Genomic DNA, 71453 nt, shown 5'->3' with positions numbered 1-71453 from the left:
AAATTGCAAACAAATTCAATTCGAGAACTAGAGAAGTGAAGTTCTCAGCAAACACACACAGGACAAGAACTAGAGAAGCAATACAAGCAAGCAAATAATGCAAACCAAGGCATTGTTGCTTTGCATTAAAAACAATTGCTCACTTACTAGTGAGTAGTCTGCAGCTTGGTTGGCCAGATGCAGAACCGGAATTTAAAAGCAGATATTAAATGCCAGATCCCAAGGATTCCTTTCAGTTTACCTCTCTGTTTTATCTGGGCATGAAAATTCCCACCAGCCTATTTCTTAAAGTTTTATATGGCTGCACTTATATTATTTTTTTAGGCTTTCTTTTTTTTAAGAGATTTTTTGTAGGTTTTCATTTTTTATAATTCTATTGCCCTATTTAATATTTAATTTAACTTAAAAGTTTTATAAATTGAATGGTTAATTTTTTAATGATTTGCATTTAACTGAATTTCTAAACGAAAATCATTAAAATAAATTTACTATTATGATTTAAAATAATCTTATTTCATCATGAAATACTTATTTTTCAAGACTAATAAATTAAATTTTGGATTTAGATAAAATTATCTTTCATTACAGCCTCTTGGAAATTTGAAACTGATGGACCTCAGCAACTCTAAGGACTTGATCAGAATTTCAGGCTTATCTAATGCCACAAATATTGAGTTTTTATATTTAAAGGGATGTAAAAGTTTGGTTGAGATTCTCTCATCTCTTCAAAATCTGATCAAGCTTACTGAATTAGAATTATTGTAAGCCAACTTTCAAAGAAGATTCAAATCCCTCTGCATTTTTTAATATCGTAAGGCAAGACTATATTTGTTAAATTTAGAGAGAGTATTGGAAAAATTACAATTTAAATCATTTTAATTTGAGCTTATATAAGTAATTAGATTGCTTTTATAGATCAAAATGACTAGTTAAGTCAATGTTGCAACCCAACCACTTATATATTACCTTTTTACTTTGTATTCTTTTGATGTAGGATTCCAACAATATTAGTCTCATTAGAGAGATGAATGAGGGGAACAAAATTTTAGAACTTCTTTCCAACAGATATCAAATGGTTAACCCTAAAATAATGGATTACTTATTGGGTTGACAAATATGAGTAGAAACAACCAAATCAAGTTACCGAAATAGCATGATATTACATTTTAATCTAATATTTTTAATTTTAATTTAATTTATAATATACATGAAACGAAATAATATAGGTGAATTTTCTTTTTAACTTGAAAGGGTCAAAATTTGTCCACTCCCGCATATTAAATAGATAGATAAATAAATATAAATAACTCCGTTAAATGTGAAACGGTTGAAGTATGTAGGGTGGAATATTCTATGTACTGCAAGCGGATGAAAAAGTTCAATCAAGAACGGACAATCATTCTTTACACCTCAGGGTAAGTTGCATAAAATGGCTGCATGTGCCGGCGGGAACCTTGTCTGGTGTATTGAGATCCGATTGCAAAGACGAAGGTTGGTGTATTGAGAGACTGAAGTTCCAGGCCTGATTTTGTGATGGAGTGTATCGCTTTTGTTTTTATGTAATTCATGCTCTATCCATCAAAATATACATGCTTTTATTTTAACATAATTTAACAACATATTGTTAATATAATTAAAGTAATAAATTTTATTTTATATTTTCCTAAAATACTTTTCATTCATATTAATTCACTAAAAAAATAATTATTTTTATGAACTTTGATATTATATTTTTAATTTATTTGTCTTTAATTAAAATTAGATCTTTAAATCTTACAATTTGAAGATGACTCAATGAATATTATTTGTGTGACTTCATAAATTTAGCTTTGTTTTGCTAAGTTAATTAGCATCTGCTTATTTTATTGATATTTTCATTACAGGCTCTAAGGAAATTTGAAATTTTTATACCTCAGCAACTCTTTGGAGCTAACCAGAGTTCCAGACTTGTCTAGTGTTCCAAAGCTTGCGTTATTATTTTTGGACAGATGTAGAAGCTTGATTGAGATTCCTAGCAGCATTGGCGAGTTGAAATGTTTTAAAGAAATTTATGTCATTGGTTGCAAAGAACTGCGTAGTGTTCCACAAAGCATCTCAATCTGAAATCTCTTACAAACCTTGATATCTCAAATTGTTTGAATGTGTTAGAATTATGACTCAAAATCCTAGTGGGATTTAAAGAGACATTTTCCTAATTTGAATGGGAGAAATATTCCTCAATATGATAGAGAAATATTTCCTATATAAAGTAGAACTCTTATTTTAGTGTTATTTCTAAATTAAGTGGGATTCCTAATTATATTAGGATTGAGGGAATTAACACTATAAATAGCAGAATAGTGAAAAGAGTTATTTGGCTTTCAACTCATTAGATTAGGATTGAGAAAGGGATTCTTGTCTATTGGTGAGAGGGCTCTTGCCCATATAGTTGAAGACACCCTTTGTGGTGTAGTGTTGTAATAGTAAATATATTGGGTTATGTATAGAGACTGAGAGGAACTAACTAATATATTTATTATGAGCAATTTGATATAGTATGGGTTCTCTTGGGTGTAATTGCATTCATGGGTAGTATAGCTTTGAGCTCCTAAATTGATGATTATTTATTGATGATAGTGGAAAATAGCATGCTCGTGGATGTAACCATATGTTGAGAGAATAAACCACATAAATATTGATATTTTGTATGTTTACTTTATTTCTTTACAATTTACACACTTCTGTAGTGCACAACAATTGATATCAAAGCCATGGGAATGATCTTGGTGAGTTTGGTTGAAAGTGGAGCGGCTGCGACATATAGAAAGTTGCGCATGCAACAATAGTGATGATGGAGAGTTGAATTTAAAGTGGAGCTCTTGATGCAAAATCAAGAAAGTTGACGTGATGATTTTCTGAAGAAAGAAACAAGTTACACCCAAGGTGAAGATTAGAGAGATTGAAAATTTGAAGGATTCAAGCTCAAGCATGGAAATGTGATAATTGAAAGCACCCAAGAATTGGAGGTATATAATGGTTTATGGATTTTGAGTCAAGGTAGAGATTGTTAGAATTATGACTCAAGTCTCAACATCCTAGTGGGATTTGGAGAGACCTTAATATTTCTCAATAGTATAGAGAAATATTTCCTATATAAAGTAGAACTCTTATTTTAGTGTTATTCCTAAATTGAGTGAGACTCCTAATTAGATTAGGATTGAAGAAATACTTATCATTAATCCATAATAAATACTTATCATTAATCCATTAGTTTTGTTTCATAATAAATACTTATCATTAATCCATTAGTTTTGTTTCTTAGAATTTTTGTTAAATTTGAAGCATTCTGAGTATGCATGAAGATATATAGAAAATTCATTTTTCGTATGTATTTAAAAGTAAATTTTACTATTTTTTTTTATTTATATTTATCTTTATTCATTTCCTTGTTCTTCAAACTTTGGCTCTTCTGTTTTCTCCCCGCTAATAGAGACATTTTGCACATTATTACATTTTTCTTTGGATACAAGTAAGAGTGGAAATCATCCAAAGAGAAACAACCAAGTCAAGTTACCGAAATAGCACGTTATTACATTTAACAACATATTTTTAATATAATTAGAGTAATAAATTTTATTTTATATTTTCTTAAAATACTCTTCATTCATATTAATCCACTAAAAAATAACTATTTTTATGAATTTTGATATTATATTTTTAATTTATTTGTCTTTAATTAACATTAGATCTTTAAATCTCACAATTTTAAAAATGGCTCCATCAATATTATTTGTTTTTTTTTTCCTTATTAATATTATTAATTTAAAGCTTATATATATTGGAAAAGTGATGTCTTTCTTTAATTTGTTTCTATTATGTAGCTATTTTAATATCTACACAGTTTTCAATCTATGACTTTGTACCTTTTTGTAGCTAATTACTACGTTGACCTGGTGCTAGTCGTTCCTTTTGTTTATGTTCCTTCACAGAAAGTGCATATGTATTAATAATTTATTAGTGAAGTATAATTCTTATAGAAAATAATTCAAATTACAATTTAAAAGTGTATTTTCCTCAAAATCATGCATCCAACAAGTCAAGTCATCAACTGTCTTTAATACAAAGTTAGCTTCCTAGAAGTTGCATGGTATTTTCAAGTGTTTTGTTGCTTTTTTTTTTTTTAAGTAATTACAGAAAAGAGCTACAGCTGTAAGCACGCCCTGCTTTGTTGCCCCCTTTGATAACGTTGTTGGACGTGGACTTTTTTTTTTATATTATTTTGATTTGGTTAACCTAATCATATTGACAAAACACCTAATTTAATTATTTAATAAGAATTATGTTTCACTTAATAATAATTTATTATTATTTAACTTGATAGACTTTCTAAGACCTCGATTTAGAAATCAAACTTTTATATTTTTTAATGAATTTATAAATTAGGATATTTTATTGACATATTAAAATCAAAATTCATTTGAAAATATACCTGATTAAAAAAAAAACTCTAAGCACTTTTTTCAATTTTATTTAAGTTTTAAATTTGGATAATTTTTTTAACATGAAGGTATAATTTTTTTAGTAAAAAAATTAAGGTATAATTGTGATGTAATGTATCCAAAAATTTTATTTCTATCTTTTTAAATAAAAATATTTAAATTTGTATGTAAAGAAAATATGTTTTAGTGGATATTTTTCAGTGTTTTAGACAAAAAGAGATGGATTGTTATACCATAGAAAATCAGAAAAAAAAAAAAGTTTTCTCATTTCATCAATTAAAAAAAATTGGAAAATAAAAAAATTTATATATACATAATTATAATTATTCCTTGAATTAAAGAAATAATGAGTCTCATGTCCTGTGTGAGAGGGAATATATATTTCAGAAATACACAATAACCTCTCTCATATCTTAGAAGGTGCATAAAGTAATTTCGAGTCATTTTGTTTATGACTTTATAGAAGTCAAGCCAACTTAAAAGTATATTTTCCTTGAAAAAATTTGCATCCAACAAGTCAAGTCCTCAACTGTCTTTAATACAAAGTTAGCTTCCTAGAAATTGCATAGTATTTCCAGTATTTTGTTGCCTTTTTTTGGGTAATTACTGAAACAAGCCATAGCTTTTGTTGGCCCTTTGACTACATTGTTAGATGTGAACCTCTTTTATTTTAAAATTAATTAATTTTAACTAATTAATTTTAATCTATTGATGGGATTTTAAATTCGAATTAGTTAAAAAAATTTAAAAAGTAATTATTTTTTAATATATATATATATTAAATATTTTTAAAAATATTTTAAATTGAGTCAATTTAAACTAATGGATTAACGAAATCAAATTTTAGAAGTAAATCATTTGTGTAAAAAATATTGGGATTAATACGTAGCTTTTGATATATTTTAAAAACTAATTTATAATTTATCCTAAAAGTTGACAAAAATGAGCTCTTTTATTTGTGGAATTTCAATCGCATGATGACTTTTGTCTTCCCTCATTCGTTTTCCCCAACAATAATATGTTCCTTCTGGGAAGGTGCTTCCAATCATGCTGTATGCCTATAAATTTTTATTGCGTCAAAGCAGTTTTGCACACGCAAAAAATATACATCTCTGGTATTTGTTTTGTTAATTACCTTGTTCAAACTCAGTTCTCACGGGAAACATTGTTCAAACTATGCTTGCAAAAAAGCCTTCTACCACGGCTTCTACTTCTTCTACTCCTCCAGACATGGCTTCTACTTCTTCTACTCCTCCAGATCAGTACAAGAAGTGGGATGCTTTCATTAGTTTTAGAGGCAAAGATATCCGTAAGGATTTTCTCTCCCATCTCTTGAAAGCTTTGTTTGGAAAACAAATCAAAGCCTTCTTGGATGAAAACCTTGATAAAGGAAAAGAGATATCGAGTTCTCTCTTCGAAACAATTGAAGAATCATACATCTCAGTGGTGATATTCTCTGAAAATTATGCAGAGTCTCCATGGTGCTTAGATGAGCTCGTGAAGATACTTCAATGCAAGAAAACATTAGGACAAATAGTCCTACCAGTTTTTTATCGTGTAGATCCAACCGATGTTCAAGAGCTGAGAGGGAATTTTGGAGAGGCATTCCCTCAGGCTCAGCATGGAGAAGAAGTAAAAAAGGTGGAGGAATGGTGCCATGCTTTGAAAGAAATCAGCAACTTAGCAGGATGGGACTCACAGTCACGGAATATCAAGTAAGTTAATTATTATTTTTTTAACGTTTTTATTTTAATTATTATTATTATTATTATTATTATTATTATTATTATTATTATTATTATTATTATTATTATTGTTAAATTAGAGATAACTTTAGTCCTAATTGGATACATGATGAATGGCTCTATTTCATTGATGTATATCTTAAAAAGAAATGATAACAATATATATACAAATATTTAATTGGATACTATTTGTTTGTTTCTTATATATGTTTTCTTTTTGGAAATAAATCTATTTATTCATATTTTATATTAGCAAGAATAATAATGGCAGTTTTTTCTTTTATTTTTGGGTGTAAACAAATTGCTAAAAGTTAATCTAAATATATATAACGGTGAATTTGATAATAAATCACTTAATTATTAATTTATAATTATTTTTTTTATATATAAATGGAATAGTCGAACTCGAGACATCCTCACCTCTTACATTGTTAAAAGTCTAAGAAAATTAACTAGACTACTCTTATTTGGCATATGTTAAGATGATTGATTATGATATTACACCATATTTATCATAGTTTTTAACAAATGTGTCCTCAACATATAATATATGAATTTTTAAGAATATTTGTGTTTTACCTTTATATTGAGGGTGTCATTTTAATTCATGTATCATAAATACTTGATTATATGCATAGATACTTTAACCTTTATATATATATATATATATATATATATATATATATATATATATATATATATATATATAGATGAAAGAAATATCAATATATAATGACAAACTGACTTAAAAAATCTAAATATTTGTATTTATTTTTTTTATCTAAATTTTTTAATTTTAGACAATTAAATCAAACCTTTCAAGGCTAAAGAAAATTTATTCGGCGCTCAAATTTTATCCCCGAATTGTAACAGGAAAATTACAATTTAGTTTTTGAAATTTGGTAAAATGAAGTTTAAATTAAGGGAATAAATTATAAGTTTTACCAAATCTCAAGATGAAATTGCATAGTTTTGAAAATATAAGGACTAAATTGTAAGGTTTTATCAAATCTTGGGGATAAAATTGTAATTTATTAAATTTTAATTTGAGTGTTCAATAAGTTTGGATAGAATGAGTAACAAATTCAAATGTTAGATTTTTTTTTTTTTTAATTCAATAACCAATAAATTAAAGAATATGCCATTTGGCTAAATCTTAACGCTTCCTTATTTGACGAGAAAATGAAATACTAATTCCAAAATCAAAAGGAAAAGGCATCTTGTGGGCAAATCCATAATAAAAATAATGTGAAAGGTGCATATTGTCAGATATGGGAAAAATTGGGGCATATAATTAAAAAAAATAATAATGTTAAGCTAAAACTAAAAACTCAATACTTAATTAGATTGCTTGCAAATTGAAATTCTAAGATTAATCTTTGGATATAACGCGAAAAATTCTTACATATATCTAAGTGTATAACATTCAATAGAAAATCAGTATATCATTAATTTAGGTAGCACATAACTTAATTTTAAATATATTTTACCATGATCTATTTCAAATATAAACAGTGTTAATATCAAATTTAATATCAATATCTTATTTTTATAAATAGAAATATATATTGATTGTATATTATTTACTAAGAAGTATGACTTACTAACATTTCTTTTTCATATATAATCAGGTCTGAGTCCGAACTAGTTGAGGAAATAGTAAATGTTGTTTTGGAGAAATTAAATAACACCTTTAAAGGTGATTATGAGAATGATGATTTAGTTGAAATTGAATCACGTGTGAAGAAAATGGAAGAATTATTATTTTCTGAATCAATAAATGATAAACGAGTTGTAGGAATTTGGGGGATGGGAGGTATTGGAAAGACAACTCTTGCTGAAGAAGTATTTCATCGAATCAAGGCTAAACTTGACAGTCACTGCTTTGTTGCCAATGTTAGAGAAGAAATAATGAAGCAAACATCAAATGCTTTACGAGATAAAATCTTTCGTCAATTGTTAGGAGAGAAAGATGGATATATGGATACACCTCGTTTGGGGGCTTTCATGAGGAGAAGACTTCAAAGTAAAAAAGTACTCATTGTCTTTGATGATGTAGATGATCCAAACGATTTAAAGTTTTTAGGTGGAATTTGTGATTGGTACAATATGGGAAGTAGAATAATTATAACCAGCAGGGATAGGCAAACACTTATAAATGTTTGCCTTGAGAAGTGTATATATGAGGTTAAAAAATTAATTGATCATGAAGCTCTTCGTCTCTTTAGCTTATATGCCTTCAAACAAGATCATCCCAAAGAAAGATATGAGAAGCTATCGGTGATGGCAATAAGATATGCTCAAGGCAATCCGTTGGCTCTTAGAGTTTTTGGCTCTAATATGTATAAAAAGGGTATAGAAGAATGGGAAAGTGAGTTGAAAAAACTGAAAGAAATTCCTGATTTGAACATTCAAAATGTCCTGAGAATAAGTTATGATAAACTAGATCGTCATAAAAAAAACATATTTCTTCATATTGCATGTTTCTTTAAGGGGGAGCCTAGAGGTCGTGTTGAGAGAATACTAGATGCTTGTGGTTTATCAGCAAGAAGTACAATAAGTCGTCTAATTGATAAATCTCTCATAACCATTTCATCAGACAATGTTGTTGGTATGCATGACTTGTTGCAACAACTGGGCTTCGAAATTGTTTATGAGGAATCCAAACAACCTGGAGCACGCAGCAGGTTATGGAATTACAATGATATTTGTCGTGTATTGACAACAGATACGGTGAGGACTAAATTAGTGCAGTTTCTTGTTTCATTTTTCTTATATTTGAGTTTTGTAAGAACTGTAGCTCACATGGAATTATGTGATAGATAATGATCTTTTGTTGTTATTTTATTAGGCAACTGAAAATGTTGAAGGCATATCACTTAACATGTATGAGGCGAAGGATAATTTGGTGCTAAGTCCCACGGCCTTCGAGAAGACGCGCAATCTTAAATTCCTCAAATTCTTCAGTTTTTCTAATTCCGGACAAGGACGAGTGCGGCTTCCTAGCGGCCTCGAATTTCTACCAGAAGAGCTAAGATATCTTTACTGGGACAGATACCCTTTGGAATCCTTGCCACCAAATTTTTGCCCAAAAAATCTTGTAGAACTTCACATGCAAGATAGCAACCTCATACAGCTTTGGAATCGAGATAAGGCAAGATTTATTGTGCTACAAACATAAAATTTAGCTGCATTTTGTGAAGTTAATTAGCAATTGCTAATTTTATTGATATTTCATTACAGGCTCTTGGAAATTTGAAAATTTTAAACCTCAATGGATGTCATGAGCTGATCAGGGTTCCAGACTTGTCTAGTGTCCCAAATCTTGAGGATTTACGCTTGTTTGGATGTTCAAGCTTGATTGAGATTCCTAGCAGCATTGGCGAGTTAAAATGTCTAAAAGAACTTAATCTAAAGGATTGCCCAAAACTGCATAGTATTCCCCAAAGCATCTGCAATCTGAAATCTCTTACACACCTTGATATGTCACATTGTTTGAATATCACTGAATTGCCAGAGAACATAGGGGATTTAAAATTGCTGCAGGACCTTAAGATATCTGGAAGTGGAATAAAAGCATTACCATCCTCCATCAATCAATTGGAAAATTTGGTTTCCTTACTGTGTAAAGGCTGTGAAGGTTTGACATTGCCTCCTTTGACAGGTTTATCCTGTTTACAGGTTATGGAATTAGATAACTGTGGTATATTAGATATTCCCGGCAGTCTTGGGTCTTTAGTGTCATTGAGATCCTTAGATTTAAGTGAAAACAATTTTGAGAGTATACCTGCAAGCATTGAACAACTATCTAAGTTGACAAATCTTGGGTTAAGAGGTTGCAAGAGACTTAAATTATTACCAGATCTTCCATGCTTAGAAGTATTGGGTGCATTGGATTGCACATCTTTGGAATCTGCATCAACTTCATTCCTTTTCCCAGAACACGAAGTCGAAGATAGAACTAGAACTCATCTTGACTTTCGTAATTGCATCAATTTGGATAAGGAGAAAGTAATGGAGGATGTATCGGAAACGCATCTGTTGAAACATGAGGTATGCTTCCTTTTCTCAGGTGTTACAAGGATCATCACGATAAGTTTGGATTTTATTTTTTCATAAAATAATGAATGATTTTCATGTACAGATTGTAAAATTAAGTATACCCGGGGATGAAGTGCCTCAAAGGATGAGATATAAGAACCAAAGTGGATCTTCTCTCTCATTCACGCTAGATAAGCCAAACTTGATTGGTGTTTCTTTATGCCTTGTTTTTAATCCCAAAAATTATTATGGTGATGATGTTAGCCCTACTTGCGAAGCCCAATTCATTGATAAATCTGGACATAACAGAGATTTCGATTTTGATTTCCCTTATTTATGGGAGGTTGATGAGTTAGAATCAAAACATGTGTCTTTGGAATGAATTGTTCAACATGGAAGACAGTTTCGTTGAGGCCTCATTTCAGTTCTGCCTTTACAAGTTCTCATCCACACTTCAATGTGCGGGTCCATATACCGAGGGTATAATTAAATGTGGGTTACATCCTATATATGTTCGAGACAATGGTGGTTGCAGAAATAAAAAGAGAAGCAGAAATCAAGAAGATGAGGAAGAAGAACCTTCTCCCCTTAGATTGAAACCAGAACAAAAACCTTACAACAGGTACAGGAATTTCTCATAATTTATTTACTCTTTTTTTAAATATAATTTATTTACTCTTACAAAGTACTTGTAATCTTTTGCAGCACTATCACCACGGCAGAGTCTTATTAGGTGTTTGAGGGTTAGACATTAAACAATATCTTCTGGATTTCATTTATTAATAAAATTTTGCTTATAAGATAAATTGTACTGAATTATAAATTTTGAATAAACACCACAGTCAATCCATCTAAAAAATCAAAAGCATCCATAATCAAAATGAAAAAAGTCTTATATAAAGAGAATAAAACTCTTGCTAGGGGAGAGAATAAATAAGAACTAAAAGACAACATTTCCTGTCTTGGTTCGGTGTTGCAGACAACGATCTAAAAGGACCTATAAAGGCCAGTTCGACATTTTTCCTGTCTCCAGTTTCTTGGGCAATCCTGGACTGTGTGTTTCAATTGTACAGCAGTTTTGTTGTGATTAAACACAAACTACCAATCCTATTCTTGAAGAATCCTCAAATAACCCGCTTGTTTTTGGACTCATTCCTGGACTTGCTTTTGATTTATTGTTGGATCTACAACTGGGTTACTCTACTCCATCCATAGACTAAAGTTCCTGCAGAAGTTCATTGAGTTCTTTTATGCAAAAGAACACAGAAAGTCATCTGTCCCACATTGGCATGCCTCCTCATAATGCTGAATTCCATTTATAAATAAGGCATGTACCACTGAGAGGGACTAGAAAGGATTATTTGATAGTTGAAAATGTTAGATCATATTGAAGATGCTTATCTACCCGCATGCTTTGTATATTTCCATGTACCTGTATATATCAAGTGTGCAGGATTCAAATGTTTTAGTCATGACTAGGATGCGTATTGTGAGCTGAGGAATTTACAACAAATGCATTTTAACAAATGGATATCAAAAAATACATGTCATTTATGTACAAAATTACAGAAAACATGCAGAAAGCTATGCAATATACTTTGAAAGAGGTGCTAAAGAGCAATTCTGATGTCACACAGTCACGGTGATATTATTATGTGTGAACAGAGCCTGTTATTAGTATGCTATGATGGTGACATCCATTATCTGGAAAAACTAGAGTAAAAAAAAGAAGATTGAATTAGGAAGATTGATACGGTGTCCGCAAGTGCACGGGTCACAGTAGTATAGTTTTAAAAATTGATATCGATCCCACAGGGAATTGTGCTTAAATTGGAAATAAAAGTATAAGCAAATTAGAATGACAAAAATTAAAAGATATTAAAAATAAAATCTAAAAATTAAAATTAAGACAAAAATTAAAGATGTAAAATGAAATTTGGAATTAAAATTGGTATTTGAGGAATTAAAACTAGATCAATCAATTAACTAAAATTAATTAAACTAGATTACCCAAAAATTAATTTGAAATATCTATTTATGAAATTGAGAGAAATTAAATCTAAATTCAATAAAAATAAAAATAAAGTGATTATAGAAATTGGATTTAAATTGGATTTAAATTTAAATTGCTATTTATGAGGTTTGGAGGATTTATATCTAATTTCAATGAAAAATAAATTGATTCTAGAGATTGGATTTTCAATATTGTTTGCATGTGGTTTTTCCCTAATTTAGCCAAACACATGAGAATTGCAATTTTGAGGGAAATCAATTCTTAAATTTTTGAAACCTTTTTCAAGCATCTCAAAATTGGTTTTCATTAAATCAAACCCTGTTTTCACGGTATTTCAAATCTAACAAAAACCCAATTAATGCTCTAATTGATTTTTGGAAAGTTCCCCTTAATCTTCTTAGCTTATTTCTAACACCAAGAAAATAAAGTTTATTGCAAGATTATCCATCCCCAATATTCACTTTTCAGTCCATCTATTAAGGATTAAAACTTAACTTAATGAGGGCCCATTCATCAAGCAAGGAAATAAGCACACAAGCAATAAATCAAAATATAACAATCTTCATTTAAATGGCTAAATCAGTTCAAAACCACAAAACAAATCAATATTTACAAACCCATCTCTAGAATCTCAATCAACTACTCACAAATCATTGTTTAAAGACAAACCCAAATGAAGAAATGAAGAAATAATGGAAATGTAAGCTAAAAGGGGTAGAAAAACCCAGCAAATTTGCAGCAGGATCTCTGCAGAAAAGTGCAGAAACTTGATCCTTGCTGCTGCTGGAAGAAGATGCAGAAGATGCTCCTCCCTTTCCCTCTTTCTATCTTTCTAAAAATGCCTCCCTTGCTCTCTTTCTATCTTTCTAAAAATGCCTCCCTTGCTCTCTATGCTCTCTATGCTCTCTATATCCCAAGAAAGTGATAAAATGGGTCTTTATATAGGCTAAGGGATTGTTCTAGAATGGGTAAAAGGGGGAAGGATCTAGAAAAAGTGAGGTAAAAAGGCTGGAGTAACGGAAATGCCACGTCAAAAAAATTTTCCAGTAAAAACGACATAAGCCGAGTCAGTTGTGTCGCGGGTTGTGTCGCTCTCGGCCATTTTTTTTCTCAACTTCAAAATTTTTTTTTGCAATTCGATTTTAATCTCCTCCAAATGGCTACTCTGATCAAAATACATCAAATTTCTCCAGATTTAACCTACAAAACAAATAAATTCCAAAAATTAAACTAAGAAATGTGAAAATTGTAAAATTGACTAAATATATACTAATATCTAAAATAATAGCTATGAATAAGGGTAAATTATGTGCAAAAATTACTCCTAAATGATGATATAAAATGCATGCATCAAATTCCCCCATACTCAAACTCTTGCTTGTCCTCAAGCAAAATTTCATTAAAACTCATTTGGAAGGGAATAGAATCAGTCTTTGAAAACACAAAATTCACTAATCCAAACCACCAACTTACCTCTAGCCACCAACATTCCAAATTCCCACCAGCAAAAGCACAAAGAATGAAGCAAGCACTCTCAACTATTACAGAATAGCTAAGAATTAACCAATCAACCCAAGCAACAAATACCAACCAACTACAAGAGTCAATTGTGCCAAAACAAACCTAAATGAAATAGATAGCCAATGTGTCTCAAATAGATGGTGAGTAATGTATGGAAGATTATATTGCCAAACCCATATGCAAGCATAAAAGATCTAACTCTACTAATGTAACAAGCATTTTTCAAAGAATCATTAGGTCTTTTTAAGGGTTGTAATGGGGTCTAATAGGGTAAAATTGTGGTTAACAAAGAAAGGGAATAAGGTAAACAAAATATGAGAATAATATTAATCATGAAACTCAAAGTGCATCCAATATTTTTTTTTTTTTTTTTATATCAAGAGGAAAGAAATTCACAATGAATCTCAAGTGCTATCACAATGATTATACAAAGGGACTATTTTTTTATGCTTATTTTATTTTATTTTATTTTGATTTTGTATGTGTCCCTATTTCATGTCACACCCAAAATTACCTTTGGGATATTTTGGTGACCTTTTCAACTTTTGACAATTACTCTAGCACTTTTCAAGATGTTTCAATCCTCCGAGATTTTTTATTTTTTATTTTTTTTATTTTTTTTTTTTTATATCATTATCATTTTTTTATGCACTTAATTGCTAAAATACTATTCTCATAGATAGGTGGTAGTGTTTAGGTTTAATGGCTAGGTAAATGATTTGGGTTCCAAAGAAATTAGGAGATTAAGGTTCAAGGGGGTTTGCAAGGGTTAAAATGAAATTGAGGTAGGTTAAGGCTAAATGTGAGGTTTAAAATATGAAGGAATGCCTAAATCATATTCTTATCAAATGCAAGTTAAAAATTTCGCTTTGAAAGATCTAAGATGCTTGTTCTAGGAATGGTGAGACGACAATGACCATTTTCTTCCTTAAAGGCTTATCCAGACACTCAAAACTCAAAATAACTAACTAGCACTGCATACCTAAATTGATATATTAATTTTCAGCTATTAAGTAAGAGAAAGAATAATGCTTAAGACTTTGTACTCAATGGAACTTTCATTCCACTAACCATCTAAAGGCAAGTCTGGATTGCTTGAATAAGTGGCTTATGGAATTCAAAGATCGTTTAAAAATTCAATTATTTTAAATGAGTGAATGATATTCATGTGTTTAAATGTATATTCTTCCTAATTGCAACTAAGTATGCGTAACTAAGTATATGATGCTATATGCAAGTGTATATACGTAGTAATGAATGTGTCAATATATGCAAATGAAAAGGAAAAATAATTTTTGCAAAAATTTACCCTCTCCCCATACTCGTAATGAACATTGTCCTCAATGTTAGAAGAGTGCATGGAATGGGATAATGTGCAGAAAATGGGTAGATCATATGTGCATAAAGAATTATTACCGTTGCATAAGTTTATAGCACAACTTGTGTTGACAAGTGACACAAGTCGAGATGAGAATTGTTACTCATTGAAGTGCAGCCAATTTAATTAGATAAAATTTGGATAATTGCAGACTCATTGCAAAAGAAACAAAGGCAATGGAATCCATTAATTAAATCGATTAATCTCAAAAATTTGGAATAGGAAGTTAAGCTCAAAAATATAGCCATCAAGTGTAAACCAAGTAGCACATAAAAGCAAGTGAGCAATGTACTAAAAATATAAAAGAAAAATGTATTTTATGAGGAACTAAAAACTGAATAAGTAAATGGTTCAAGTAAAATAAAAACACAAGCAAAATAAGTTCAAAATATGAAGTAATTAAGCAATGAAATTAAAGACATGAAATGTTTTTTTTTTTTTTTTTTTTTTTATATGCTCATTTGATTGCAATGCATTGTATCCCATCTGCACAATTAAATTAGAACAATGTTAAACTCAATAAGGAGTATATAAAAAAACTTAAAACAAATGAAAGAAAAATTGGGAGTTATGCACAAAAATGCTAAGTTTAGGTCTTTAGCTTGACCATACTTACTCAAAATTTCATGGAGAATGAGAAAGATAGCAAGTTGCTATTTTCTCAATTGGCTCACCGGCTAAATAATGCCTCAACCTTTGTCTATTTACCTTGAAATTACCAGATTTTTCACCAAAAATTTCCACAGCACCATGAGGTAAAACTTTCACAATTTTGAATGGACCTGACCACCTTGATTTTAATTTTCCTGGACAAAATTTTAACCTTGAATTGAATAAGAGAACCACATCTCCTTCTTTTAAGTCCTTTTTCTTGATCTGCTTATCATGCCATTTTTTAGTTCTTTCTTTATAGATCCTAGCATTTTCATAAGCATCAAGTCTCAATTCTTCTAATTCATCAAGTTGCAAAAGTCTTTATGTCCAAAGAGCTTGCAAATCAAAATTGATTGCTCTAATGGCCCAATAAGCTTTGTGTTCTAATTCTACTGCAAATGGCATGATTTCCCAAAACTAACCTATAAGGTGTAGTTCCTATGGGGTTTTAAATGCTGTTCTATATGCCCAAAGAGTGTCATCTAATTTAAGGGACCAATCTTTTCTCGACTTATTGACGCTTTTCTCCAAGATTTGCTTGATTTCTCTATTTGTGATTTCTACTTGGCCATTTGTTTGAGGGTGATATGGTGTGGCAATCCTATGCTTTACCCCATATTTTCTCATCAACTTTTCAAATTGGTGGGTGCAAACATGGCTACACCCATCACGGATGCTGGCACGTGGGGCACCAAACTTGGTCAAAACAAATTTTGTCAGAAATATTACCACAACTTTTGCATCATTGGTAGGTGTAGCGATAGCTTCTACCCATTTAGATACATAGTCCACCCTACTAAGATATATTTATTCCCATATGAAGATGGAAATGGCCCCATGAAATCAATTCCCACACATCAAATAATTCAACTTCTAATATGGACTGCTAGCATCTCATCTCTCTTGGAAATGTTGCCTACCCTTTGGCACCTATCACACTTGCTTACAAAGTCTCTCACATGTTTAAACATTTTAGGCCAATAGAAACCTGATGTCAAGACTTTTTCAACAGCTTTTGAGACACTAAATGACCACCATATTCAGAGAGGAATGACAATGGTAAATAACATCATGCATTTCTTCCTCTCGTATACATCTTCTAATTATTCCATCATTGCATCTCCTAAACAAAAGCGGTTCTTCCCAAGAATAAAATTTAACATCATGCAAGAATCTTTTCTTTTGCTGCCAAGATAAATCAGTGGCAAGACACCACAAGACAAGAAATTCACAATATCAAACCATGGAAGTGCAGAATTCAACACATACAATCGCTCATTCATGAAAAATTCATCAATTGGCACAATTTCATCATCTTTATTTTCGCTTTTTATCCTAGAAAGGTGATCACCACCACATTCTCAACACCCTTTTATCTCTTATTTCCAAATCAAATTCTTGAAGTAATAAAATCCATCTAATCAACCTAGATTTAGCTTCTTTCTTGCTCATTAAGTACTTTATTCGCATGATCAAGTGAAAACAATTACCTTTGAGTTGACCAAATAAGAACGAAATTTATTGAGTGCAAATACTACCGCAAGGAACTCCTTTTCAGTTGTGGCGAATTGACTTGAGCTTCATCAAGGGTTCGGCTTGCATAGTAAATGGCATAAGGTTTTCTATCTTTCACTGGCCAAGGATACCCAACAAAGAAACTCACTTGCATCACACATAATTTCGAATGGCAAAGTCCAACTGGGGTTGCATGATAGAGTCATGTTAATGCCGCCTTTAACTCGCAAAAGCAACCATACAATCTTGATTAAAATCAAATTTAACATCATGATTCAAAAGATTTGTTAAGGGTTTAGCAAGTTTAGAAAAATCTGAATAAATCGCAGTAAACCCAAAGATGTCCAAGGAAACTCCGCACTCCTTTGATGCTGGTTGAGGGGGCATTTTTTCAATAATTTCTATTTTGGCTCTATCCACTTCAATTCCCCTTTTGAGATTAAATGCCCTAAAATGATTCCCTCTTGGACCATAAAGTGGCATTTCTCCCAATTCAATACCAAATCATTATCAAGACATCTCTCGCAAGATTTTAGACAAATTAGTCAAGCATGAATCAAAATTAGTTCCATATCGAAAAGTCATCCATGAAGACCTCCATAATTTCTTCAATAAAATCAGACAAAATAGCCATCATGCACCTTTGAAATGTGCCAGGCGCATTACACAATCCGAATGGCATCCTTCGATATGCAAAGGTGCCATAGGGACATGTAAAGGTAGTTTTTTCTTGGTCATCAGGATGTATTGGAATTTGAAAGAAACCAGAATATCCATCTAAGTAACAAAAGAATGAATGCTTGGCTAATCTCTCTAACATTTGATCCATAAAAGGAAGAGGAAAATGGTCTTTTCTTGTGGCATTGTTCAACTTCCTATAGTCTATGCACATTCTCCAACCTGTAATAGTTCTAGTGGGTATCAATTCATTATTTTCATTTTTAACAACTGTCACCCCACCTTTCTTTGGTACAACATGCACAGGACTAACCCACTCACTGTCAGAAATAGGGTAAATAATTCCAGCAGCTAGTAATTTTAGGATTTCCTTTTTCACAACATCCTTCATTGTAGGATTCAATCTTCTTTGATGTTCAATGGAAGGTTTACTATTTGGCTCAAGGAAAATCCTATGCATACAAACTGTTGGACTAATTCCTTTTATATCATCAATTGCATAACCCAAAACTCTTCTATATTCTCTCAATACTCTCAACAATTTGTCATTCTCAATATTAGTCAAACATGCATTAATTATAACAGGATATGTTTCATTGGGTCCAAGAAAAGCATACCTGAGGTTGGAAGGAAGAGGTTTAAGATCTACCTTTGGGGCATCCTCTACCTTTAATGATGGTGGTTTGATCTCCAAATTTTGCACTCCTTCAAGTTGAAAAATTGTGGCTTCAGGATGTGGTGGAGAGCTTTCCAAGTATTGCGCAAAAATAGCCATGTTATCATCATCAATGCTCCCACCATGGACTAAGCAATTTTCAAGTGGGTCTTGTGGATAGCTTTTTCTGAAATGCTCTTGAACAATCTCATCAATAATGTCTACCCGCAAACAAGACTCAACTTCTTCATGTTTTCTTTTCATGGCTGGATTGATGTTGAATATCATTTGATCATCTCCCACTCTAAGTGTCAATTGCTCACCCTTTACATCAATTAATGCACCAGCTGTTGCCAAAAAGGGTCTTCCCAATAAGATAGGAACTTTTGTGTCTTCTTCCATATCCAAAATGACAAAGTCCACCGGAATGTAAAATTTTCCAACCTTGATAGGCACATTTTCAAGAATGCCTTCCGGATACTTAATTGAACGGTCAGCCAATGAGAGATACATGTTTGTGGGCTTCAACTCTCCCATATTCAATTTTTCATATATTGAAAGAGGCATTAGGCTGACACTAGCTCCAAGGTCACATAAGGCATTTGCCACACAGTTATCACCAATATGACAAGGAATGGAAAACACACCCGGATCTTTGAGTTTGGGAGGTAACTTCTTCTGGATTATAGCACTGCATTGCTCTCCCAAATTGATGGTGTCATAATCTTCTAGCCTTCTCTTGTTGGAAAGAATCTCCTTCAAAACTTGGCATAACTCGGCATTTGGGATAGTGCCTCAGTGAATGGCACAATGATATACAATTTTTTTAGCACTTCAAGGAACTTGCCAAATTGCTTGTCTAGTTTGTGCTTTATGAATCTTTGAGGGTAGGTAAGGGTGGGTTTGTAAGGTCTGGTGGGATGTATGGTTTCTCTCCTCATCTTGCTCACTTTTGCTTTCTTCTTCTTTTTCATTTTTCTTGCTCTCAACCGAATTTTCTTCTTTTGTGCTTTCTTTTCATCTCTCATGTATTCAATCTCTAGACCAACTTATATACCAAATCTCAAGGTCACCAACTTACATTGTTCATGAGGGTTTTGTGGTTGGCTAGGTAGTTTCCCATAGGAATTGCTTCCCGATGAGCTTGCTTGTTGCGCCAATTGAGTCTCCAACATGCGGTTGTGGACTTGTAATTGATCCATGGTTTGTCTCATGTGTTGCATTTCTTCCTCCAATTTGCTATTCATCTTGCTTTGTTCAGCAAAAAATTTCTCCATCATGTTCTCCAAGGATGGCTTCGGTTCATGGGATGGAAGGGATTGTTGTGCTCTTGCTTGATATCCAGGTGGTGGCTGCCTTGTGGGCTGAAATTGAGGCTGAAATTGAGGCTTGTTCTCACGCATAAACCGCTGGTTATGAGCATAATTTGAGCTTTGGCCTTGTTGAGCAAAAAGTTGCTTGTGGTCTCCATGTTGAGTTGTTCATATTAGAATAAGAATTTTCCATAGGTTTTTGTTGATAACCTCCTGCATAAGCAGCTTGCTCTTGCAAATAATCATCACCATAAGAAGAATAATTAACTCCACAACTTTGAGTTCCATTTGTGAAGGCAACTTGTTGCATAGTTGTAGGAGTTGAGGTTGTTGCCTTTGTGCAAAAATCACTAAGAAGCTGAGTCAACTGATCAAATTTTGCATTCATGTAGTTAACTGAGTCAAGTTCATAGATCCCAGCTTTCTTTGGCTCAAGTGCTAGGATTTCCCCATAAATGGGTATTATGAGCAATCTTCTAATAGATCATAGCATTCTTCACTTGTCATTCTCATGAAATCTCCTCCGCTTGTGAATCAATTGTGTTTCTTATGGTCGGAGTAACTCGTGTAGAAATTCAACAATCATCCATTTGGGTATTTCATGATGAGGACATTGCCTTTCAAGCTCCTTAAATCTCATCCAAGATTCATACAAAGTTTCATCATCTCTTGGTTTAAAAGCTACCATCAAATTCCTCAATGAGTAGTTTTCCTGTGGGAAAAATTGAGATAGAAAAGCTTGAGATACCGCTCCCAAGTAGCTATAATAGCTTGTGGGAGTGAGTCATACCACTCCAATGTCAATCTCAAGAGAAAATGGAAATAATGTGAGCCTAATAACTTCATGAAACTCCAGTGTTGTCTTTGTGTACCACATATCATCAAAAATTTCTTCAAATGAGAATGAGGATTTTCAAGTGGGCTACCTCCAAATTGTGAATTCGAACCATTTGAATAAGACCGCTTTTAATTCAAATTGATTAGCTCCAATAATAGGTCCTATCTCTCACATCAAGACATCTAGGAAAAGCATAGTCTAACATGGATCTTCTTTGAGGATCATTTTGATTAACCACAAGATTTTGCCTGCTTTTGCTCATTTGCTCCATTGTTTCCACCAATAGCTCTATTTTGATTCTCCATATTTTCTATTGTCTCCTCTTGCTCAAATATTTGTTGTTCTTCTTTTTCTCGCTTCTTTTCTTCTCTTGTACTCCTTTTTGTTGGCTCGATGTAATTTTTCAATTCTGGGTTGAACAACACCAAGATCACTTGTGCTTTTCGATCGCCTCATAAACAAGAAAAGTACCTAAAAACACAAGGAACAATAGTGAAAATAAAAGAAAATAAAAATTCTAATTAGCTTAAAACAATTAAAATCCAACTTAAAAACAAACAATTCCCAAGAACGCGCCAAAAACTTGATACGGTGTCCGCAAGTGCACGGTCACGTGAGTATAATTTTAAAAATTGATATCGATCCCACAGGGAATTGTGCTTAAATTGGAAATAAAAGTATAAGCAAATTAGAATGACAAAAATTAAAAGATATTAAAAATAAAATCTAAAAATTAAAATTAAGACAAAAATTAAAGATGTAAAATGAAATTTGGAATTAAAATTGGTATTTGAGGAATTAAAACTAGATCAATCAATTTACTAAAATTAATTAAACTAGATTACCCAAAAATTAATTTGAAATATCTATTTATGAAATTGAGAGAAATTAAATCTAAATTCAATAAAAATAAAAATAAAGTGATTATAGAAATTGGATTTAAATTGGATTTAAATTTAAATTGCTATTTATGAGGTTTGGAGGATTTATATCTAATTTCAATGAAAAATAAATTGATTCTAGAGATTGGATTTTCAATATTGTTTGCATGTGGTTTTTCCCTAATTTAGCCAAACACATGAGAATTGCAATTTTGAGGGAAATCAATTCTTAAATTTTTGAAACCTTTTTCAAGCATCTCAAAATTGGTTTTCATTAAATCAAACCCTGTTTTCACGGTATTTCAAATCTAACAAAAACCCAATTAATGCTCTAATTGATTTTTGGAAAGTTCCCCTTAATCTTCTTAGCTTATTTCTAACACCAAGAAAATAAAGTTTATTGCAAGATTATCCATCCCCAATATTCACTTTTCAGTCCATCTATTAAGGATTAAAACTTAACTTAATGAGGGCCCATTCATCAAGCAAGGAAATAAGCACACAAGCAATAAATCAAAATATAACAATCTTCATTTAAATGGCTAAATCAGTTCAAAACCACAAAACAAATCAATATTTACAAACCCATCTCTAGAATCTCAATCAACTACTCACAAATCATTGTTTAAAGACAAACCCAAATGAAGAAATGAAGAAATAATGGAAATGTAAGCTAAAAGGGGTAGAAAAACCCAGCAAATTTGCAGCAGGATCTCTGCAGAAAAGTGCAGAAACTTGATCCTTGCTGCTGCTGGAAGAAGATGCAGAAGATGCTCCTCCCTTTCCCTCTTTCTATCTTTCTAAAAATGCCTCCCTTGCTCTCTTTCTATCTTTCTAAAAATGCCTCCCTTGCTCTCTATGCTCTCTATATCCCAAGAAAGTGATAAAATGGGTCTTTATATAGGCTAAGGGATTGTTCTAGAATGGGTAAAAGGGGGAAGGATCTAGAAAAAGTGAGGTAAAAAGGCTGGAGTAACGGAAATGCCACGTCAAAAAATTTTCCAGTAAAAACGACATAAGCCGAGTCAGTTGTGTCGCGGGTTGTGTCGCTCTCGGCCATTTTTTTTTCTCAACTTCAAAATTTTTTTTTGCAATTCGATTTTAATCTCCTCCAAATGGCTACTCTGATCAAAATACATCAAATTTCTCCAGATTTAACCTACAAAACAAATAAATTCCAAAAATTAAACTAAGAAATGTGAAAATTGTAAAATTGACTAAATATATACTAATATCTAAAATAATAGCTATGAATAAGGGTAAATTATGTGCAAAAATTACTCCTAAATGATGATATAAAATGCATGCATCAAAGATGCAAAGAAAGAGCTCTATCAATTAATCTATATATTTTATTGATTCATCAGTCACCATCTTGGAAATGTCTAGCCACTACCAGTAAATTTTTTTTTTTTGTTTTTTAAAAAAAAGGCAAAATCTTATGAAAATTTATCCACCTGCCTAAACCACTGTCAATGCAATGTCTATTTCCAGTCAACAAACATTGTCTATGCGTTAGGCCACCTACTCATGCCTCAGTTTTCAAGCATCATGTACACTCCTCGTCCCTTGCTTATCAGTTTAATACCAATAATTAGTAATTAACAATATCACAAGCACCACCATTCCTCCCCCCTGGAACAGAATTGTTAGTTGATCAATTGTTCCAAAAACGTAAGCTTAGAAATGTGAGAAAAATCTTTTATCTCGTTCATATTTTAATACAAACCTTTCATGGACAGTCAAAATTTAGAGTTCCCGTGACATTGAAGAAAGGGTGTAATTTATTTCAGTCTTCCTATAAAACCGCTTCCCATGCGAATGACAAACATTCAAGTCTATGGGATGGTGCATGGATGGGGCTATCCAATTGGCCTAGAAAAGCATTTCCTCATGTCCATTAACACAAGCTATGAAGTATCAATACATTACTGATAAAATATTAATAATTTCATGTCAATGAAGAGAAGAAGAAGAAGAAGAAGAAGAAGACAATAAAAGGATCCAATGATCTCATCAGGATAAAATAAGCTCCGTTTGTATGCTTGAAAGACGACAATGACTATGAAATAGACGACAATTACTATGATGATAAAATAATCTCTTATTTTACTATTGAATTTCATTTATTGATTTTCACTTATTGCTCGATAAGCAATGAATTCTAAAGTCTTTGTTGCATTTATCTCCTTCATTTTTTCCATCTATCTGTGTGAGCAACAAAATTGCAAAGAAATTCAATTCGAGGACTAGAGAAGTGAAGTTCTAGCAAACACACACAGGACAAGAACTAGAGAAGCAATACAAGCAAGCAAATAATGCAAACCAAGACATTGTGGCTTTGCATTAGAAACAATTGCTCACTCACTAGTTAGTAGTCTGCAGCTTGGTTGGTTAGACGCAGAACTGGAATTTAAAGCAGATATTAAATTGCGGATCCCAAGGATTCCTTTTAGTTTACCTCTCGAAAATCTGGGCATGAAAATTCCCACCAACCTATTTCTTAAAGTTTTATAAGGCTGCCCTTATATTATTCTTTGTTAGGCTTTCTTTCTTCAGGAGTTTTTTTTTTAGGTTTTCATTTGTTGTAATTCTATTCCCTTATTTAATATTTAATTTAACTTAAAAGTTTTATTAATTCGAATGCTTAATTTTTTTAATTATTTGCTTTTAACTAAATTTCTAAACGAAAATCATAAATATAAATTTACTATTCCTGATTTAAAATAATCTTATTTCATCATGAAATACTTATTTTTGAAGACTAATTAATTAAATTTTTGATTTAGATAAAATTTACAGCCTCTTGGAAATTTGAAACTGATGGACCTCAGCCACTCTAAGGACTTGATCAGAATTTCAGACTTATCTAATGCCACAAATATTGAGTTTTTATATTTAAAGGGATGTAAAAGTTTGGTTGAGATTCCCTCATCTCTTCAAAATCTGATCAAGCTTACTATAACTATAACTTTTCTTGACTTTCGTAATTGCATCAATTTGTATAAGGAGAAAGTAATGGGGGATGTATTGGAAACGCATCTGTTGAAACACGAGGTATGCTTCCTTTTCTCAGGTGTTACAAGGATCATCACGATAAGTTTGGATTTTATTTTTTCATAAAATAATTTATAATTTTCATGGTACAGATTGTTCGTTTGTGTATTACGGGGGATGAAGTGCCTCAAAGGATGAGATATAAGAACCAGAGTGGACCTTCTCTTTCATTCACACTAGATCAGCCTAACTTGATTGGTGTTTCTTTATGCCTTGTTTTTTACCCCAAAAATCATTATGGTTACGATGTTAGGTTTTTGGGATGCCCAATTCATTGATAAATCTGGACACAACAGTAAAAAATCCGAGTTCTGTTTCCATGGAATCCGAGTTGATGACTTAGAATCAGAACATGTGTACCTTTGGAATGAATTGTTCCACATGGAAGACTGTTTCATTGAGGCCTTGTTTCAGTTCTGCATTTACAAGGAGCCATTCGAACCTATTGCGGATCCCGATATCGAGGCTATAATTAAATGTGGTGTACATCCTATATATGTTCGAGACAACGGTGGCTGCAGAGATAAAAAGAGAAGTAGAAATCAAGAAGATGAGGAAGACAAACCTTCTCCCCTAAGATTGAAACAAGACCAAAAACCTGACAACAGGCAAAGGAATTTCTCATAATTTTTTTACTCTATTTTTTTGTTAATATAATTTATTTACTCTTGCTCTTGCGAAGTGCTTGTAATCTTTTGCAGCACTACCACCACAGCAGAGTCTTATTAAAGGTTAGAAATTGAACAGTATCTTTTGTTCCATATTCTATTTATGCAACCTGAATTTTGCCAAATTACTCTGTCCAGTGTTCACTCATATTGATGGGTATTATTGCTAAACTAATATATTATGTTGCCTTACTCTCTTATTTTTACTATTGAATTTCATTTATACATGATCTTTCCACATGAATAGATTACATTCACACGGCTTGAGAAACATGTGTAGTTTAGAATAAAATTTGAAATCATAATAACCATTTTTAGGTTTCATTTGCTATAATTTTATTGCCCCATTTAATATTCAATTTATAAATTTATAAATGGAATGCTTAATTTTGTTTTAATTATTTGCTTTTGACTGAATTTCTAAAAAAAAAAATTAGTAAAGTAACCACACGAGGTATTGGTAAATGACTTATTTTTATAATAAAATTATTTTTTTTAGATAAAATTCTCTTTCCATTTAAATATTTTTTTTAGAGCCAAGAGATCATTTTCATTTATGAATAAATAAACTACAGTATTTACAATAAAATGTCTCTCTTAAATTTAAAATATCATAATAACCATTAATAACTGCAACTTGATTTAGCTTTGAAATCATGACATTGTTCTTACTATGAAAATTCTTCAATTTAACTGCATTTTTTATTGATTGGAGAACTCATCACAACTGGTCCTATAATGATTTAAGAGTTAAAATCAATATGAGTTTCTTGTTTATGCTGCTTGATCTTGTCTTGTAGGTCTCCTCTTTGATTACAGATCCCGCATTTGGAGGCTTTTCTGTGTGACTTTTCTGCAGAATTTGCTGCAGCTCTCGGCTTGGTTTTGCTGCTTTCTAGACCTTTGGCTTTTGTTCTTCTGGCATTTGTTATCCTGGACTTTTGTTTGTTGTCTTTTGTAATGCAACTTTGGTGTTGTATTGTTAGTGTGTTTTGTACGTATCTTTCTATGTTTTTTCACTTAGAATACCATTGCTGGGTGTAATAGGGAAGCCTATTGATTTGGTTTAATCGGCAACATCCATACTAAGTTTTTGCTAGATTCCATTTATTAATAAAATTTTGCTTATAAAAGAAATTGTGCTGAATTATAAATTTTGAATAAACAACATAGTCAATCCATCTTAAAGATCAAAGAGTCCACAATCAAAATGAAAAAATGTCTCATATAAAGAGAATAAAACTCTTATTAGGAGAGAGATAATAAATAAGAACTAAAAGTGTAACACCCCAATTTTTGAACAAATATTAAATATGGTTATTATTTGAATGAAAATATAATTTATAAAGTTTTGAGGAGAAAAGTTTAATTTAATTTTGGACCTAGGTGTAAAGTTTTAGAAGTTTTAGGGTGGAAAATAAAATTTTAGAGAATTTAAGGACTAAAATGATATTTTTTTTAAAAGGGGACAGGTGGCAGCCCCTTCTCCAGAATTATAAAATAAAAAAAAGGATAAAAAGAAGAATCAGAAAAGAGAAAGAAAAGGGGAAGAAAAGGAAAAGAGAGAGAGAGAGAGAGAGAGAGAGAGAGAGAGAGAGAGAGAGAGAGAGAGAAAGGAAAAGGAGAAGAAAAAAAAGGAAAGAAGGGAGATGGTAGCTGGATTTTTGAGATTTCTCCAACAGAGATGGACGCCGGCAAGGGAAAGAGAGAGAAAGTGGTATGTAATACAAAAAATTAGAGAGAGAAAGGGAGAAAAATGACGAATAGGAGCAGAAACAAAGGTTAAGTAGGGGCAGTAACTTTGTCTTCCATCCAGACAAGTTTGTGCATCTTTCACCATAAATTTTTGGATATGTTTGAGATCTATATGTGTAAAAGTTATAATTAAAATTTTGTAATTTTTTAATAGTTAGATTTGGAGAAATAAATTATTGAACATAGGCTGTCTGCATTTAGAATTCTAAATTTTGGCTATTGAAATTTGAGGAAAACAAATATTTGGGTTGGTTAGAAAATTACAAAATTTGGTGGGGCTATTGTAGCTATTGTGCCAAAATTTGGTGAATTTTAGACTTGTGGTTTATGAGATATAAATTATTTGTATGAGTTATCTGAGTAAGAATTATTCTTGAAAAATTCAGAATTTGAAGGGTTTGATAAATATATTGATATCTCATGATATGGAGATAATTTGATGCTAAAAATTGTATTGATGTTGTATATGGATGTCTTGAACATATGATTAAAATTTGAGATTTATCTAATTGTTGGATCATTATATATAAATTTGAATGTACAAGCTGCTAGATTGGATATTAAGGGTTGGGTTAAATTGAATAAGTGATTTTGATGGAACTAAAATTATTTTGAGATAGGATCTAGTGTTTATTAAATTTTTAAGTGATTGTGAAATATTTTTTGAGAAATAGGTATATGTGTTTAGTTGGATTTAAGTGATATGAACATATTTTGAATATTTGGGTTGAGATTTGGGTATAAAATGGCCGTATGCGTGATTCCTATGGGTTTTTTAAATTTTATATACTTGGCTAAGAATGAAAAATTTATATTTGTGAATGGTTAAATTTGGGGTGAATGTGAGTATTGAAAGTTGGAAAAATAATTTGATGTTATTGGAATCAATTATAATTGAAGGAAGTAAATAGCATTAAAATGGAAATTTGAGTTTATGGAGCAAGTGGTGGTGAAATTGTTATTTTAGTTATGTAAGTTAATATGTTGACATAATTTCGGAGTTGTAAATTTAAGTTTTGTGACAGAGAGTTTAGTTAAATTTTGAGAGGAGATGCTGTTAAATTTTTATTAGATTATTAATATGAAAAGTAAAGTATGTGGTTAATTTTGATTATTGGATTATTGATTTTCTAGGAGGAGATTTTGAGTATGGTTTTATATGGATGGCGATGTGATATTTGTGAGTTGGTACTTGAAGTGAGGTGAGTGACATTTTACAATATATAGCATGAATATGCTTATTAATTGATTATTCCTTCAAAAGTTGTGATTTACTTTTGATATCATTTGCTATATTCTGATAATATAATTTCACATTGTGATACAATTTGATTCTATTATATAATTATTCATTATTCTTTAAATCTTATTTCATGTATATTAGCAAATCTAAAAAGAGACTTAAGGTATTATGAGAGTGGAAATTGTAATGAGATTAGAAGCATATTATAGAACAATAGAAGTAAAATTTAGCAAATATGATTTAATATTTTAGAATTATAAGAAATATTATGAGATTGTGAATTAGCATGATGATTGATTGATTTTTTTATTACAATTATATGCGTTAAAAATATATATATATATTTTTATTTTAAACTATGTGCTAATTTATTAGAAAATAATTAAAATTACAATTTAAAAGGTTATTTTCCTCAAAAAAACATGCGTCCAACAAGTCAAGTCGTCAACTGCCTTTAACACAAAGTTAGCTTCCTGGAAATTATATAGTATTTTCAAGTATTTTGTTGCCTTTTTTTTTTGGTAATTACAGAAATGAGCCACAGATCTAAGCACACCTAGCCTTGTTGTCCCTTTGATTACGTTGTTGAACGTAGACCTCTTTTATTTTAAAATTAATTAATTTTTTTAAATTAATTAATTTTTTAAATTAATTAATTTTAACTAATGAATTTTAATTTATTGATGGGATTTTAAATTTGAATTAGTTAAATAAATTAAAAAATTAATTAGTTTTTACTATATATATATATTAAATACTTAGAAAAATATTTTAAATTGAGTCAATTTAAACTAGTATATTAACGAAATTAAATTTTAAAAATAAATCATTTGTGTAAAAAACATTGGGATTAATATGTGGCTTTTCATATATTTTAGAATCTAATTTATAATTTATCTTAAAAGTTGACAAAATGAGCTCTTTTATTTGTGGAATTTCAATCACATGATGACTCTGTCTTCCCTCGTTCGTTTTCCCCAACAATAATATGTTCCTTCTGGGAAGGTGCTTTCAATCATACTGTGTGCCTATAAATTTTTATAGCCTCAAAGAGTTTTCCACACCTCACACGCAAAAAATATACATCTCTGGCATTTAATTGCTTTCATTAATTACCTTGTTCAAACTCAGTTCTCATGGGAAACATTGTTCAAACTCTGTTTGCACAACAGCCTTCTACCTTGGCTTCTACTTCTTCTACTCCTCCCGATCAGTGCAAGACATGGGATGCTTTCATTAGTTTTAGAGGCAAAGATATCCGTCAGGGTTTTCTCTCCCATCTCCATGATGCATTGCTGCGAAAACAAATCAATGCCTTCTTGGATAAGAACCTTGATAAAGGAGAAGAGATCTCAAGTTCTCTCTTGAAAACAATTGAAAAATCATACATCTCAGTAGTGATTTTCTCTGAAAATTATGCAGATTCCCCATGGTGTTTGGATGAGTTTGTGAAGACTTGAATGCAAGGAAGCGTTTGGACAAATAGTCCTGCCAGTTTTTTATCATGTAGATCCAACTGATGTTCAAGAACTGAGAGGGAATTTTGGAAAGGCATTTCGTAAACATAAAAAAGAAGTAAAAAAGGTGGAGGGATGGCGCCATGCTTTGATAGAAATAAGTAACTTAGCAGGATGGGACTCACAGAATATCAAGTAAGTTAATTATTATTTTGTTAACGTTTTTATTTTAATAGTTCTAATTGGATACATGACGAATGGCTTTATTTCACTGATGTGAACAGAGTACATTGTCACATTCTAAGAAAATTTTGGCAAAAATTGGGGCATATTTAAAAAAAAAAAATTCATGCTAAGCTAAAATTAAAAACTCATCTTGCAAATCGAAATTCTAAGATTAATCTTTAGATATAGTACGAAAAACTCTTACATACATCTAAGTCTATAATATTCAATAGAAAATCAGTATATCATAAATTTAGATAGAACGTATTATAATTTTAAATGAACTTCACTATGATTTTAGCTAATGTGTCATTTATCTATTAACTGATTGTATACCTCCAAGTATAGGTAAGAACAACTTAACATAATACTAATTCAAATATAAACGGTGTTAGCATCAAAATTAATATTAGTGTCTTATTTTTCTAAAATAGAAATATATTGATTGTATATTATTTAATTAAAAGTGTGACATACTAACATTTCTTCTTCATATATAATTAGGTCTGAGTCTGAACTTGTTGAGGAAATAGTAAATGCTGTTTTGGAGAAATTACATCACACCTTTGAAGGAGATTATAAGAATGATGATTTATTTGGAATTGAATCTAGTGTGAAGAAAATTGAGTCATTATTATTTTCAGAACCAATAAATGATAAACGAGCTGTAGGAATTTGGGGGATGGGAGGTATTGGAAAGACAACTATTGCTGACAAAGTTTTTCATCGAATCAAGGCTAAATTTGATGGTCAGTACTTTGTTGCCAGTTATAGAGAAGAAGAAAGCAAAACACCAATGTTTTTACGAAAAAAAAAATGGTGGATTATTATAAGCAAAGATATGGATACACACACACACCTAGTTTAGTTGAGGTTTCAGAGAGAGAAAAAAAAAAAAGGTACTCATTGTCTTTGATGATGTGGATGATCCAAATGAATTAAAATTTTTAGGTGGAATCTGTGATTGGTACAATGGGGAAGTAGAATAATTATAACCAGCAAAGATAGGCAGAGCCTTTTACTAATGGGCAAGAGCCTTTTACTAATGGACAAGAATCACTTCCTTTTGAATTCTATGTCCTTTCTCTACCTTAAGCTGAAACTTTTTTCCATTGCAATGGGCAAAAACACCTCATCAATGGGCAAAGCCAAATCCACAGCAATTAGCAAGGCCTTCTCTGCAATGGGCGACAGTATCACTCCATGAACTGAAAGCCACTCTCATCAATGGGCAAAAGCAACTCTCCTCAATCGGTAAAAGCCAAATAATTTTTTACACAATTCTTCTATTTATAGTGTTAATTCCTTTAATTACAATGTAATTAAGAGTTTCACTTAATTTAGGAATAACACTAAAATAAAAATTCTATTCAATATAAGAAATATTTCTCATAAAAAAATCTCTCCAAATTTTTTTTAGTATTTTTGTCAGTAAATTTAATATATTGTAAATTTTATTAGTATTTTGAGTCATAATTCTAACAGATTGCAAGAGACTTAAATTTTTAGAAGACAAAGACGAGCACAAAGACGAAGATGAAGATGAACACGAACAAGACACATATCTTGACTTTCAAAATTCCATGAATTTGGATAAGGATGTATGTGAGAAAGTAAAGAAGTGCATATTTGAAACGCATCTGTTGGAAACAAAGGTATGCTTCCCTTTCTCAGCAGTTACAAGGATCATCACGATAAGTTTGATTTTCTTTTTTCATAAAATAATTTATAATCTTCATGGTACAGATTGTTAAATTATGCATATTTAGGGATGAAGTGCCTCAAAAGATGGAATAAAAGGACCAGAGAGGATCTTCTCTTTCATTCAAAATAGATCGGCCTAACTTGATTGGTTTTTCGTTTTGCGCTGTTTGTGATCCCGAAAATTATTTGGGTGATGATATGGCTGACATTACTTGCGAAGCCCAATTCATAGATAAATCTGGACATAGCAGTAAAGAATTCCGTTTCGAGTGGGTGACTGTGAAAGATGTTAATTTATTATGTTCAGAACATGTGTTCCTTTGGAATGACTGGTTCGACATGGTAGATGGTCCTGTTGAGGTCTCATTCCAGTTCTTCATGAACAGGGGGTTCTTCGAGCCACAATATCATGAGGATCGTGATTATGAGGCTGTAATTAAGTGTGGGGTGCATCCTATGTTTGAAGAAGATGAAGACGACGAAACATATCTTACAGATTGAAAGAAGACCAAAAACCTTCTCATACACAGGATAAATCAGATTCAGAATGACAGCAGGTAAAGGAATTTATTATCCGGTGTTTTGTCATTCATAATTTATTTACTCTTACTTTTGCTGCACTACCACCTTCCTGAACAATATTTTCTGTCCCATATTCTATTTATATTTTCTTACTAGTGCTATTTTTTTTTTCAATTATTCTGTTTAATATTCACTGTTTGACTGTTATATGCACTCATATTTGATGGGGTTTTATTGCTAGACTAATATATTATGTTGCCTTTCCTAATTTTATTGATTTTCAGTTATTTCTTGATGAGCAATTTATTATGCATGATCTTTCACATGAATAGATTGTAAGGTTTGATAAATAAGTGTAGTTTAGAATTCAACTTTGAAATTTATTTCTTAAATTTAAAATACCATAATAAACTCTAATAATTGCAACTTGATTCAGCTTTGAAATCATGATATTGTGAAAATTCTTCAATTGAACTGCATTTTTTTAATTGGAGAACTCACCACAACCGGTGCTATACTATTTAAGAGTTCAAATCAATATGAGTTTCTTGTTTATGCTGCTTGATCTTGTCTTGTAGGTCTCTTCTTTGGTTGCAGATTTGGGGTTTGGAGACTTTTGTGTGTGACTTTTCTGCACATTTTGCTGCAGCTCTCGACTTGGTTTTGTTGCTGCCTAGACCTGTGGCTTTTGTTCTTCTGGCATTTGTTTGGTTGTGTATCCTGGACTTTTGTTTGCTGTCTTTTGTAATGCAACTTTGATGCTAACTTGTTAGTGAGTTTTTTTCACCTTTCTTTTCAGATTTTTTCACTTAGCATGCTGTTGCCTAAGTTGGATGTAAGGGGGAAGTCTATCGGCTTGATTTAGTTGGTGATATCCATGCTAAGTTTTTCCTGAATTCCATTTATAAATAAAATGTTGCCAAGTTTTTGGATTTCATTCCATTTATTATTTGATAGTTAAAGATGTTAGATCATTTTGAAGATGCCCATCTACCCTCATGCTTTTGTATATTTCCATGTACCAGTATATATCAACTGTGCAGGATTTAAATGTTTCAGTTCTAACTACGATACATGTTGTGAGCTGAGAAGTTACAGCAAATGCATTTTAAGAAATGGATATCACAAAATACACATCATATATGTATAAATTTACAGAAAAATTATAACAATCTATTCAATATACTTTGAGAGAAGTACTAAAGAGCAATTGTAGTACGGGGAGGAGTACTAAAGATCAATTCTTATGTCACACGGTCACGGTGATCTTATTTTGTGTGAACAGAGCCTATTATTAGTATGCTATGATGGTGACATCCATTATCAGGAAAAATTTGGGTTAAAAGGGAAGATTGAATTAGGAAGACGCAAGGAAAGAGCTCTATCGCTTAATCTATATATTTTATTGATTCGATCAGTCGCCATCTTAGAAATGTCTAGCCACTACTAGTAAAGTGAAAAAATAAAAGGCAAAAGCTTGTGAAAATTTATCCACCTGCCTAATTATGAGTGGCTTAATTGAGACTCAGTGGAACATAGTTTTCAGTTTAATTAGTAGATTTGAATAATGCTAAAGCAGTGAATTTTCTCTTTTTATGCACTTATTGTGGTTAAAAAAAGGATTTATTTTTAATTAATTAGGAATTTATAATGATAACATGTAATAATTAAACTTGGGATCATCATATGACTTTGTAATTTCCATTCATCTCAACCTCTATAATTTCAATTGTTATATTCTTTTTTATGATAATTTAATTAATTAGTCCTACATCATTGATACTAAGAATTAAACATTTTTATGAATTTTTTATATGGTCTTTTTAATTTATTCAGATTCAATTAAAATTTAAATTTTAAATCTCACAATAATTTTAAAATTTTGAAGTTAAGATGATGAGGAAAATTGCATGATGGATATTCTCATTTATTTTTATATTTCATAAACTGCTAAGATGATTTTTTATATTTTTTTTATTAGATATTACATACATATATAAAGTATTAAATATGGCTAAAGAGGAATATGAGAACAATATATATATATATATATATATATATATATATATATATATATATATATATATAACAAATAAGTAACTTTTACTATTTTTAAAATAAATTAAATTCAAAATTATGATATAAACCTGTTTTCCAATATCAAGGAAAAATAGATAAGGAAAGAGGAATTATACAGTATCACGGTGAGATTTCATGGAATGACAAATCAATAGAGAGTAAATATATATACGCAAGTGGATCCCATGAAATATATTAACTACTTGGATCTATATATTAACTAGTGAGATACGTTGTTGACTGATGATAGACAACTGCTGTTAAAGTCTCTTCTTGTTGAAAGTTATATTTCTTTCTTGTTATAACAGTAAAGAATTTGCATATTGTCACTTATGTGTAATTAGCTATAGCATTTATTTGGGCATCATTTCTTTCATGCTTGCTTGCACTATTATCTATAACTAGCCTTAGATCTTTTTTTTTTTTCAAATAAATTTTTAGAATCAAGAGAGAGTAAATGAATTTATGGTACCTTTTTAATTGAATTTTATTAATAGTTTCTTCAGGCTCAATATGGCACTTTGTGCATGAGATAGAGGGACTTAAATAGTTGAGTAAGAACTTCAAAAGGACTAGGAAATCTCTAGTCCAATGTTGTCCGGCCATTCACATACGTGCGGTAGTCTTATTATCTTATCTTTCATTTATAAAAATATATTTAAAATACATATTATTTTTTATTAATTTTTCATTTTTTACGTACACCATAAAAATAAATTTCTCATATTTTTTACGTTATTTAATTGAAACTGGATTTTATTAAATACTTAAAAAATTTTATATTCAATAATGAGGTCCATATGATATATCAAGCAGTAGGTACTCTTCGTGTGTGTATATATATATATTTGATGGGTGGACTATATATATAAATATATTTTTGATGGGTGGACTCAGACCCCAATTTTAATGAATAAGGATATGTATATATAAATGTTATTTTAACAAAAATAACATTTATATATAAATGAATTGTATTATAATTTTAATTTAAAAATAAATTTAAATTACACATAAATAAAAAGTTATTGAAGCTTAAAAATATTGTTTTATAAACAAATATTAAACAATAAATGTTAAATTCATTCAATTATTATAAATATTAAAACGATATTTTACAGTAATGAAAAAATATAATAATTATAAACAATTTTTGTCACACCCATTCTCCTAATTAAAACATGAGAAACCTGAAACTAAACTATAGTTTTCTTATAAATAACTGATCAACTAACTATAAATACCTCATATAAACATAATTTTTTTCCAAGTGACTAATTAAATATATTAATAAATCAATTATATATTAAGACATCATATTTACAAATATTATTTCGGATTCAAATATTTAGAGAACTACAAAGAGGGACATTGAAAGCAAAGAAAATAAAATTTCACCTAATTTGGGCCGCACCCGAAGGCTTACGTATCTTCATTTTTACACGGAGGATCAGATCCACATAGTTCTTAATACATATGATAAATTTAGTGTTATAACTTCACTCAATTGAATTATCCATATAACAAGGGAACTCCCACAATTAACATGTTATCTAAAAGTCTCTAAAGTTCTACTAAAATTTTGACATCTCACTTAAACTAGGATTGTTTTGTTTCCCCCTATCAAAATTTCTTTTACATACAGCCTTTAGTAGGCACCATAATCACAAGCTTTAAAGCTTAAGTCCAATAGTTTGCATTTTATAGTCCATCATTTAAGACAAGAAAAAAAAAATGTTTCCAATGAGAAATACAACATTAAATTTATCTCGAACACTGTATGAAATAAATAAATAAATAAATGGAAGTATAGAATAAAAATAGCATACTCATTTTAGTATATTTCAAAGATTTTCTAGATGATGCGCTTGATTATTACTCATATCAAAAGTAAATTAAATATGCATATTTTTCCTTTGAGTACAAAAGGCCTTGTGGGTGTAGCTTGTCACTTGAGATGGTCCACTCATTGTCCTATGGCTAAAATCTGAAAAGAAAAGAAAAATATAAATTTGGTTTCTTAGCTTCTTCGTCCATCTTTTCTCTCTCTCTCTCTCTCTCTCTCTCTCTGTCTCTCTTTTTATAAGTCAATATCACACTTGTTAGAATGTGAATGCAAGAGAAGCAATTTACTAGAATTTATCAAGTCTACCACCATAGCATGGCCAGGAAAGATACATGTAGGAATAACAAATTACAAATAAAAAGAATTCATATTTCACTACATGAGCTCATATAAAATATTTGCTATAGTTTCATTGTATAACTATTGATCAATTATTATCACTAAGGTCAACCATGAAAACTACACCTAGTTTACTTTAAACTTTGTCAGAATGGATTAAAAAAAAGACTGACATGTACTTCTATAGAGTATAACCTGGTTTGAAATGTCTTATTCTTGCTCAAAATTCAATATTTTCAGGTTATAGAAATGAACTGCAATAGACTAGTTCAATTGTTTATAACTTTATGCATGCACTTGAATAACTTTGCACCAGCCTAAGCCTCATTCACATTCATCAATGTTTGTCATGCACAGAAATGAAGAAAACAGATAATTTCAGGGGATATCTTGATCATGTAAATCCATTCAGGTATTTTATAGTTTCTAGATTCTTTTAATTACAAATTTAACTTAAATGAGCACACCCGTAGTCCACTAAAGTAGCATCATTTATGATAGATAAGAAAAAGACCATGCAAAACCAATGGAAATAAGGTACTTTAATAAATATAAACATGGTTATAATTAACAACCAGCTGCAATATTAATAAGAAAATTTAATAGCCACTGCACCTCAAAGAGTAAATGTTTGTCTAGTATTTAAGCATGAGAAAAATTGCAATTATGATACAAACAAGCTCAAACAAAACTAGCCAAAACATAGCAGAAATATGGCATGCTCTATAATCGATGGCATTAAAGTTTTGATACTTTCATAATTTCACTAAACTAGTCCTCCCAATAATTTTTTTTCTTAAATAATATAAAGAAAACTCACAATTGAGTTGAGGAAATCATCCAAGCCAAGTTGAGTTTTGGAATTTCCCCTTCACTTTCCTTGACTTAGATGGGTTCCTTTTGTTGAGAATTTAACCAAATCTTTGGTCGAGTGTTGTTGCAGAAATTTTCCTGTTCCCTCTCCCTATTTTCGCACTCCTCTACTTTATCCCTTCTCTCTTCTTTTTCATTTGAACTAATGGCTAGAGAGGTTTCATTGGTACATATAGCGATGAGAGTGGAGTTGGCTGCACTAGAAATTGGAGGGAAAAATATGACAGCCACACAACTCTTTCGTTCAATTTTAGTGTTTTCAGGTGGAGATTGCAGTAAATCAATTGGTTATGGACAACTACGGGTGAGGAAATGCTACTAGAGATGAAAATGGACAATGATAAGAGGGAAATTCCACCGAAAATTTGTTGGGGTTCGAGGTCTAGGTCATGGCCTGGCCAAATCTTCTTACTTTCCCTCTTTTTCCCCGATTCTAGACTCTTTCCCTTTTCTTTTCATTTCTTTTCTTTTCTTTTTTTTTTTTTTTAATTTTCTGGAGAGGGTCCACGTTACCTTATTATGTGGAAGAAAAAGCAGTAAGCTGTCCACTTTTTTTTAAATTTCACCTTTGTCCTTCAACTCTTTAAAAATTAAATTTTTAACCTCAAAACTTCCAATCCCATTTATAGGTCCAATTTCAAACTAAATATGCTCCCCAAAACTTCTAATTTTTTTTTCCCATATTCTAATACATCTATTTTTATTACTTTCAAGAATTGCGGTGTTACAATTTTACTCAAGTCTAGAGGTATACAGTAAATAGAAAAAGATTTTTTGACAAAATGATTTTCCTTTAAAAAAATTTCATAATAAAGAATAAGGTCCATAAAATATCGGTTTAATTAAAGCAGTGAATTTTCCTTCTTGTCTAACTACGCACCTATTGTGGTTAAAAAAATTACTTATTTTCAACTAATTAAAAATTAATAATGATTTTGCACTTGCTTACCTACAAAAAATAAAGAATTAATAATGATTAACATGTAATAAGAAGTCACATTATGTGTTTCATTTTTTTATGATAATTTACTTCATCAGACTTACATCTTTTATGCTGAAAATTAATTATTTTTATATCTTCAATTCATGTTCCAGTAATAATATGTTCCTTCCTAGAAAGTGCATGGGGTGTTTCCAATTATATATCTTCATTTTCTTTCTTTGTTTAATTTACATCATTCCTAATCTGCTTTTCATAAAATTTCTTTCGTGTCTCAGATTTTATAGTTTACCAAAATAGTAATCTATAGTATTTTGCTCTCTTTACCTTCTTCAAACTCAGTTGCACAACCCTTCTTTTATCACTTATCATGGCTTCTAGTTCTTCAACCCCTCCCTGCAACTATGATGTTTTTATTAGTTTTAGAGGCAAAGATATTAGAGAGGGTTTTCTCTCCCATCTCTTTGATGCTTTGCAGCGAAAACAAATCAATGCCTTCTTGGATGAAAACCTTTGTAAAGGAGAAGATATCTCACCTGCTCTTTTGGAAACAATTGAAGGTTCTTATGTCTCAATAGTAGTTTTCTCTCAAAATTTTGCAGATTCTCCATGGTGCTTCGATGAGCTTGTGAAGATACTTAAATGCAAAGGAACTTTAGGACAAATAGTCCTACCAATTTTTTACCATGTAGATCCAACTGACGTTCAAGATCTCACAGGGAATTTTGGGAAGGCATTTGCTGTGGCAAAGCATGGAGAAGAACTCAAAGGCTGTTTAGACAAGGTGGAAGAATGGCGCCATGCTTTGATGGAAATAAGCAATTTATCAGGATGGGATTCACGGAATTTCAAGTAATTCAATTAATTTTTTTTTTAATATTCTTATTTTTGTTTATATACATATGTGTGTGTTAATCCAAATATAGACACTGCTAATATGGACATCGATTTTGTTACCGTAATCTAAAATCAAAACATATTAGTTGTGTTTTACTTGATTAGAAGTGAGTCCATCATTTTGACTTACTAGCATTTGTTCTTCATATGTATCAGGTCTGAATACAAACTAGTTGAGGAAATAGCCAATAATGTTTTGGAGAAATTAAGTCTCATCTCTTCAAGTGATTCTTACAATGACAATTTAGTTGGAATTGATTCACGTGTGAAGAAAGTGGAATCCTTGTTAGGTATTGAATCAATAAATGATAAAAGGGTCATAGGAATTTGGGGAATTGGAGGTATTGGCAAGACAACTATTGCTAGTGAAGTATTTAATCGACATATGGCTAAATTTGATAGTCACTATTTTGTTGATAATGTCAGAGAGGAGATGAGAAAACAGGGATCAATTGTTTTACGGAATGAAGGACCAATTGTTTTACGGAATGAAATCATTCATCAATTATTAGAAGGAAAAAATTTACACATAAATACACTTCAGTTACCTGCTTTCATTAGGAGAAGACTTCAGAGTAAAAAGGTTGTCATTGTTTTTGATGATATGGATGATCCAAACCATTTAAAACTTTTAGCAGGAGAGTGTGTTTTGCACCATAATGGAAGTAGAATCATTGTAACTAGTAGAGATAGGCAAGTGCTTAAGAATGTTTGTACTGAGGGATATATATATGAGGTTGAAAAATTAATTGATAATGAAGCTCTTTGTCTCTTTAGCTTGTATGCCTTCAAACAAAATCATCCCAAGAAAGGATATGAGAATATATCGGAGGAGGTGATAAGATATGCTCAAGGCATTCCATTGGCTCTTAGAATTTTAGGCTCTGATTTGTATGACAAGGAGATTGAAGAATGGGAAAGTGAGTTGAAAAAATTGAATGAAATTCCTAATAAGGATATTCAAGCAGTTTTGAGAAGAAGTTATGACAACCTAGAGCGTCATGAAAAGAGCACATTTCTTGATATTGCATGTTTTCTTAAAGGGGAGCCTAAAGATCATGTTGAGAGAATATTAGAAGGTTGTAATTTCTTTCCAAGAAGAGCAATAAGTCGTCTAATTGATAAATATCTTGTAACTATTTCATACGGTTACCGTGTAAATATGCATGACTTGCTACAACAAATGGGCAAGGATATTGTTTATGAGGAATCCAAACAGCTCGGAGCAGGCAGCAGGCTGTGGAAATATAAGGATATTTGTGATGTATTGAGAACAGATACAGTAAGACCAAACTAATCAATACATCTTCTTTCACTATCATATATATTTGAATTTTGTAAGAAAACTGTAGCTCTTATGAGACTTAAGTGCAATGGGTATATTGCATTGAGTTATCTTTTTTGTTATTATTAGGGAACTGAAAATGTTGAAGGCATATTACTTGACATGTCTGGGAATGGATATTTGGATCTAAGTTCCACAGCCTTCATCAAGATGCGCAAGCTTAGATTCCTCAAATTCTTCTATGCTCCTTATTCCAGAGAAGGCCAAGTGCTGCTTCCTAGAGGCCTTGAATTTCTACCAGAAGAGCTAAGATATCTTCACTGGGAAATATTCCCCTTGAAATCCTTGCCATTAAATTTTTGCCCAAAAAACCTTGTAGAACTTCACATGCCTCGCAGCAACCTCCGACAACTTTGGAATCGAGATAAGGCAATAATTATTGTACTACTTTATAAAATTTAGCTACATTTTGTGAATTTAATTAACATCTGCTAATTTCATTGATATTTTTCATTACAGGATCTTGGAAATCTGAAATTTTTAGACCTCAGCTACTCTTTGGAGCTGACCGGAGTTCCAGACTTGTCTAGCATCCCAAATCTTGAGGTTTTATATTTGAACGAATGTAGAAGCTTGATTGAGATTCCTAGGAGCATTGGCGAGTTGAAATTTCTAAAAAACGTTTCTCTCAGTGATTGCCAAAAATTGCACAGTATTCCTCAAAGCATCTGCAATATGAAATCTCTTACACGCCTTGATATCTCATATTGTTTGAATGTCAGAGTATTGCCAGAGAACATAGGGGATTTAGAAATGCTGAAGATACTTAATATATCTGGAAGTGGAATAAAAACATTACCATCCTCCATCAATCAATTGGGAAAATTGGAACAGTTATATTGTACGGGATGTGCAGGTTTGACATTGCCTCCTTTGACAGGTTTGTCCTGTGTGAGGGCAATTTATTTATATGGCTGCGGTATATTAGAAATTCCTCGGAGCCTTTGGTTTTTAGCGTCATTGGAAACGTTAGATTTAGGTAGAAACAATTTTGAGAGCATACCCGCAAGCATTAAACAACTATCTAATTTGAAGAAGCTTGAATTAGGAGGTTGCAAGAGACTTAAATTTTTACCAGAGCTTCCATGCTTAAAATACTTGGATGCATTGGATTGCACATCTCTGGAATCTGCATCAATATCATTCCTTTTCCTAGGACATGAAGACAAAGAAAAGGAAACGGATCTTGTGTTTCGTAATTGCATCAATATGGATAAGGACGTATATGAGAAAGTAATGGAGGATGTACTTGCAATGCATCTGTTCAAACACAAGGTATGCTTCCATTTCTCAGGTGCTACAAGGATCATCAAGATAAGTGTGGATTTTTTTTTCATAAAATGATTCATAATTTTCATGGTACAGATTGTTCATTTGTGTATTCCCGGGGATGAAGTGCCTCAAAGGATGAGATATAAGAACCAGAGTGGATCTTCTCTTTCATTCAGACTAGATCGTCCTAACTTGATTGGTTTTTGTTTTTGCGCTGTTTTTGATCCCAATAAGTGTTCTGGTTATCGATTTCTTGACATTCATTGCGAAGCCCAATTCATAGATAAATCAGGACATAGCAGTAAAAATGTCTATTCCTTGTTCGATATTGCATACATGAACGCTGATTGGTTATATTCAGAACATGTGTTCCTTTGGAATCACTGGTTCTTCAACATGGAAGATGGTTTCGTCGAGGCCTCATTTCAGTTCTACCCAACATATCCTGTGTTTGATTACGAGGCTATAATTAAGTGTGGGGTACATCCTATGTTTGGAGAAAAAGGAATAAATCATGAGAAAAAGGAAGAGGAACCACCACAGCGGAGATGAAAAGGAAGCAGATTCAGAAAGACAACAGGTAAAGGAATTTCTTATTTAGTGTGATACGAACTTAGGAGCAATATACCCCCAAAAGCTAGCTGTTGAGGTTGCATAGTCCAAATCCATATATACCCCATATTGAAATCCCATAATTGTAATCTTTTGCAGCTCTATCACCACAGTAGTCTTATGGTATATAACAATATAAATTTTAATTTATTTATTATAGTGTTTTGTGTTTACCCCAATACATTATGATTGCATATTGATGGGTTTTAGAAAGCAATGAATTCCAATGACTATTTATACAACCTAAATTTTACCAATTACTCTGTTCAGTGTTTACTGTTTCTACTATATATACGCGCATATTTCCTTTTTTTATCCATTGGTAAGCAATGAATTATTGTGGTGCATTTATCTCCTTCCATTTTCCATCTATTTGTATATACTTGTTTGTAATCTTTTGATTGCTGATTTATTCTTGGTATAATGAGAATGATATCTCCTTGTATAGGTTCGCAAGGACTAAGTTTGCTGTTAAAAAAAGGCTTGCAGGGGTCTAATTTGCTGTCAAAAGCTGCTTATTGGCAATTATAGCAACCTATGAGAAGATGATTTGTTGTACCAAGTACTCTTTTTCTGTGCTGCTATGAAGACTTGCAATGGCCTTTTTTCCTCTGAAACATTTCTATTTTGTTCTGTTAGTTCTTATTTTCGTTCTGTTGCTTTAGTTTAGTCAGGAGATCTTTCGAAATTGCAGTAGATATGAATCTAGATTTGACTCAAAATTCACCTAAAAATACATAGAAAGTTTTATGTTTGAACTGGAAAATTCTTGCCTAGAATAGAATCAGTAAACACGTAGGATCAATATATTTAATAAGTGCATCGTATTTTTGTATCTTGAATTCATAATGGATCAGGTTTAGATTTAAATAAGAAAAATCTATTTGAACTATTCTATTAACTCATTTACTTCATAAAAATATGTAGATATGAATATCGATTTGACTTAGTTTCTTCTCTCTACCTTCGTTTGGGAGCGTAGTATCCCCAACCTCTATTCACCTAAAATTTTTAATTAAAAAATAATTTATTCTAATAAAAATATATGATAATACTTATCAATTAAATATATACTTGCAATCAACAACTACTATTAGTAGATTAAAAAAAAAAAAGATTTTAATGCATTGGTACTGAAGTTATTTATAGGACTATAAAATTTTAAGTTAAAATTCTAATTAAAACCATATAAATAAAGAAAAATTATATATATTTGGTATTATTTATCATTAATCTATTAGTTTTATTTTTTTGTATTTTTGTTAAATATGAAGCATTCTGAGTATGCAAGAAGACGGGCGGAACTAGAATTTTATCATTGAGGGCCAAAAGTATGTACTAAAAAACTAAATGAAATCTTAATAAAAATATGGATACTAAAATAAAAATATTAAATATTAAGAGATCAAAATTAAATAGTATAGAAAATAGAAATAAAATTTACATAAAAAGTAGAAAGGCCAAGAAAAATATAAAAATATTGAAGGGGGCAAACAATAATTTTTTCAAAATAGACTAAAATATGTAGCTAAAATTTTAATTTAAAAAATTTTAAGAGTACAAACTCTAATTTTTTGAAAAATATATTAAATTTTATGGATAAAATTTTAATTTTTAAAAATATTGGGGGCCATGGCCGCTCCATCATTTGAGTAGTTCGCCCCTGCATGAAGATATATAGAAAATTCATAGATTTGGTTGCACAAATTCTGTTGAAAGGGTAATTTCTCAGACTTTAAAGCTTTGTTTTGAATAAATTATTAATTATGTTTGACTTTTATTTTTTTAAAATGAATTTTTTAAAATTAAAAGGAATTAATTTTTTTAATTTCAAATATGAGAATTGACTAAACAAAAATCAATTAAATTAAATTTTTATAAAATTTTAGATCAATCAGGAGGTAAATAAAATGTCAAAGCACCTCATTCAGGTGCAGGCTACATGCTGAGTTAAATTTGTGCATGTATTGCTGGCCTGATATGAGTAAACATATGAGAGTTGACTGGATGCAATTTCAACAATATAAGAATTCTATGGGGCATTTTGTGTAGAAAAGGTTGGGTCTATAATTACGATAAATTTTTGCTTAAATTGGTCTATTATAGACTTAAAATATAAATATATAATAGATGGATCTCACCATATATTTTGTGTCTTAGATCTATAGTAGATTTGTTCTATTTAAAAAAAAAATCCATTAACAAAATGTTTCTTTCAATTATAAAATTTATATATTTAATAGATAAAAATATTTTCTGTGAAATAAATAGAGTCTAATTATTTAGAGAATTTAAGAGAAATTGAGAAAGTATTAAGTATTAAAGAGAGTATAGAGAATAATTATATAGATAATTAGAGAATAATTATGTAAATAATTTGATATTTATATAAATAAATTAGAAATGGAGTGAGGTATTTATTAAGTTTTCTATATTTAAATCATCAGTTTGATTTAGTTTGGAACCATCAATTCCATTCAATTAAAATAACTGATTTACGATTCCTAAAAAATATAAACCTAAATCAAACCATAAAAGGGTAATATCAGTCCAGTATAAAAATCAATTTTAATTTTGATTGAATCAATTCTGATTTGGTTCCAATTTAAAATCAAAACGTAATTAGTTGGGTTTATATATTTGTTAATTATTATAAATTTATTAGGTATAATATTTTTAAAATTTTATAGAAAATTATAATTTTAAATTTTATTTTTAAGAATAATTTAAAAAAATAAGTAAATAAATTTTAATTTTGAAATTATATATTCAATTGAATTTTGCATTTTACCGAACAGTGTAAATGCCAGCAGTTCCTTCGTTCATTAGTTATCTTCATATAAAATAATATAGTGTTTTGCCCTCTTTACCTTCTTCAAACTCAGTTGCAGAGGCCTCTTTAATCTCTTACCATGGCTTCTACTTCTTCAACTCCTTGCAAATATGATGTTTTTATTAGCTTTAGAGGCAAAGATATTCGCGAGGGTTTTCTCTCCCATCTCTTTGATGCTCTGCAGCGAAAACAAATCAATGCCTTCTTGGATCAAAACCTCCGCAAAGGAGAAGAGATCTCACCTGCTCTCTTGCAAACAATTGAGGAATCATTTGTCTCAGTGGTAATTTTCTCTGAAAATTATGCAGATTCGCCGTGGTGCTTGGATGAGCTTGTGAAGATACTTGAATGCAAGAAAACATCAGGACAATTAGTCCTACCAGTGTTTTACCATGTAGATCCAGCCGATGTTCAAGAGCTGACTGGGAATTTTGGGGAGTCATTTGCAATTGCTAAGAATGGGGAAGAACTTAAAGGTTGTTTAGACAATGTGGAAGACTGGCGCCATGCTTTGATGGAAATAAGCATTTTATCAGGATGGGATTCACGGCATTTCAAGTAATTCAGTTAATTTTTTTTAATATTCTTGTGTGAGTGTGTGTGTGTGTGTGTAGACACTGCTAATATGGACATCGATTTTGATACCACAATCTAAAATAAAAACATTGTATTACTTTAGAAGTAAGCCTATCATTTTGACTTACTAGTGTTTGTGCTTCACATGTATCAGGTCTGAATCCAAACTAGTTGAGGTAATAGTAAATAATGTTTCGGAGAAATTAAGTCACTTCCCTTCAAGTGATTCTTACAATGATAACTTAGTTGGAATTGATTCGCGTGTGAAGAAAGTGGAATCATTGTTATGTATTGAATCAATAAATGACAAACGGGTCATAGGAATTTGGGGTATGGGAGGTATTGGCAAGACAACTATTGCTGATGAAGTATTTAGTCGAATTATGGATAAATTTGATGGTCACTGTTTTGTTGCAAATGTCAGAGAGAAGGTGAGAAAACAAACACCAGTTACTTTACGAGATAAAATCATTAATCAATTGTTAGGAGAAAAAAATTTACATATAAGCACACCTCGGTTGCCTGCTATCATTAGGAGAAGACTTCAGAGTAAAAAGGTAGTCATTGTTTTTGATGATGTAAATGATCCAAACCTTTTAAAGCTTTTAGCAGGAGACTGTGGCTTGTACCATAATGGAAGTAGGATCATTGTAACTAGTAGAGATAGGCAAGTACTTAAAAATGTTTGCTCTGAGGAATTTATATATGAGGTTGAAAAATTAATTGATGATGAAGCTCTTTGCCTCTTTAGCTTGTATGCCTTCAAACAAAATCATCCTAAGAAAGGATATGTGAATATATCGAAGAAGTTGATAACATATGCTCAAGGCATTCCATTGGCTCTTATAATTTTAGGCTCTAATTTGTGTGACAATGGGATTGAAGAATGGGAAAGTGAGTTGGAAAAATTGAAAGAAATTCCTGATATGAACATTCAAGCAGTTCTGAAAATAAGTTATGATAGACTAGAACGTCATGAAAAGAGCGTATTTCTTGATATTGCATGTTTCCTTAAAGAGGAGCCTAAAGATCGTGTTGAAAGAATATTAGAAGGTTGCTGTTTCTTTCCAAGAAGAGCAATAAGCCGTTTAATTGATAAATCTCTCATAACTGTTTCAGACAGTAAGGTAGGTATGCATGACTTGTTACAACAGATGGGTAAGGAAATTGTTTATGAGGAATCCAAACAGCTCGGAGCACGCAGCAGGTTGTGGAAATATAAGGATATTTGTCATGTATTGACAACAGATAGGGTAAGGGCCAAATTAATTAATATGTAGATTGTTTCAGTTTATATATATATATATATATATATATGTTGCAGCTCTCATAAGAATTAAGTGCAATTGCTATAATGTTAGCTGTTATTTATTAGGGAACTGCAAATGTTGAAGGCATATTACTTGACATGTCTGGGAATGGATATTTGGAGCTAAGTTCCACAGCTTTCATGAAATTGTGCAATCTTAGATTCCTAAAATTCTTCAATGTTACTCAATCCACACAAGGACAAGTGTTGCTTCCTAGTGGCCTTGAATTTCTTCCAGAAGAGCTAAGATATCATCACTGGGAAAGATACCCTTTGACATTCTTGCCATTAAATTTTTGCCCAAAAAATCTTGTAGAACTTCACATGCCAAGGAGCAACCTCATCCAACTTTGGAATCAAGAGAAGGCAAGAGTCATTGTTCTACTTTATAAAATTTAGCTACATTGTGTAAAGTTAATTAGCATCTGCTAATATTATTGATATTTTCATTACAGGCTCTTGGAAGTTTGAAATTTTTGGACCTCAGCTACTCTTTGGAGCTGACCAAAGTTCCAGACTTGTCTAGTGCTCCAAATCTTGAGTTTTTATGTTTGAGAGGATGTGAAAACTTGATTGAGATTCCTAGTAGCATTGGCAAGTCGAAATGTCTAAAAGAAGTTACTCTCCATGGATGCTCAAAATTGGATAGTCTTCCACAAAGCATCTGCAATCTGAAATCTCTTACACTCCTTGATATCTCAGATTGTTTTAATGTCAGTGGATTGCCAGAGAACATAGGGAATTTAGAATTGCTGAAGGACCTTTATATATCTGGAAGTGGAATAAAAACTTTACCATCCTCCATCAATCAGTTGGGAAAATTGGAAGATTTAAGATGTAGAGGATGTGAAGGTTTGACATTGCCTTCTTTGACTGGTTTGTCACGTGTAAGGGAAATTGATTTAAATGACTCTGGTATATTAGAAATCCCCCAGAGCCTTTGGTTTTTAATGTCAGTGAAAGTGTTATATTTAGCTGGAAACAATTTCGAGAGCATACCTCCAAGCATTAAACAACTATCCAAGTTGAAGTGGCTTGGATTAAAAGGTTGCAAGAGGCTTGCATGTTTACCCGAGCTTCCATGCTTAGAAGATTTGGATGCATCAGATTGCACGTCTCTGGAATCTGCATCAACTTCATTTCTTTTCCTAGAACATGAAGATGATGATGATGAAGAAGAAGAAGAAGAAGAAGAAGAAGAAAAACATCTTGAGTTTCGTAATTGCATCAATGTGGATAAGGAGATATATCAGAAAATAATGGAGGATGTATTGGAAACGCATCTGTTGAAACACAGGGTATGCTTCCTTCCTCAGGTGTTACATCACAACAAATGTGGATTTTATTTTTCATAAACTAATTTATAATTTTTGTGGTACAGATTGTTAATTTATGTATAGCTGGGGTTGAACTGCCTCAAACGATGAGATATAAGAACAAGAGTGGATCTTCTCTTTCATTCAGACTGGATAGGCCTAATATGATCGGTCTTTCTTTTTGTGCTGTTTTTAATCCCAAAAATTATTCTTGTGATCCTATGATTCAAATTAGTTGTAAAGCCCATTTCGTAGACAAGTCTGGACATAGCAGCAAAAATTTCTATTCCGATTTGCTGAATTTGAGAGTTGATCCTTATATTCAGAACATGTATTCCTTTGGAGCAACTTGTTCGACATGGAAGTGAATTTCGTTGAGGCCTCATTTCAGTTCTGCATTGACAAGCACTCATCCAAGCCCCCATATCCTGTGAATCGTGATTATGGGGCCATAATTAAGTGTGGGGTACATCCTATATTTCAAGATGATTATCTTTGCAGAGATGAAAAGAGAAGCAAAAATCAAGAAGACGAGGAAGAGGAACCTCCTCTTAAAAGATTGAAACAAGACCAAAAACTTTCTAAAAATTCCTCTTATACAGAGCATAAATCATGAGGAGACAAAGGAAGAGGAACCTTCTGTCCATCTAAACCAAATTCAGAATGACAACAGGTAAAGGAATTTCTTATTTGGTATTTTGGCATTCATAATTTATTTACTCTTAAAAGTACTTGCTATATTTTGCAGGACTACCACCACAGGAGATTCTTATATGCACACGTATTGATGGGTTTTATTGCTAGACTGATATATTATGTGAAAAAGTATGTTGCCTTACTGTATTATTTTACAATTGAATTTTATTATTGATTTTCTCTTATTGCTTGATGAGCAATAAATTCTAATGTCTTTGGTGCATTTATCTCCTTCCATTTTATCTATCGGCATAGGAAAATAGAAAGCAGTAGCACTTAAAATGTTTTTCCCTAAAAGAGAGAAAAGTAGAAGAGAAGGGAGGGCAGTTGAGGAGTTCTGACCTCCCATTTAAGCATATATTGATAAATTTGTTGAACCTCCGTATTCTGGAGGGAATTAATGCAAAACGATGATAAATAAATACAATCAGATGGATTTCATAATCTCCAAATTTTAGCTTTAGGTGATCGCCTACTCTGGTCAGATAACCAACTTGGCTAGCTAAGCTCCAGGGGCCAGAAGCTAGAGGTCTTGGACCTATAATTCAACTTCTCCCGAAGCATTCCCAATGAACTGTCTTAATTGACTAAACATGGAGAAATTGAATCTCTCTGGAAACCATCTGGCTGGTGAAATCCCTCACTGAAAAGTGAAAAGACTACACTTCTTTGTCTTGGTTAGGAGACCAGTTTGACACTTTTACGGTCTCCAGTTTCTTGGGCAATCAAAGATTGTGTGGTTCAGTTGTACAGCATTCTTTTTCTGATCAACCACAAACTACCGATCTTATCCTGAAGAATCCTCAAATAGCCCACTTGTTTTTGGACTCATTCCTGAGCTCACTTTTGGATTAATTGTTGGATCTACAACTGGGTTACTCTACTCCATCCACAGACTAAAGTTCCTGCAGAAGTTCATTAAGTTCTCTTTCCAAATGAACACAGAAAATCACCTGTCTCATATTGGTATGCCTCATAACGCTGAATTCCATTTATAAATAAATAAGGTAGGTACTAATGAGAGGGACTTGAAAAGATTATTTGATAGTTCAAGATGTTAGATCATTTTGAAGGTGCTTATCTGCCCACATGCTTGTGTATATTTCCATGCACCTGTATATATCAAGCGTGCAGGATTCAAATGCCTCAGTTATGACTAGGATACGTGTTGTGAGCAGAGGAAGCTACAGCAAATGCATTTTAAGAAATGGATATTACAAAATACACGTCATTTATGTAGAAAATTACAGAAAACATGCAACAATCTGTGCAATATACTTCGAGAGAAGTACTAAAGAGCAATTGTAGTACAGGGTGGAGTACTAAAGAGCAATTCTGATGCCAGTCAGCCATGGTGATCTTATTATGTGTGAACAAAGCCTGTTATTAGTATGCCATGATGGTGATATCCATTATCAGGAAAAACTTGGGTAAAAAAAGAAGATTGAATTAGGAAGATGCAAGGAAAGAGCTTTATCACTTAACCTACATATCATATTGATTTATCAGTCACCATCTTAGAAATGTCCAGCCACTACCAGTAAAAGGCAAAAGCTTATGAAAATTTATCCACCTGCCCAATCATTTTCAATGCAATGTCTATTTCCAGTCAATAAACATTGTCTATGCATTAGGCCACCTACTCATGCCTCAATTTTCAAGCATCATGCACACTCCTCTTCCCTTGCTTTGAATCAGTTTGATACCAAAAACTAGTAATTAACAATATCACAAGCACCATTCCTTCCTCCTGGAACAGAAGTCAAAGTTGATCAATAGTTCCAAAAACTTAAGCTATTAGAAATGTGAGAAAAATCTTATATCTTGTTCATATTGTAATACAAACCTTTCTTGGACAATCAAAACTTTGAGCTCCCATGACATGTTGAAGAAAGGGTATAATTTATTCTAGTCTCCCTGGAAAACCACTTCCCGTGTGAATGACAAACGCTCCAGGTCTATGGGATGGTGTACCAATACATTAGTTATAAAATATTAATAATTTCATGTCAATGAGGAGAAAGAAGAAGAAGACAATAAAAGGATGCAATGGTCTCATCATGAATAAAATAAGCTCAGTTTGTATGCTTCGAAGACGACCTTGAATATGAAATATATTAAATATTGAATTTATGCAGCCTACAAGATTTACCTTAAAAGCTCTGTTTTTTAAATGTTTCCTTATCTTGGAAAATGTCCAGAAATTCTTAGCAGCTGCAAAAGTAAGCTCTTATGATCAAAATACTTTGATTTTATTATTTTAGTTAACTTCCTCTGTCTGCTATCATTCTAAACCAGATTAAATATAATTCTAAAATATTACAACAGTAAAATCTCTTTCATACATTATAATATAAATCTTAAAGAAAACCTTTTCTAGTGTCAAAAGCACAATGAACTTTCACTCTAAATTTTCTTTTTACAGAAAGCCTTCGTGAACATCAAGCAAATAACGGAAAATGTAAAACTTTTGATGAAGTATTGAAACCCTGTGTTAGAGTTCAAAACGTTCCGGAAAACCTGCAAAAATGCATAACCATCAAGCTTCTTACTTGACAAGAGCCAATACAAAGAACTCTAATCTTTTTCCTTTCTATTTTTTATTTTTTTGATCCAAAGGAGGGCTGCATACCCAGAAGAAACAATCAGAGGAAACCTAAGCAGCAGCTATACAAGGCCACAAAAGATTATATGAAATATTTCCTTTTATTTTACAAGTCACAAACTGAAAACAGGCAATGACAAAAGGAATAAGAGAAAACACGTAAGATATTTACATTCTAATGCATAGAGTATATGAAATATTGAAATTACATAGTGATTTCATATCGATTTTCTTTTTATAGATATTCTAAATGCGGTCGTACTGTTGTCTAACAACATCCTAAGTGAAGATAAAAAAAAAAAAATCAAAAAACAAGAAATCTTCATTTACAAGGCAGTTGCTGATTCCAAATTATCATTTGAATCCATTTTCTAGATGTTCCAACTTTAGTCATGCATTCCTGGATTGGTAAGAAAAGAGACCATTAGGTCATACCCCTCTTCAAAGCTTCAATTACGCTAATAAGTCACATAGGCCACTTTGGATGCATCAGAACATATAGTATTCTTGTTTATGATCCATGCACACTGTCAGAAATTGGCAGGCTCAGACTCTAGCGCTCTTAACTTGAGGTCTTTAGACATGCACCCACATGGTAATGGAGATCCATTTCATTGTTCAAGACTTCTTATTTCGTGTTCATTTTCACTATAACACACTCTCTTGAATCAACTGAAGAAATGATCGCACATAAACATGGCTCCACTTTCCTATATCCATTTAGGTAATGCAAAATATGAAATTCCGAACTTTCTGGCTTACCTGAGCATGTCTCCAATATTCACTCGTGGAAAGCTCAGTGCTGGGGAGATGCTGAAGTTATTACCATCACCAAAAGAGGAAGGATGGCTAAGAGGCATTGGCCGATCGGGAATGGATGGAACTTCAATATCTCCTTCCAACATTTTCAGAGCATCTAATATAGTAGGCCTTAAGGCAACCATCACATGAGCACACAATATCCCAACAAGCACAAACCTCTCCATTATGGCCTTCGGATTCGAATTTGAAAAATCCCCATCTCTTAGCAAAGAAGCATCCAAGGCATCTTCTACTTTTCCAGCTTTCACCAATGACCAAACCGAGTCAGTGATCAAAAGAGCACGTGGCGACCCTGGCGAAGAGAAATCAAGAGCTTTTCTCCCACACATTACCTCCAAAACAACAATCCCAAAGCTATAAACATCACTCTTCTCAGTCAGTTGCCCATAAAGAGCATATTCAGGAGCCAGGTATCCATGAGTTCCAGCCACTCTTGTAGTGAGATGAGACTGACCTTCTTTACTCTGCTTTGCCAACCCAAAATCAGCCACTCTTGCTCTCATGTCAGCATCTAACAATATATTTGTCGCCTTAATATCTCTATGATATATTGCAGGCTTCACTCCATAGTGCAAATAAGCTAATCCCTTTGCCACATCCAAAATTATGCTCTTCCTTTGAGGCCATGTCAATAGTTTCTTCCTGGTTTGATCATCAAATGATGGAAACAAAAGATCATCAAGATTCCCGTTAGGCATGTAATCATAAACAAGATACCTTTGACTCCCTCTTTCAGTGCAATTCTCTTCTTCATCAACCACACAACACCCTCTAAGAGGCACCAGATTCCGGTGCTTCAAATTGCTGATAATCTCAACTTCATTGCAAAACTCTGCATCACCTTGAAAATCTGATTCTATAATCCTCTTAACAGCTACAGTTGTCCCATCAGACAAAATCCCCTTGTAAACAAAACCAAACCCTCCTCTACCGATAAAATTCTTCTGGGAAAAATTTTCTGTAGCTTTCTCAAGATCATGAATCTTCAACCAAATGGATCCAGTATTTGGCCTCAGTCTTGGCCTAGACCCTTGTTCCTCCAAATCAAAGGGAAAACTAGAATTATTTTTCCTCCTCCGTTTCTTATCATACCAAAAATACAATCCTGACAAACTAGAAATGACCAAAATAGCAACACTAACACCAGTTAAGCCAAAAACAAGAGCAGAATGACCTTTATTAGATGAAACCATATTAGATTCCAAGTCTAACCCAAATATACATGTAACAGCACCATCGCTTTCAGGACCAAACTCATTAACAATACCAGCAGCATACAGAACTGTAAAGTGAAAACAATCTGTCGCATGAGTTTGATTACCATCAATTGATAACAGCTTAGATTGAACCTTAAACCCAGCGGCCACACATGCACTGCAAGATATAAGATCAACAAGATCAGGCCTGCAAGCAGAGTCAAGAACAGTTGATTTACCCAATTTAGTAACCCAATCCTGAGAAGTCTGCACATGGGCACATATATTAGGAGTTAAGACAAAATGCATAGGGTCCAAACAGTGAGACACAATATCATCAGCCAAAGAGATAGAGCTGAGCTTTGCTTGATAATCTTGAAGACAAGAAACAGAGGTGGGTAAGCTAGGAAGATGAAAGTAAGAGGTTTGCTTGAGACGCTGAGCAAGGCCTACCCCAAAGAGGGACAGAAGAGTCATGCAACATGAATCCTTATTGGTCATATCAATTTCGGAATTGGCACTATCATTTTTGGATGGCTGGTAATTTTGGCAAGTGGTTTTGTTCCATGGGATTCTCAAGACATAGTTAAGGTCCATGGGGCATTGTGATGACAAATTATTTTGGGCAGTAGGAAGAGAGGTTATAGTAGTTTCATGGGTAGGGGAGATAATAGCAGAAAGAGAGAGTAACAAGAGAAGAAGCAAATCAATATTGGCCATTTCTATACTTGGCCTCAAGATTTTGCTTGGGTTATGCGCTGGTTAATGGATTCTGAGTTCCGTGTTCTAGTTTGCAAGATATGCAAGTTAGGGAAGGAAATCTTTTAAACAGGAAAATATAAAATAAAATAAAATAAAATAAAAAAGAGGGATTTTTTTTTTTTGGGTTGAATGCTCAAATTAGAGTTTGTGAAATGACGAGGAAATGACAATCTTGGTTTGGTCAATATTTCTCTCTCACACACACACGACGGATTCTGCTCTGGCTGCAGCCGCCTGCTGGCTTGCTGTTACACACAGAGAGTCTTGGAATCTTGAGTCGGCGTTGGTGCCACTCCCTGAGCTTGCAAGTTGGAGGAGGACTCCACATGCAGACAAACAGACACTATCATGGGCCCACTTCAGTCCTTGTCTTAATAGAGACCGTATCGTTTCTTGACTTTTTTATTAAAATAACTTTTTATTTTTGAAATTATATTGAAACGAACTTTTTTTTTTTTAAGAATAAATAAAACTTTCATAAAAAAATCAGAGAAACTGAATTTCTCTCTATATATATAGCCACAATTCAATTAAATGATAAATTGACAATAAAAATTGATTCTTTCTTTTTCTCTTCTCAATTTCTACAAAGTTTGAATTTAATTCTCATATAAATTAGAAAATACAATTATATTTGCATACTAATTATTGGCTAATATCTATTAGCATAGATAATCATGGGTATAATTTCTAGGCAGTATGATATATCTCTCTTTTTTTTTAAATAATTTTAGGTAAAATAAAAAAAAAATGTGATTTAACCTTTTCAAATAAGGCTATATGATATTAAAATTATAAAATTTTAAATTTAAGTCATAATCCATAAAAGAAAAAAAAATATTAGTTAATTGGTCAATTAGTTAGGTGGATGAGTAATTCAATTATATAATCCAAGGTTTGCCAAGACCAAAAATTGGTCACGTGCTGTTGAAGCTTGTCAAAGAAATTATTTTGGTCATGGTTGACTTTGTCACACTTTGCTTGAAAATTGAAGATTTTAAGTCTTGTAATGGCACTGTCTCTTTGGGCCACATGTCCATCTTTACAAATCATGCAATCACCATTATCCAATGCTTTTGTAATAATTTTTTTTTTCTTTAAAGCTTTGATGGCTTTCTGCCGCATTTAATATTTTAATATTAATTAAAATATTATTTTTAATTTATATTTTTTATGATATAATATTTATATTAATATTTAAAAATAAAGAAAATAATAATAATTAATTATTATAAAACAGGACTTAAATAGTTTGCAAAAAAGGCTTTCTAGCTTTTCTTTTATGTATAAATTAATTATGAACATGTGGTTAAGATTTTAATATAAATTAAATATATAATACACCTTAAATTTCTAATTGGAGTAAATGTATAACTAAAAATAAACAATTTAATTTTGTCAATGTTATTTGATTACATTGTAAGTTTTTGGTCAAAATTTCATAAAAATATAAATTATTTAATGTGACAAAAAAATAAATTGATTGCTCTTAAAAAATAAATTATTGTGCATAGAAAAAATAAATTCATCACTTTGAAAAATAAATCACTATACAGATACATGTAAATAATTTTACAGAAAGTGCAAATCAATATATTTGAAAAATTAAATAACTTGAGAAGGAAAACTAAATTGATTGCTAGTGCTTGAAAATGTAACTCTTTGTGCAATAAAAATAAATTGAGAATTTGATTGAATTGAATTCAAAATTAAAGTTTTAATGTTCATTACAACAAATGTTAAAATTAGCTATACAAATTTTATAATAATATTAGTTTTATTACAATATAATAGCAACGTGAATAATTGACATCAAAATATTTTTTTCATAATCATAATTTTATTATAAAATATCTGCGATCACAATTTTATAGCAATAACATTCAATAATTCATATATTACTGCCATAAGTTTACAGTAGTAAATTTTATAAACGCTACTGTTAAATCTAACATTTCTTGTAAACTTTAATGCAATTAAAATAAATTGAGAGTTTAATTGAAAGTAATATTTACCAATGAAAATGTAAAGTGCAATGAACAAGAAACATAAATAGACTGAAAATTGAATTAAACTTGTTAATTATTAATTGCAATCACTAAGCTAATTAGGTAAGTTAAGATTTCGTATGCATAAGAAACACGTATAAAGTGAATTGCTATCCTTTGCTAATTTTATATTGAGGTGGTTAGTTGGTGTTCAAATCTAGATATTATTTAGTGTTGTTTTGTTTCTCTTTCCTTCTTCCAAAAAAATAATAATTTCCTTAACCACTCTTGTTACTCTATTCATATAATCTCCTTTTTTTATATATATTGAAGATTGACATATGCACATACGGGACTATAAAATTTTCTATACCAACACTCGCTCCTAAGCAATTGCTGATTGATATGAGCTTTGACCACGCTTATGAACTCACACACACATCTGTTTTCCGATGTAGGAGCCCAAAGGCTCCATATAATCTCCTTTACTCTATTCATATAATCTCCTTTGAATAAAAAAAGTTATTTGATAACTTATAAAAATAAATATTATTATTTGTAAATAAAGGTGTATCACACTTCACCTTAGCCTTTTCGATTGTCATTCCTAATTCAATTAATTCACCATAAAAATTATAAACTTTAGCATTGAATTGATGGATCAATAGCTAATAATATAAAATAGCAATAAATTAGCCGTTAATTTATTGTTAAATTGCTTTAATGATAAAATTTTTAGTGATAATCATAATCTATCGCTAATTAATAATTTATTGAAAAATTAAATTTTAACATGAGATTTTAGTTAATTGTAAAATTCTCATTGCTAAAATATTAACAATAAACAGTTATGTATCAGCAACGGATCTGTGAGATGAATCTTTATCCATCATTGAAAATGTTGTATTTTTAGTATTTTTTTTTATTTTTCAATAATTAAATTATATATGTAGGGGTTCTTTCCATATGTTGGGACTAAAAAATTTGTGCATATATATTGATTTATTAACAAATTATATGTGGAGTAACTCAATTTCCAACAATGCCAAGATCCTTAAGAGTGAGAGAGATTACTTTGATTTTGTAACTAAAAACTAGAGATCCCTGTATCCATTGGTACTTGATACTTCTAGCAAATTCAATGGCAATTAAAATTAATTGATCCTAGAATTAAAATTCAGAAAAAGGAAAAAAAAAAAAACAGAAGAAAATAAAAGGCAGGAGATTAAATTGAGGATATATAAATGATTCAATTGTAGAACAGATGGACTTAATAAAATTCCCTAAATATAGTAACACCACTATAAAAAAAAATTATAAATAAATAAATAAACCTCTACAGCAAGGAACTGTGTTACTAACTTTTCTCATCTCCAAGCAATAACAGATTGTGCCCAATATAAGCTCCTCCTAACAAGGCTAGCTTCTTGCTTCACACCCTTTTGCACCACACTTTCTTTCTGGTTAATTTTCAATTTCTCTATCTTTCTTCTTCTTCTTCCTCCTCCTCCTTTCTTCTTTTTATCTGCAGCTATTGTTCTTTCCCATGGGAGATCCTCCACGTTCTCCTACACTAGACTTTTACAGCGTCCTTGGAATTTCTAAGAGTGCAACCATTAAAGATATGTGCAAGGCATACAAGTCTCTTGTTACAAAAAGGAATCCTGACATGAATCCATCTAACAAAGCTGAAGCACAAGTCAAATTCCACCAAAGCAATGAAGCCTGCAAGGTATAAATGTATAATCAATCGGATCTATCTTGTTAAGTTTTTCCTGATAAATTAGTTTTTCCTGACGAACCCTGCAAGTTATATGCCTGAGCAAATGTTAGATGATAGATTATTTATATTGTGTTTCTTTTATTTGATTCTTGTAGTTCTTTGATTTCAGGCCATCAATGAGAAAAAGAATCCAGAAAACCAAACTGAATATGAACCCACAACACCACCACCAAGTGATTTGTCATCTCCTGGAGGTTCCTATAATCATCATAAAAGCATGGACGAGAGCTTCTTTTCTCGGCCTTCTGTTCTGTTCAAGAGTATGAGTAAAAAGAGACGAACACCTTCCCCAAGTCCTACCTGCCTGTCAAGAAATGCAAGCCGTAGTACCTCTCCGATGCCGGATGCCAACCGATCGAAAAGCACTGGTAGAAGGAGTGCCTCGGAAACAGAAATCCCTTCACTAACAAAAAGTTCAATCCGAAAAGGCAACACTACACCTATTGTATACTCTCAATCCACTGCTCGGAGAAAACCTCCACCAATTGAGAGGAAGCTTGAGTGCACACTGGAAGAACTATGCCATGGATGCATCAAGAAAATTAAGATCACCAGAAATGTCATCACAAACGGGTATGTTACTATGTCTTCCCCTCTATATAACTAGGAATAATAACCAGGTTGATTGATAATAAAGAGATAATATGGTAAACTACAATATTTTTCTTGCAGGATAATTGAGCAAGAAGAAGAGATCCTGATGATTAAAATAAAGCCCGGATGGAAGAAAGGAACAAAGATTACATTTGAAGGAAAGGGTGATGAAAGACCAGGATATCACCCAGCAGACTTGATTTTATTAATTGATGAAAAGAGACATCCCTTGTTTGAGAGAGAAGGTGACGACTTGGACTATGGACTTGAGATACCCTTGGTCCAGGCTCTCACTGGCTGCACCATTTCAGTTCCATTATTAGGAGGGGAAAGAATGTGCTTATCATTTGATGATGTCATATATCCAGGATATGAAAAGGTTATTAGAGGTCAAGGTATGCCAACTAAAGAAGAAGGAAAGAGAGGTGATTTGCATATCAAATTTTTGGTCGAATTTCCATTGGAGTTAACTGATGAACAACGTATTGAAGCTTCAAGTATTCTACAAGATTGTTCTTGATTATCGCTATAAATTTGTGTTAATTAATTTGATAAATAGAAATGTAGTTGTTAGTCTTTCATTCAGTTAAATGGGTGTACGATTATCATATATGTATATACATTTTATCATGCATTTAACTGATATTGTTCATTTGTTGGATTTTGTAATACTTATCAATAATGGAGGCAGTTGGGTAGAAAAACTTCTTGGATTATGGAGATACTAAAGTCCAATTAGTAAGGATGGAAGATCGCTTCTTTATCAACCAGGATCCGATTTCACTAGGAAAAACTCAATGATTGTGAACCAGAATTCGATTCCATTATTAAGCCAATGTGAGGAGTGCACTCTTAAGATCATCCGGAGGAACTGACCTGAGGACTCTGAATGTAAATTAAAAAATTGATAAAATAGAAATCAACTAAAAAGAAATAATTTTCCCCTGGAACTTGTCAATAAGGGATAAATCGCCAAAACTTTAACTTTATAAGCAAATTAGCCAGTAAATTTTATTTTTGAAATAATCGAATTTCATTGCTGACTAAATTAAATGAATATCTTTAAATTTTAATCAGACTTAATTACTCTAAAATAAAAATTATCATTGGTTCCACATATATACATAAAGAAGCAATCAAGCTCGGCTCGTTTGGTATATCTGTGATAATCCCAAGTGGGGATCATAGTTTAGAAGACACAGTTCAAGTAGGGATGAGAATTGAAGGGGTGTTTCTTTCCCTGATCAGAGGAAAATGTAATAAAAGCAGTTAAACTATTTTTTTTCTAAATAATAAATTAGAATAATAATACGAATAATAATGATAGGGATTTCATTAATTAGGTTCATAAATGATCAAATCACTTAGCTAGAGAAAAAAAAAAGGTTTAATTGCTTTTATTAGAATTTAAGGCCTATTACTGTATGTAAGAAAAATGTAAAGTACGATTAAGCCAGATCAAGCAATAGATGGTATGGCAAATTTCTGATGAAAGTTACATTGGTTAGAAGTCCTGCGAACCAAGTTCAACAACGAGCAACAATGTATCTCTCGCAACTACTAAGAACTAATGTATGTTCCTGTGATAATCTACATGTTATCCACAACTGAACTGCTGCCCTCTGTATTTTCTACCATTCATGGTTAACAGAAGAGGGTTTCAATTTAACATACGATAATGATACATGTTGCTTTTTTCTATACAACATATCGCAATCCCTCTCAAATGCAATGCTCACGATCATTGCACATCCTGGTTTGCGCCGTTTTCAGGTCTGGGGGAGTCAGCATAAACTTGTCCTTGGTCTCTTACGTCTCTAAACATTGAAAAAAGTGAGTTAAGGCCTTCAGAAGAAGCCCCTCCCAAGATCCATAACAGTAGTGAACTAAATGAGTTCACGGAACCAGGGCTGGGACCAGTTTCTGGTTGCCGAAGATCTGTCTGACCTGGAATCTGCATAGTGTTACCAACCCTGTCCAGGTTGTCATTTCCCAGGCGTTGTTGAGGCCCAGGATTCTCTACTCCATTTGCTGGTATTGCTTGGTCAGATCCAGGTCTAAATCCAGGAACAGAGGCCAAGTCTGTAATACCTGAACCTTCGTTCCTAGTGTTCAATCTCGTAATGTGTAAAGTTGATGCAAGGATGGTAGAGGATGTGATTTGGATGTCCGGGTGTTGCTGAAGCTGTGATCTCCTGTTTTGCATAAACCTTTGCAAAGCTGGTACCTGAGAAACGTGCAGGACAAAAAGAAAGATACGGAAATATTTATGCCAAGGAGAAGAGATGGTACTGTGCTCTATTAACAAATTTGCAACAGCAAAATAAAAATGCAACTTTCAATAATGAGTAATTGCAAACTTATTATAGCATCCAGTCAATGCATGAAAGTAATAAATGAATCACTATGAAAATGCCAAATACTTGAGAAGATTCTGACTGTTACCTCAAAGCGGTTCCAAAAATATAGAATGAGGTGCTGCATAAATGCTGCAGTTGTAGAGAGAGCCAAATATGAAAAACCTGGAAATAATTTGATCAATATCCTCAGATAAAAGTAAGATTTTCAAGCTAAAAGAAAGATTAATAAAAAAAAGCATTAGGTCCCTTACCATATGCATAGGAAAAGAAGTAGATGTGAAAAACTAGAAAATAGAGCAAAAAGAAGCGTGGAAAGAACTTCATTGATATTGGCGTGCGAACACTGCAAGTTTATAGCAAGCAAAATCTCATTATAACAGCACAAAATAAGCATGGACACTTGCACATACATGCTACAATGCAAGCAGGCGCCAAAGGTATAATGGCTGTACTAATTATTATATATAGGGCATGCACAATGATCTATATATTGATCTGACATGTGAACAACTAATACATATCGGTGATCCCTTGAGCTACTTAGATCATTTCCAGTATTAAAGCACCTAGAATCAAAAAAACTATCAAATTCATTGTAAGCCCAATCAAAGCTCTCAAGCCACTGTGTCCAATAGTTCAGAGATCACGAATCAATGAATTAACCATATAAATTTAGAAGATACAACAGGAGCCAACTATTACTTGATGTTGACTATCCCACCCAGTAGAAGCCTCCAACTTCTATTGAAGAGGTCACAAAGAAAACATTAGGGCCCAAGTGGTTATAGATTGAAATGATCTCAGAATGTAATCAGAGTAATTACATAGGCTACCATAATCTAAATGATGGCCATATTATACACCATCAACCAGAAACAACATGCATAAGTAGACATAACATCTTGTTGTTCATGCATAACATATAGGAGAGAGGGGGAGAGTGACCTGATCAGTGTGAATAGTTCACACAACCAAACAAGAATTAAGACCATGAAAGCCAAAAGCTGATCATCATAAAACTCGAACAGAAAAAATAAGATCCCAATCATTATCTGCAAAACCAATGGAAAACACCATCAGTTATTAACTCCCAGTGAGAAATACTGGCACAAATACTACTGAATAAGAATTTACATTAGAAGTTGATATCAAGCAAACACTGAACATTTAAAAGAAGTAATTGGAGAACTGATTGCCAGAATATCTCATCAGTACTAACTCAACAAGATTTGTTCTTACAGGAACAAAGACAAGTGACTCAATCACATGCACAAAGATCAACTGAAAGGTTGGCAGCCGATGTTGAGCATGGTGTTGAAGCTGCACTGCAAAATTTCAAAAAAGTAAACACGCAATTGGTATCCAAAGCATGTACACTTTGTATCTAAAATCTGTACATTAAATGATATCAAAAAAAGATAGGCCTCTTGTTATAAACCATCAGCACAAAGATTGTACTTCCTAGAAAACCTAACCAACAGTGAACTTTGAACCTACTTGCAAGATTTTAAGACATAAGGAGACATGAAAATTAGCAGAAAAGAAACAACCTCAAGGATGCATGTATCGAATAGCGACAATACTATATTACACATCCTCTATATACAAATTGAAATAAAGCACACCTGTAAATTTCAGCATTCGAGTCTGTGTCTCTCTCAATGTAAAGGATACTGACATTGTGGTGGTGAAGAAAACGAACAGTGACATCATTAGCACACCACACTTGGTCACAAGATAGTCTACAAGAAAAACAACAAGAAGCATAACTCGATCAGAGTATCCATCAATTAAAAACCAACTCAAAAGCTTTTGTCATATAAGTTTTAGCAAGAAACAATATCAGCAAAAGGATATTGGTGGCAAAAAATAATTAAAAATAAATAAATAAATAAAGGTAGCAATCACCCAAAACAGACCTCCAAATTTTGCAGGACCTTCTGGTGGTTCTTGCGGATAACTAAGATTATAGAACTCCTTTGATTGAAAATTATAAAGATAGCCTGCAAAAGGCCCAAAACATTCTTAGATACAGTCAAACATGAAATAACTAAAATGTAATGAGCAAAAGACACATCATATATCCACTCATGCTTAGTGATGATAGTGTCATATATTGATATTTAGACCAGACATATCATATTAAACCTCAACACCAAATTACTGATTCTACAGTTGGCATTTATCAGATAAAAGGAGGAGAAGGGAGTAATAATGTGAGTGTGTGTTTGTATGCATGCCTGCATGTGTATTCTGTCCACTCTCTACCATTCTTATTTCCGTACCCTTTTGAGTTGACATACAAGCACCTAACCTGCAACCTTAGGGCTGATGAATTTCTAAATAAGTAACATGCAATAAATCAGTGCAAAGAAAAAATGGCAGGTTGTTTGAAACACTTGGGAAACAATAGCAGCCATTTGAGTTAGAACTCAGAAAAGCAACTAAATGACCAGAGCCCTATGCGTTCTATTATGGAATGGAAACCAAGAGAAAGTCACTTGTTCCACCCATGCAACGTGCATTAGAACAACATCGATTTAAACTCTCATTGAAAGATGCTGCCCTTGATAAATCAAAGCAGCAACTAGAAACAAATCTTAGGACTAAAAAATACATAATCAAGGACTAGACAAACATTTGTTGCCAGGTGATGAAAACTGACAATAATGACTGCATAAGCAACTGAAATACATACAAGTCTAAAAGTATGAAAAAGAAAAAAACAAAAAAAAAAGACTTCAAACTAAGAAGACAAGCCAATATATTCATACAATTGCAACTAAGATGAGTTTATACATTCATTATATTAAATTATATATCTAGTTTCTAGTGATATACTTACGAACCACATACCAAAAAGAAGATTCATATTTAAACAAGTGTAAGGAGTACAGGACTAGAGTTTATACCTTGTCCAGGAGAACTCAATAAACTATTCATCAGTATGGTATCGTATCCAACAATTCTGTTAATGAGAAGCTGCTGCCACCTAGAAACAAGAAAGTGTTCACTAAGTAGTGAAAGAGGAATATACAAGCATACCACCCAAGAAGAAATATTGCAAGGTTCTTGTTATGTAGCAAGCTTCTCAGTTGTTCCAAAACTCCAGAACTGAGGAAGAAGAAAGGAAGAAAGAAAGGCAGAGGAGAACAGAACAGAGCAGAAGAGGATCAGGAAGAAAAGAAAAGAGGGAGAGAGAGAGAGAGAGAGAGAGATACTATTCAATTGATGATTGATTATAATTAGTTACAATGCTATTCATTCTCACTCCCTAATTGATATTAGTTACAGTATGTAACTACTTAATCTCCCAATCTTTAGTCTCACTGACTACTTAATCCTCAGTCATCACAGTTCTATATGCTTTATTTCATATATTAACTATAGCAGAAAAGAAACCAAAAAAAAAAAAAAAAGATTTTCATAAACCGTTTCTAGATGGCTCGCTAGTCAAAAAGTGTTAGGCTGCAATGATCAGGTTGATTATCACTAATAACTTCACCTAACAAACTTTTCAAACATTTTAACACCATGGTAAAAGCTTTTTAAATCATTTGACTTTTTCCAAACTCTAAATTCTCAATCCATTCTATGATTTCAAACACCAAACCCAAAATTTTTCAAGCACTGCCATAGTGGCAGATTACCAGATCCTTGCCACTTGAATGTCCAATAATATAAATATCATAATGACCAAAATATCAGCAATAGGCACAGTTCGCCAATTTCAAGCACATATTAAATTATTAAGAAATATGACCTGTTCCCAAAGCAAGGATGCCGAGCAGATATGCTGATGTTAACAGTACGTATATTATGCCGAGACTTAGCATCCTCAGGAAGCAAGAAATAACCCTGTGACCAAAAAATTTGTTGGATACAGAGACTAAATAAGCTTCAAAAACAATTTTGGTAGAAAGCTATGAAAAATTCTATCATATCTATTATCTAAAGCAACAAAATCCATGTAATGGGAAGTTGGAGCAATAAAAATTTAGAAAGAAGAAAAGGACAAAAATGCACCTTTTCCATGGTGTATAAATAAGTTGGTTCAAATGCCTTGCTCTTCTTCTCTAGCCATTGAACTGAAATACATGCAATGGATATACAGAGAAAACCATTATGACAAGCTTATGAACTTTTGCATTCTCATTATTTTTCATAGCCAGAAAAAAAAAAGAGTCAACTAATAAGGCACCAACACATGCATAAAACAATTCTGTGGAACAATAAATGTATCCTGAACTTTACAACAGCTATAACATAAGAGAATTATAAATGGCATAAAACAGTGTACAAGATTTATTAATGTGAATACAAAAGACACCTATACTCTAAGTACAAAAAGCAACAATGCCTCTCACTCAAAAGCTCTCTATTCCTTTCTTTCAGTGCAGACCAAGAATTTGTCAAGAAGAATCACTAAAAAAATCTTTCAAATTTCTTGCATCTACATTATATATTTAAAAACTTTACCAAAATTTTACTCAACTCAACTCAACTGAACTAAACCTTTATCCCAAAATTTTATTGGGATCGGCTATATAGATTCTCTTTCTCCACTCTAAACGATTTTGGGCTAAATCCTCGAAAATGTGTAATGCTTTTAGGAAATGTATAATGTTTTTTCTTTCTATCCTCTAACCCAATGTGCTCTACTTGTCTGACTGGAGCCTCCATATATCTACGCTTCACATGACCAAATTACCTCAATCTCCCTTCTCTCAACTTATCCTCAATTGGCACTACTCCTACCATTTCTCTAATACTCTCATTACGGACTTTATCTAGTCTAGTATGGTCACTCATCCACCTTAACATTCTCATCTCCGCAACTCTTATCTTAGACACATATGACTCCTTCATTGCCCAACACTCACTACCATATAACATGGCCGGTCGTATGGCTGTACGGTAAAATTTTTCTTTCAACTTATTGGGAATCTTACGATCACATAAAACTCTCGTGGCCCGTCTCCACTTCAACCATCCGGCTTTAATCCTATGACTAACATCCTCCTCACATCCCCCATCTACTTGAAGGATTGAGCCGAGATATTTAAAGTGATTACTTTGGGGCAATACCACTCCATCCAAACTAACTCCTTCCCTATCACCAGTTCGGCCTTCACTGAACTTGCAATGCATGTATTCTGTTTTCGTTCTACTTAACTTAAAGCCTTTAGACTCTAGAGTACTTCTCCAAAACTCTAGCTTTCTATTGACTCCTTCTCGCGTTTCATCTATCAGAACTATATCATCCGCAAACATCATGCACCAAGGGATACTCTCTTGTATGTGTTTTGTCAATTCATCTAGAATTATTGTAAAAAGGTAAGAGCTTACAACTGAACCTTGGTGTAATCCAATTGAGATAGGAAAATCTCTTGTGTCCCCTTCCACTGTACGCACAATAGTAGTTGCTCCTTCATACATATCTTTCAACACTTGTATGTACCTAATAGATACTCTCTTTTATTCTAACACTCTCCATAAGACATCTCTTGGAACACTATCATAAGCCTTCTCCAAATCGATAAAAACCATATGTAGATCATTCTTCACATCTCTATATTTACCAAAATTTTACTGATGAACATAAATTTAATATCACGAAAATACACAAAACCAGAAAAGTATTAATATCTAAGATAATCTCTAAGTAAAAGTTTTCCACACATGACCCTATAAAAACCAGTAAGCATAGATAATTGAATCATATCCTCATCGATGACAAAAATAAATAAAGAAGAGCTTTTGGTTTATTCCCTAAAAGCTCTAAAAACCTGATATAATTCATTTATAATTTGTTCTGCATCAGCCAGTGATTTGAGATCCTCTTTTAACCAAATGAGGATCTACAAAAAAGAGAGAAGTTCTACCTTGACAGGGATTAAGATAAATTCAAACTATTTAGTGTCTGCACATTATGTAAACTCAAAGTATTTAGTGTCTACAACATTATGTTTATTGGTAAACAAATAAGGAGCTAGTTTACCTGCATATGAGTTAAGCCTGTCCAAGTAAAGTATTCTCATCCACTTGGGAACATCAAGATTTAAATGAATGCCTGTGATATTCTGCACTTGAAATTTAAAGTTCAGCAAAGAAACTTTTAATCCATGGAAATCAAGTTAGGATCAGTAAGTTAAGCTGTAATCATATTTCTTATAATCTATCAAATAACTCTCTCTCTCTCTCTCTCTCTCTCTCTCTCTCAAATTGCATAATGAACAAAGGGTTAATTTTACTCATTTCACACTAATTTCCTCCCAAAATTGTATTATGGGCAAACTAGTAATTTTTACCCCATTTTCCTTGTAAATTTGGGAGGATGGTGTTGCGACTTGTGAGCGCAAGGGGAGAATTTCTCCTCTCATTTTCCTCCCCTTCACTTGCTCCCTTCTCTCAAACAAGGGAAATGTGTAATCCTTTTCAAACTTTTCCTCACTTAATTTTATTTCCTCCCAGTTACACCCTTTCCAAACATAGTATAAATAATAAAGGACCAGAATATATCAGAAAAAAGTACTAAAAGAAATCATATAGCCTCACATTTCCACTTAAGCAGACCTAATTGTGCCAGGTATGATTAATGCCCAAGCAATTAATTTTGAAAGAACTTCTCCGCTCAAGGACTACTGCCAAGGGCATCCTAAATACATTGGCTAAAAAAGCATTCCAATGATGGAAACAATCTTTCCAGTGCCAACTCTAAATTCGAGGCAACAGGACCTTAACATCCTCAAATTGAGATTCAACAGCACACTAAATAGAAGAAACTAATGAAAATACATCATGCTATAGGAAAGGTCTAAATTAGCAACATGCATAAAACTATAATTTCTAAGGCATTAAGAATTTATGTGGCAACATTACTTTCAAAGGAGAAAAGGTCTAAATTAGCAGACAACTCATCTTACGTTAAATCATTGATCTAGGCACAAACGCACAGTAGCTCCAGATCACAAAAGATATAATTATCAGCACCATTAGAAGAAAAAACTTTGTTCTTGGGCTCTCACTTACCAGTTCAAAATTTCAGATTATAGCCCCTTTGACCTAAAAGAACAGAGTTCTAAACCTAAAACCTGGTGTCCTCATTCTTGAATTATATTTCAGCATAATGTAGCATACTTCTAAGTAGTTCAAGCATACAAAATATATAAGCTCACATGAAAGGACTTGCTAGAAATGAAGAAAATAGAAATAAGAGCACCCTTATGTTAAGAAACTATTATTGACTATAATCCTTTGTCTAGTTCAGTTAATAAGAGAAAGACAGGAAAAAAGGAGAATAGGAAAATGTAAAATTCAGCACCAGCTATGAGTTTTCTTTCATCAACTCACCCACAACTTCTGGAAACTTCGAATTATTTGCATTGCATATCTCCAAATGAATGATAAACGCCTGTGCCACTTTTTGCCAAAATGAATAAATGCTGCTTTAAAAGTTTCTTTGGCTGATACAGGGAAAATACTGCGTGACTCCACTTTATCAGTTCTTGCAATAACATCATCAACTGGCATAGAGGTATCACTGCCGGTAGAGCTTCCAGGTTGATGTTCAAGATGTTCAGAATCAGTCTTCCAGAATTTCAATGCTAGCTTCCCTTTCCTAGCACTCGAGCCAATCCAATTCAACCACAACTTTGGAGCCAGAAATGTCAATCCATCTTCATCATCCACATTTAGCAATACTAGTTTATCTGATACAATCTCCTTTACAGGAACATCTGCTATACTGGATTCAGACTCATTGTGCGACCACAAGCCTGCACTGGTTATCTACACAAAGAAGCAGATACTAGTATTCTATGTATGAGAGTAAAACCAGCCTAAGGGAAAAGAATAAGAAAATATATTTATTACAATCAAACTACTAATACGAAAAATTAAAGGCTACTGCTTATTAAGATAAATACAACCTAAAGAATATAATAAAGTAAACCAAAATAAAGTTTCAAATTGATGTATTAGAAAAATAAGCTGAGAAATTTTTCTCAGAACACGACATTCTAGCTGACTAATTTTTTTGTCTCTTTTTTTTCCAGCTTGAATATTGTAACAATTGTGTACCTTGATTTGAATAAGCTGGGCTTCCATTGTTTCAGCACCAGAGAGCTGACTGGAACATCCAGGCTTCATTTGCCAAAAAAATCAGTCCCATTAAAGAAGTCGTCAAATTCCAGGATCAAGAAGCAAAATCAAGAAAAAAAAACTAATAAAAACAAATTTATTTCATGTGCTTGACCCAATTAAAACTTAACCAGATAAAATTTTTCTGTGAGTATCCTTTAAAATTTGCCTATGCTACACCTTTATCAATCTGATAATTTCCCTTCATTTCGCTTCTTCCACTCAAAAAACACAGTAATTTCAAATGAAAAGAGAAAAAATAAGCAGAATTTGATTTCCACAACCAGAACCAAGCACCAAGCTTAAAATCTTACAATTGAAATGATTCAATTTAAAAAAAAATAACAAATCACTACAAACAGTAAGGAATAACAATCTACAAGAAACACCCCCCCCCCCCCCCCCTCTCCCCCCCCACCAAAAAAAAAAAAAAATAAATAAATAAATAAAAGCCTCAAAAACCCTTTGAAAAGTAGAAAAATACAAAGGCATTAAAATCACCTGTTGAACATAATTGGCGTGCATGACAACGAGAATACAAAAGAGAGTGACGGCTATGAACAAAAACAAATATTCCAAAGCAGCCCTGACTTTAGGCGTTAGCATCTGCGAGAACCTTTCTTGTACCCTTATAAAAGTCTGCTCCGGATCCATTTCTCCCCCTATCTAAATCTCCCAACCCCTTCCTTTCTCTATATATCTCTATATCTATCTCCAAGAATATCAAAAGTTTGCTTACATATATCAGAAAGTAAGTGAATATTGCGTATTTGAAGTTGCAGGATTGAGAAGAGAAGCTGTAGGAAGAAGAAGAAGAAGGGTTTGAAATTGGATCATTGTTCTCGTTTGGATGATGGGTCTGATTGGCGGTGACCTTCTGCTATTTTTCTTTCTTTTTTAATTTATCTATGGAAGACATTGCTGTTGAAGATGACGGAGAGAGTGTTTGTTGCGGCGTCGTTTTGAACCCTATATGGGTAATTGTCTTATGTTTAGCTGAGTAGGAATATAGTTGTTCTAATCCAATCCAAGCAAAATATCAAAATATTCTCACTCATCCATTACCAAAATTGACTTTTTTACAACTATAAAAAAGTAAAAAAAATAAATTTGACTTTTGAAATTCTTTTTTTTTTTTTAATATTATTTTATATTATAATAAACTAAAAATTATCTAAAAAATAACTTATTGGTTAAGAATTCGATAATTAATTATTTTATAATGAGTTCGAATTCTATTAATCACTATTAAATAAGGAGAAATAAGACTTGGAGATGAGTTATAAAATTAACAATCACAACATTAAAATTATATAATATATATATATCTTTATTTAAACCTTAAATGTATTTTCTATTTTTAATAATCAAACCTTATTAATTAAACATTTTTATAAAAAATTAGAAAATATGAAATAGTTTAAATTTTTTTTATCAAATAGATAGATAAATCTATATAATATATAAATATATAAAGAAGGGGAAATATTGGGATTCGCAAAAATATTTCTAATAATTTAATATTATTACAATAAATAATTAAATTTAATTGGTTATTATAATTTTTTATTAATATTTTTTAACGATTATAAGTCTAATACAATTATAATTCTAAATTATAATAAATATATATAATTATAATTTAAAAAATTATGAGAGTTCAAATTCTATTTATAACAATACAAGTATATAGCTAAGTATAACAAAATATTAAACTCTAATTTATTATTTGCTATATTGTTTTTAACCAACGATTACTTAATTAATTAGTATTTTATTAAAATTCTTTTTTAACAAACTCTAATTAAAATTCTTTATACCATTAATTATTATAAAAATTAGTTGATTATTCATAATAATAATTATTATATTTATTTAATATTAATTATTTATAATAATTATTATTATATTTATTTGCTCAAATTG

The 71453-nt window shown here is 31.9% G+C and overlaps 7 protein-coding genes, 4 long non-coding RNA genes and 1 other non-coding gene across 12 annotated transcripts; 8 read left to right on the top strand and 4 right to left on the bottom strand.

The window, feature by feature from the left end:
* Positions 1-5590: 5590 nt before the first annotated feature.
* LOC131172688 (disease resistance protein RPV1-like) lies at positions 5591-9643 on the top strand (the record flags this gene model as incomplete). The annotated part of the gene is made up of 4 exons (XM_058134198.1): positions 5591-6193; positions 7855-8956; positions 9075-9377; positions 9467-9643. Coding segments are annotated over exons 1-4 (2121 nt in total), but the record flags the coding sequence as incomplete, so codon positions are not given.
* Positions 9644-9648: 5 nt separating this feature from the next.
* LOC131172628 (uncharacterized) lies at positions 9649-11736 on the top strand. Its single transcript, XR_009143202.1, has 3 exons — positions 9649-10886; positions 10970-11007; positions 11244-11736. It is a non-coding gene; the product is annotated as an uncharacterized LOC131172628 (long non-coding RNA).
* A 1083-nt stretch (positions 11737-12819) lies between these two features.
* Positions 12820-14420, bottom strand: LOC131172629 (uncharacterized). Its single transcript, XR_009143203.1, has 2 exons — positions 13601-14420; positions 12820-13478 (listed from the first exon to the last, which is right to left on the bottom strand). It is a non-coding gene; the product is annotated as an uncharacterized LOC131172629 (long non-coding RNA).
* Positions 14421-20588: 6168 nt separating this feature from the next.
* LOC131173679 (small nucleolar RNA R71) lies at positions 20589-20695 on the top strand. The gene has a single exon (XR_009143993.1). It is a non-coding gene; the product is annotated as a small nucleolar RNA R71 (small nucleolar RNA).
* Positions 20696-22220: 1525 nt separating this feature from the next.
* On the bottom strand, positions 22221-23023 carry LOC131172630 (uncharacterized). Its single transcript, XR_009143204.1, has 2 exons — positions 22993-23023; positions 22221-22870 (listed from the first exon to the last, which is right to left on the bottom strand). It is a non-coding gene; the product is annotated as an uncharacterized LOC131172630 (long non-coding RNA).
* Positions 23024-31634: 8611 nt separating this feature from the next.
* LOC131173128 (uncharacterized) lies at positions 31635-33279 on the top strand. Its single transcript, XR_009143375.1, has 3 exons — positions 31635-31771; positions 31863-32377; positions 32921-33279. It is a non-coding gene; the product is annotated as an uncharacterized LOC131173128 (long non-coding RNA).
* A 5393-nt stretch (positions 33280-38672) lies between these two features.
* Positions 38673-42650, top strand: LOC110642078 (disease resistance-like protein DSC1). The gene is made up of 3 exons (XM_058135657.1): positions 38673-39271; positions 40731-41936; positions 42027-42650. Exons 2-3 carry the CDS (start codon positions 41337-41339, stop codon positions 42483-42485), a joined length of 1059 nt encoding a protein of 352 aa, XP_057991640.1. The 5' UTR covers positions 38673-39271; positions 40731-41336; the 3' UTR covers positions 42486-42650.
* On the top strand, positions 38790-41296 carry LOC110642075 (disease resistance protein RPV1-like). The gene is made up of 5 exons (XM_058134197.1): positions 38790-39271; positions 39473-40598; positions 40731-41030; positions 41121-41207; positions 41252-41296. Exons 1-5 carry the CDS (start codon positions 38790-38792, stop codon positions 41294-41296), a joined length of 2040 nt encoding a protein of 679 aa, XP_057990180.1.
* A 2706-nt stretch (positions 42651-45356) lies between the features above and the next one.
* Positions 45357-49498, top strand: LOC110652946 (disease resistance protein RPV1). Its single transcript, XM_058135104.1, has 5 exons — positions 45357-45936; positions 46109-47207; positions 47330-48561; positions 48645-49252; positions 49328-49498. The coding sequence occupies exons 1-3, from the start codon at positions 45458-45460 to the stop codon at positions 47660-47662; spliced, it is 1911 nt and encodes a 636-aa protein (XP_057991087.1). The 5' UTR covers positions 45357-45457; the 3' UTR covers positions 47663-48561; positions 48645-49252; positions 49328-49498.
* Positions 49499-51962: 2464 nt separating this feature from the next.
* LOC131173242 (probable receptor-like protein kinase At1g11050) lies at positions 51963-54738 on the bottom strand. Its single transcript, XM_058135243.1, has one exon. The coding sequence runs from the start codon at positions 54616-54618 to the stop codon at positions 52639-52641; it is 1980 nt and encodes a 659-aa protein (XP_057991226.1). The 5' UTR covers positions 54619-54738; the 3' UTR covers positions 51963-52638.
* Positions 54739-58029: 3291 nt separating this feature from the next.
* On the top strand, positions 58030-59716 carry LOC110652364 (uncharacterized). Its single transcript, XM_021807933.2, has 3 exons — positions 58030-58380; positions 58541-59004; positions 59104-59716. Exons 1-3 carry the CDS (start codon positions 58195-58197, stop codon positions 59543-59545), a joined length of 1092 nt encoding a protein of 363 aa, XP_021663625.2. The 5' UTR covers positions 58030-58194; the 3' UTR covers positions 59546-59716.
* Positions 59717-60498: 782 nt separating this feature from the next.
* On the bottom strand, positions 60499-70437 carry LOC110652363 (membralin-like protein At1g60995). Its single transcript, XM_058133714.1, has 14 exons — positions 70029-70437; positions 69468-69530; positions 68739-69176; positions 67387-67468; positions 65412-65473; positions 65149-65243; positions 64298-64377; positions 63305-63388; positions 63011-63127; positions 62625-62710; positions 62331-62437; positions 61637-61728; positions 61471-61547; positions 60499-61252 (listed from the first exon to the last, which is right to left on the bottom strand). The coding sequence occupies exons 1-14, from the start codon at positions 70179-70181 to the stop codon at positions 60767-60769; spliced, it is 2022 nt and encodes a 673-aa protein (XP_057989697.1). The 5' UTR covers positions 70182-70437; the 3' UTR covers positions 60499-60766.
* Between the last annotated feature and the right edge of the window lie 1016 nt (positions 70438-71453).

This window comes from Hevea brasiliensis, chromosome 14 (assembly GCF_030052815.1).
Source record: "Hevea brasiliensis isolate MT/VB/25A 57/8 chromosome 14, ASM3005281v1, whole genome shotgun sequence".
NCBI classification, from domain to species: Eukaryota; Viridiplantae; Streptophyta; class Magnoliopsida; order Malpighiales; family Euphorbiaceae; genus Hevea; species Hevea brasiliensis.
The sequence above is the reverse complement of the archived record's forward strand: the minus strand, read 5'-3'. Positions and strand labels throughout refer to the sequence as shown.

Bases quoted from the DNA above. Each gene is read 5' to 3' on its own strand.
- LOC110642075 (XM_058134197.1), top strand. From the start codon at position 38,790: ATGGCTTCTAGTTCTTCAACCCCTCCCTGCAACTATGATGTTTTTATT. The intron at 39,272-39,472 runs GTAATTCAATTA...CATATGTATCAG, and splicing joins TGGGATTCACGGAATTTCAA to GTCTGAATACAAACTAGTTG. The intron at 41,031-41,120 runs GCAATAATTATT...TTTTCATTACAG, and splicing joins AACTTTGGAATCGAGATAAG to GATCTTGGAAATCTGAAATT.
- LOC110642078 (XM_058135657.1), top strand. From the start codon at position 41,337: ATGAAATCTCTTACACGCCTTGATATCTCATATTGTTTGAATGTCAGA. The intron at 41,937-42,026 runs GTATGCTTCCAT...TTCATGGTACAG, and splicing joins TGCATCTGTTCAAACACAAG to ATTGTTCATTTGTGTATTCC.
- LOC110652946 (XM_058135104.1), top strand. From the start codon at position 45,458: ATGGCTTCTACTTCTTCAACTCCTTGCAAATATGATGTTTTTATTAGC. The intron at 45,937-46,108 runs GTAATTCAGTTA...CACATGTATCAG, and splicing joins TGGGATTCACGGCATTTCAA to GTCTGAATCCAAACTAGTTG. The intron at 47,208-47,329 runs GTAAGGGCCAAA...GTTATTTATTAG, and splicing joins ATGTATTGACAACAGATAGG to GGAACTGCAAATGTTGAAGG.
- LOC131173242 (XM_058135243.1), bottom strand. From the start codon at position 54,618: ATGGCCAATATTGATTTGCTTCTTCTCTTGTTACTCTCTCTTTCTGCT.
- LOC110652364 (XM_021807933.2), top strand. From the start codon at position 58,195: ATGGGAGATCCTCCACGTTCTCCTACACTAGACTTTTACAGCGTCCTT. The intron at 58,381-58,540 runs GTATAAATGTAT...CTTTGATTTCAG, and splicing joins AAAGCAATGAAGCCTGCAAG to GCCATCAATGAGAAAAAGAA. The intron at 59,005-59,103 runs GTATGTTACTAT...TTTTTCTTGCAG, and splicing joins AGAAATGTCATCACAAACGG to GATAATTGAGCAAGAAGAAG.
- LOC110652363 (XM_058133714.1), bottom strand. From the start codon at position 70,181: ATGGATCCGGAGCAGACTTTTATAAGGGTACAAGAAAGGTTCTCGCAG. The intron at 65,474-67,386 runs GTAAACTAGCTC...CATGTATTTCAG, and splicing joins CAGGCTTAACTCATATGCAG to TTCAATGGCTAGAGAAGAAG. The intron at 61,729-62,330 runs GTCACTCTCCCC...ATAAACTTGCAG, and splicing joins GAACTATTCACACTGATCAG to TGTTCGCACGCCAATATCAA.